General features: G+C 46.4%; 2 protein-coding genes across 7 annotated transcripts; one reads left to right on the top strand and one right to left on the bottom strand.

Moving 5' to 3' along the window:
• The first annotated feature begins 11,110 nt into the window (after nt 1-11,110).
• On the top strand, nt 11,111-42,924 carry LTF (lactotransferrin). The gene is made up of 17 exons (XM_047772146.1): nt 11,111-11,314; nt 13,895-14,052; nt 18,051-18,153; nt 18,488-18,670; nt 19,000-19,147; nt 19,970-20,025; nt 25,459-25,637; nt 26,093-26,267; nt 27,033-27,187; nt 28,668-28,758; nt 30,680-30,727; nt 31,863-32,018; nt 32,561-32,702; nt 37,025-37,092; nt 39,015-39,199; nt 40,870-41,059; nt 42,705-42,924. The coding sequence occupies exons 1-17, from the start codon at nt 11,272-11,274 to the stop codon at nt 42,737-42,739; spliced, it is 2,115 nt and encodes a 704-aa protein (XP_047628102.1). The 5' UTR covers nt 11,111-11,271; the 3' UTR covers nt 42,740-42,924.
• A 4,709-nt stretch (nt 42,925-47,633) lies between these two features.
• Nucleotides 47,634-54,031, bottom strand: CCRL2 (C-C motif chemokine receptor like 2). 6 transcript variants are annotated; one of them, XM_047772123.1, is made up of 5 exons: nt 53,956-54,019; nt 53,646-53,764; nt 52,011-53,092; nt 48,278-48,467; nt 47,639-48,024 (listed from the first exon to the last, which is right to left on the bottom strand). In XM_047772123.1, exon 3 carries the CDS (start codon nt 53,078-53,080, stop codon nt 52,028-52,030), a length of 1,053 nt encoding a protein of 350 aa, XP_047628079.1. In that variant the 5' UTR covers nt 53,081-53,092; nt 53,646-53,764; nt 53,956-54,019; the 3' UTR covers nt 47,639-48,024; nt 48,278-48,467; nt 52,011-52,027. The 6 variants fall into 6 exon arrangements, with proteins under 6 accessions (XP_047628052.1, XP_047628089.1, XP_047628044.1 ...); XM_047772133.1 differs by lacking the exon at nt 53,646-53,764 and having other exon boundaries at nt 47,637-48,024; nt 53,956-54,031; XM_047772088.1 differs by lacking the exons at nt 53,646-53,764; nt 53,956-54,019 and adding an exon at nt 53,511-53,594 and having other exon boundaries at nt 47,637-48,024.
• Between the last annotated feature and the right edge of the window lie 6,917 nt (nt 54,032-60,948).

Below are 60,948 nucleotides of genomic sequence, written 5' to 3'. Positions count from 1 at the left end.
AGAGAATAAGGTGCAGAACCAGGGCCTGAACTGCCCTTTCTCAGTCCCTGGCATTCTCCACAATCCCTGCAAAGCATATCACCGGTCCTTGGTCACCAACATAATGACCTTCAGCTCCTGGGGAAGTGACCAAGTGGCCACATAGGCTCTGAGAAAACTTCCCTTGTAGCCCAGAGAATTTTGGCGGTAGGAGAGAGATGTTGTGAGCAGAGGTAGGACCTGAGAGTTGGGAGGCAGCTGGCTGGGAGGCAGATTAGAAAGTACCAAGATGAGCCACTGAGGCTGCTGGGAGGGGCCTTAGAATTAATAAGTGAATTTAATGAGGTGGCCAGATATAAGATAATAGACAAAAATGAAAAAAAGGATGATCTCACAAACATAATGTTGAGTGAAAGGAATCAGATACAAAGGAATACACATTGTATGATTCAGTTACATAAAGTCCAAACATAGGCAAAGTATAGTGTTAAAATTAGGACAGTAATTAACTTTGGCACTAGAGAGAGAGTGTGTGTTGGTTTGAGTGAAGGTATAAGGGGGCTTCTGGATATTGTTGATGTTTTCTTTTTAGGCCTGAGTGGTGGTTACAACAGTGTTCTTTTCAGAATAATTTATTGAATGGTACATTTATGTTTTTAAACTGTCTGTATGAGAATCTTTTTTTTTGTTGTTGTTGTTGTTGTTGTTGTTGTTGTTGCTATTTCTTGGGCCACTCCCGCGGCATATGGAGGTTCCCAGGCTAGGGGTCGAATCGGAGCTGTAGCCACCAGCCTACGCCAGAGCCACAGCAACGAGGGATCCGAGCCGCGTCTGCAACCTACACCACAGCTCATGGCAACGCCAGATTGTTAACCCACTGAGCAAGGGCAGGGACCGAACCCGCAACCTCATGGTTCCTAGTCGGATTCGTTAACCACTGCGCCACAACGGGAACTCCATTTTTTTTTGTCTTTTTGTTGTTGTTGTTGTTGAGAGTCATTTAAAAAAAAAAAGAAAAAAAAGATTATTTAGCCAGCTAGAGTAAGTGATTTATAATAGGTAGGTTGGCTGTAGCCAACTCAAAAGAGCCATGTGACTCAAGGTTAGCCCTTTGCAGGACAGGAGGGGAGGGGAAAAGAGAGACATGGGGGAGGAGAGAGCCAGAAGAAAGTTATCTCATTTCACAGGGGCTTCTCCAAAGAATAATGGGTTCTCATTCTCTCCCTCCATGTGTGTGTGTGTGTGTCTCCCATATCTGAACACTCATACCTGCGATTCTCAAATATGTTGGCTCAGCCTCTTGTTTTAAAACTACCTGTGTCTTATTCAAAGTTATGGCTTCATTGTCTTTTGGGAGAAACTCAAGCTTCCCATTTCTGACTCTGACCCCCTGATTATTTAGATGTGTGAAGGTTAGTTTCTAAGTGTTAAAGATGTTCCTATCTCTTTACTATTGGTTTATAGTTTGATTTATTTGTGACCAAACACATTTTGAATGATTTAAATTCTTTTACATCTGTTGAGGTTTGTTTTATGTCCTAGCACATGGTCTATCTTGGTAATTGTTCTGTGGATACTTGAGGAAAATGTGTGTTCTGCTGTTATATGGCATTGCATGGCATATATGGCATTGTATACAGCAGTGTTCTGTAACAGTTGATTAGCTCTTCCTCACTTTGCTGATTTGCTGTCTCCTTGTTCTATCAGTTGTTGAGACAGAAGTTTGATGGCTCCAACTGTGGTTGTGGATTTGTCTATTTCTCCTTTCAGTTCCGTCAGCTCTGCTTTTTTGGCACCTACACATTTAGGATTGTTATGACCTCTTGGAGTGTTAACTCTTATCATTATGTAATGTTCCTTGCTACCCCTAATATTTTTTGCTCTGAATTTAACTTTATCTGATAATAATACAGCCATGCCTACTTTGTTTTTATTAATGTTTACATGATGTATATATTTTCTATCCTTTTACTTTCAACCTAGCTATGTTGTTATATATTTTAGTGAATTTCTTATAGACAGCCAATGACTGAGTTAGGTTTTTTTTGTTTGTTTTTTGGCCATGCTCATGGTATGTGGAAGTTCCTGGGCCAGGGATTGAAACCATACCACAGCAGTGACCCAAGACTCTGCAATGGCATTGCTGAATCCTTAACCCACTGTGCCATGAGTGAAATTCCTGGGTTGTTTTTTAAAATCACTCTGCCAAATCCATTTGTATTTGATATAATTATTGATATATCAGGGTTAAGTCTGTTATTTTATTTTTTGTTTATTTATTTATTTATTGTCTTTTTTTTTTTTTAGGGTTGCACCAATGGCATATGGAGGTTCCCAGGCTAGGGGTCAAATTGGAGCTAAAGGTGCTGGCCTATGCCACAGCCACAGCAATGCCAGATCCAAACCATGTCTGTAACCTATACCACAGCTCATGGCAACACTGGATCCTTAACCCACTGAGTGAGGCCAGGGATAGAACCTGTGTCCTCATGGATGCTAGACAGATACATTTCTGCTGAGCCATGACAGGAACTCCCTGTCATTTTATTTTTATGTTTTGTTTATTTCCTCTGTTTTTACATTCCCACTGTTTTATTTTGACTTCTGTCTTGTGGGCTATTTAAATATATTTTAGAATTCCATTTTGATTTATGTATTGTGTTTTTGAATGTAACTCTTTGTATAGTTTACTTAGTGGTTTCTCTAGGTATTACACCATATACACAATTTATCACACTATACTAGCCTGTTAGGCTGAATATGGACCCCAAAGATGACATGTCCTGGAACCTGTAAATATGTTACCTTACGTGGCAAAAGGGACTTTGCAGATGTGATTAAATTACAAATATTGAGATGGGGAGATTATCCTGGATTATCAGAGTGTTCCCAATATAAGCACAAAGGTTGTCAAAAGAGGTGGGAGAGTCAAAGTGAGAAACAGATACCACAATGGAAACAGAAATGGGAGCGATATGGGCCCAGGATACAAGGGTTGTGGTCAGTCTCTAGAATCTAAAAAAGGCAAGGAAGTGAGCTCCCCTGAAGTCTCCAGAAGGAACACAGCCAGGTGTTCTTTAGCCCACTAAGGATGACTTGAACCTCTACCTTTAGAACTTTAGGATGATACATTTGTGTTGTTTAAGCTGCTATATCTATCATTTCCAGGGTTTAAGCTGTACTTAGCAGGAGGAAGAGGGAGGGAAAAATCCAGCGCTGGAAGTTAGGTGTGCTCTTTTGGGGTGCTGGTGGGACTTCAGGTTAAGCTGTCCAGTTCTTGGCTGAGGACACATCCAAGTAGACCTGAGATCTGAGTGGACAGTATGGTTCTGGGAGTCTTCAGCACAGAGAGCGTTGTTTCATCCAAAGAAGGAAGGAGGATGAGATTCCTTAGGGACAGAATGCAGGGAGAAGAGAGGAAGGGCAAGGTAACAGGCCCTGGAACCATGGATAGCCCTATGGGACCCTCAGGGATGGGCAGCAGTAGGGGAGCCAAGAGGCAGGGGAAGTGGTCAGGAGCCCAAGGCCTCCTTGTAACCATGGAATGAAAAGGAACGTGTGGGAACAATGGCAGGATGAAGGAAGACTGGGTGCATTTGGGCCCCAGGTGGCACAGAGTGAGCAGAGGAGAAGGAGAATCAGAAAGATACGCAAGTATTGACCCCAGAGACTGATCTTGGGCCTGGGCCTGCCAGCCTGGAGTAGAGGGAAGACCACAAGCAAGGGCAGGGGTTCCAGAGAGCAGGGAGGACATGGAGAAGAGGCAGGAAGGACAAGCAGAGAAGCTCTTTGATTGCTGAGTTTCCTTTACAAATGGGGCAACATTGGGCAACATCTCTATTGGCTCAGAGCCCTTGCTCTCTTGTCCTTCAGCCCTCTCCCCCTCTGATTCCTCCTAATCCCCCAACAAATACCAGGGCTCCAGGGGGTCAGCTCTCTTCAAGAGGACCAACCATATGGCTGAACTCTAAGAGTCTTCCCAGTTGGATTTTTTTGGAAATTAATGCTCACTGAAGGAAGATTTTTCTCTGGATCAAGATCTGCTCAGTGGCTTAAGAAAAGGAGGCATCTCGCTTCTCCCACCCAACCATGTCCCTCCGCTCAGTCTCAATGTAAACATGCAGCAGGTTAAGGATGAGTGCACAGGATGCCCTGGAGAGAACCCCATGCTAGTGACTGCTCAGTGACCTTGGGAGAGTATCACTTCTGTGATAAGACACACTTGTAGGACAGGTGCTGTAGCTCACACACAAGCACCTCCTAGTTTTACTTCTGATTGCACCTGAACGTGAGTAGATGGGGGACCAAGGAGGATAGAATCTAATGCTGAGAGGGAGAGGGAAGGGAAAGAACAAGAGTGGAGGGGGTGTCCCTGCAGAAAGCCCATCTGACAGGTGCTAGAGAGAAACCCTAGCTTGCCAAGGACCCTTCTGGAGATTCCAGCAAGCCTTTGCATGCTAACCCACTAAGCTGACAGCACCTCTGGTCTTGAAAAGGGGAGCACATGAGGGTTTTTGGGGAAAGTCTGGCCCCTTGCCTCCACGGTTCTCCCAGCTATCACTGGCATTTCCCTTGTGCTCTCCTGTGGGCCTCCCTTTTTGCCTTTGGAAGCTGTTGTGGGCTGTAGGGAAGAAAGGAGGCCTTTTGGTAGAAGTAGGTCCTGTAGTAGAGTGCTGGGTGCTGGGGGAAATGGAGGGATCTTTGCTCCAGCCTTTCCTATCAGCTCCCTGCTACTGATCCCCCTCAGGATACCAGGCAGGCAGATGCTGCACAGGGCAGGGCTCACCTCTCCTGTTCATCTGGGCTGGGCTCTTTCTTCTCTGTTCCATTAGATGAGGTCTTGGGTGCTGCCCAGCTCTGGTATTCCTGCTTCTCTCCAAGGTCAGCGGCAGGACCAGAATGTCCCACCTGCTGGAAGGACTCTGCAGGGCACAGAATGGGGAGAGGGAAAGATGGGTACAGCCACCCCCATCCCTACCACCCACTGTGCTGGTTTTTTTTCCTACCTCCTGGAGGGTGAGAAGGGTACCATCAATTAGAATTGTAACCAAAGGATTTGATAGAGGGGTCCTTGGCTTTTTGCCCCATCTTTCTCCACACTTGCCTAGTCAACACATTTTCAGTGAGCCTCTCCCTTGGGCCAGAGATGGGTCAGCCACAGACCCTTCCCCCCTGGAGCTCAGCATCAGAGGTAGGTGCAAGACAGGTCAGTAATTACAGTGCCTATGGTAGGAGGAAGCTCAGCCAGGGTCAGAGCAGGCTCCTAGTGGAGGAACAACCAGGACAAGTGTAGACCCATGTTTAAGAAGTAGGGAGGGAGAGACAGAGCTAGAGATGGAGAAAGAAGCCGAGGAGAAACAGAGAGTGAGAAGGAGTGGGGAGGAGGCAGGGATTAGAAGCAGAGACATGAAGAAGGGGCCAGAGAGCAGGACAGGGTAAGACTGAACACTGCGGAAAACGTGGACCCCTGGGGACAGCCTCGTGCTCTGTTACAAGGAAGGTCATGTGGGAAACACTGCTATTGTCTCAACCCCAGGTGGGCTGTACCCTTCATTGGCAAAGCTCCCTGTGACAGCTCTGTTGGTAAACCTGCACACTGGATGGCGGCTCTCAGCCCCTCTCACTGGAGCAGGTGCCCCCAGATGGCCCCAGAGGCCCCTTGTACCCCTGTGCCCAGCTGAGCCCCACATGCAGGGGCTCATGAGTGTCTGCAAATATGGACAATAGTTTGTCTGTACTGAGCCTGTGTAAACATCTCAAACATCAGGTTTGAACTCTACCCGCTTCATCAGGTGGGTATCACTTGTGTCCCTTTTTTACATGTGGTGTGAAACTGAGGCTTAGACAGGTTGAGAGACTGGCTCAGGTCCAGATGGCTGTTTAGGTTGGGGCAGGTTCAAACGCAGGTATCCAAGCCCACTTCCTGAGCTTGTAATCACATCTCCCTCATCCTGGCAGGCTGTCCAGCCAAGAAAGGTGGGATGAGGAAGGAAAGCCCACTTGGAGCAGTGGTTAGGGGCTGGGCACTCTGCGCCTGGTGGAGCTGGCCAGACAGTGTACCAGCCTTGTCCAGGGAAATGGGGAAGATCGGGGCTCTTTGCCCCTCTGAGTACCCATCTCAAGCTCCTTCCCAGTGAAGGCCCACCTGACCTTTCCCCAGGCAGCGCAGGCAGCTGCAGGCTGAGATGCTGAGGCCGCGAAGCAGGTCCCCTCCCTGCCAGAACACAGCCCCTGGAGAGGGGCAGCAAAAGGGGTCCCAGGCTCATTTGCTTCCTGCCTAGGGGTTTCCCTGGCCAAGGGGCCTCATTCTTTCTGGGAAGAAATTTGCATGACTGGCCCTGGGCCAGCCCCCGCCACCCTCCAGGCTGCCCTTGGCTAGCACCTTCCTGAAAGCCTTTTCCTGGGCCTGGCTGCTGCACATTCTCAATGGAGGTGATGATTAAGTGCTCATGGAATCAGATTTCTGCCAGGGATATGGGTTCTACCCTGGCCAGAATTTAAGCTGGGGAAACCTGGGGTGTTTCCACCACCCCTTCGACTGCTGGGGAGAGTATCACTCAGCAGGCTGGCCCCGTGAGGAGAGGGTCCACATGGGCTGAGGGTCCTGATTATGAGGAAGGGTAGGTGAGAAGGAGGAAGGAGAAAAAGGCTGTTCAAGGAGAAAGAAGCTCTTTGTCTCTGTGGGTTCTTTGTAAATTGGGCAACATTTGGCAACAAGGCCTATTAGTTAATAAAGGCACTGTTTTCCTGCCCTCTGCCCTTTGGCTGAGCTTCCTCTGACAGCATCCCGCTGCCACAGGCATGTCCAGGGACTCTAGGGGACCTCTGGCTCTGTGCAAGGGCCCGACTCCCGGCCTTGCTCCAGAAAATCACGGTTATCGCACAGGCAGGAAAGCAGGGAGCTCTCCATCCATCTCTTCCTTATTCTTGCCTGCTTTTTGCTCTCTCTTCAAGGTGGTCAGCCCGGGAATGACCACACCAATAAGGGAGCACGGGAAAAGGGTCAGGGGTCAGCGGCAGTTTTCTAGCTGCAGGATGGTAGATGAGCTGCTTTGTCTGAGTGCCTTCATTTGCGAGGAGGTCTAATGAGGTACTTCACGGCTGATGTATGAAGGGGCTGGACAGTGCCTGATCCACAGGAGATCATCCCTGGGCCCCTGTGTGTGCATCCGGAGCTCTGAAATGTTTCTGGCCCAGGGGAAGAGAGGGCACTTCGGCTGTGCGCTTAACTTGGGGTTAGCAATTTGGTCTCTGTATCTCACACACTGAGTGACCACAGTCAACCCTCAGTTTCCCCCTTTTTAGAATGGGAACAGTGGCTTTCTAAACGTACACATTATTATTGGAGTCCCGGGACTCAAGGTGAAGGACAGCTCTGGCGCTGAAAGTGCTGTATACTATTTTTTTTTCTTTTTATTTATTTTGTGTGTGTGTGTTTTTGCCTTTTTCTAGGGCTGCTTCCTGTGGCATATGGAGGTTCCCAGGCTAGGGGCCTAATCGGAGCTGTGGCCACCAGCCTACGCCACAGCCACAGCAACTCAGGATCCGAGCCATGTCTGCAACCTACACCACAGCTCATGGCAACACCAGATTCTTAACCCACTGAGTGAGGCTAGGGATCGAACCTGCAACCTCCTAGTTCCTAGGTGGATTTGTTTCTGCTGTGCCACGACGACACGAACTCCGAAAGTGCTATCTAAATGCTAAGGATTATTATCTATTCCATCCTAGGATGTGCCCCTCCCCCCAGCCCTGGGCAATTGCATGCCTCCAAATAATGAGGTAGAGGTGTGCTGTAAACTGGCAGTTTTGGAGAGAAAAATGCCGATTTATGGTACTCACTAAATTCCATGGCATCAGTATTTCCACCATGACTGACTCCAAGCTTCTACCACAACATCCCTAAATATCTCACAAGTGATTCCCGACCAAGCCAGTAACCCCACACCTCTAGCAGGGGCAGGAAACTAGGCCTGGCTCTCCTGTCGGCCAGGCTGGGGCCCAGATGTGAGTGGATGCCTCGGGAACACCTTTTCTCCTTTATTCCATCTGGAGCTGATTCTGCCCAGATCCCACATTTCCTTCTAATAGTCCTCTTAGGGTTTGAAGCTGAGGACTCCTTAGAGGGTAGGGGATGGGGTTTACTGTCCATCTGTGTGGAGGGCTTAGCCTGGGCCAGCAGATGGGCACTGTGTGAATTTCAGGGATGGAGAAGGAGTAGGGTTTTTGGAGATGAGGATTAGGCTCCCTCACCTGCCTGTTAAATACCAGCTCCTGCCATCACACAGGGGTTTGTACCACATCTACACCTTCTTTGTACTCCTTATATTCATGCCATGCCACCATCTCAAGATTTGCATCCTGCTTCCCTGTAGACTCTTTAAGATCTGGCCTGGCTTCTGGCACATCAGAGGCACTCCATAGGTGGATGTTGAATTAATGGGTGAATTGATGACTCCAGGCACACAGGCCGTGGGACAGCCAGTACAGCCAGCCCTGGCTCTCACTGTCTTTCAGATTTGACACATTGCAAGCAGCATCTTTTGCCCCCCCTCCTGCCCCTCCTCCTCACTCATTCACTCATCCATTCAACCAGTATTAACCATTAAGTGCCCAGCACTGGGCTAGTTGGCCAGAGGACTTGCGGATGACTCTGAGGCTCTTTGTCTGGTGGGTTGGTGGAAAGTGGTAGGAAACGTGTGTGAAGGTGCAGGGCCAGAGGAGAGGATGAGTTCCATTGTAGATCCAATGACAGTAGGTGCCAGTGCCTGCAGAGAGGGCTGCCCAGGGGCAGACAGACACCTGCGTGGAGCTCAGGATGGAGGAAGTGACTTTGTTAATGCTTCCAACAAGAGTTTCAGGCCAGGAGTTCCCTGGTGGCTCAGCGAGTTAAGGATCCCACATTGTCACTGCTGTGGTGCAGGTTCAATCCCAGACCTGAGAACTTCTATATAACATGGGTGCGGCAACAAAAAGGGGTTCCAGGCCAGAAAGCCCAGAGTGACCTTTTATTGTCCCCCATGCTTACCACTGTTGCTCCCAAGCCTTTACCATGCTGTTTCTTCTCCCTGAACCCTCTCTCTATAGACACTCTAACTTTCCTTCAGGTACCCAGGTCAAATCTTCTTCAAAGTCTTCTGGGACCCTCATGATGGGAACCAGTCAGTCAGTCCTCTACTCCCATCTCACTCTGTTTATGCTGCCTTGTCTCTTCCCAGGTAGCCTAGGCCTATTTCCCTCCCCTTTGTGCCATGAGCTCCTGTGGACAAGAATGGACCCCTCTTCTCTGATTTCTCATGGTGCCCCCCTGTTTTGGCATGAATGAATGAATCAGGAATAAATCAGTTAGATTTCATTTGTCTTCTGTTCAGACCTACCCCCTTTATCAGCTTCCCCTGCAGATGGCTTTGGGGGGCTGTTCTTCAAGTGTTCAGCTGAGCACATCCCTGGCCTGAGGCTTGGCCATTCCCTGCAAACACAGCATGAAAATGGTCTGCCCTCTTGTCTACCTCAGTCCTGCCTCCAGGGCAGCCCTTAAGCTCAGCTTCTGGGTTATGGCCGCAGGTTCTCTGTGTTCCTGCCAAGTTGCTGTAACAGACATGAGAGGGTCTAGGGGCCTCTGACCAACCAACCCATCCTTTTTTTAAATTTGCACTTGGAGATACAGACATGGGTTGTGGCCTTTCTTCATTTTATAATCATGGAAAGGCAAAGCCAAGTTGCTAATCAACCTACACAGATGCCTCTGTGCTCCTGACAATTAGTCAATTTTGTATTACTTCATTATTTTTGAAATAGCTTATTGCAATTATTGATGAAAGCAACTTTTAATGTTGCAACACTATGTTTCCAAACAATGAGACCTTGGATCTGTTACTCCAAAACTCGGCTAGTGATTCTGGCACTGAAACTTGGACCCTACCCTTGTGCCCTACTCTTGTGCCCAACAATCAGGGTCTCTGATCAGACCCCACTCTTGTGCTTCAGGGGGCAGAGGCCCCGCAGCCTCCTTGAGGGCCTCCAAGACTTTGGCTGGCTGGGTTTCTTTATGGCCCAGTGCTGCCCACTGTGTGCCCACCTCAGCTTCGGTTTTCCCATCTACTCTAGTAAATGCTTTTTGTATCAAGCATTCTAAGCAAAGATGAATCAAGACCAGCTTTTCAGGACAAGCAGATTTCAGAAAAACATATTGTCTAGAATAACCTGTAGAGGGAGAGTTTAGGTGACCTGTGATTTCCTGTTAATGGCTGACTTCACTTTGTATCTCCTGGAGCTAAGTTCACACCAATATACACAGGCTGGGTTATTCTTTCTGGAGCCCCCAGTATGTCCCACTCCATGTGACACCCTCATCCCCCCCCCAGAGATGGACATTTAGTTTGCTTGCAATCAGTGTATAATACCCAGGGCTGCACTGGAGACCCCTGTATGTGAGCTGTTGTGCATCAAGAGAGTGTATTTAAAAGAGGTAGAAGCAGAATTCTAGCTTTAGAATTTAAAAACAGCTTCCTGAAATAAGGACAAAATATGACACTTAGGGACCTCATCTGCCACAAAACAAAAAACAAAACAAGTGGTAGGATATTCTTTTCACTGGCAAATGAGGAGACAAGAGACAGCCTGGACACTGAGGCCTTTGGCTGTTTTCTGGGGGCTGTCTTGTGGTCTTAATAGAGCTGGGAGGGCCTCATAGGCAGCCTGGATCAGACTCTGGGCAGCTCTACCTCTGCCAGCTATGCCAGACTGCTGTGGACCAGGCCAGTAAACGGGTCCTCTTTCCAAATCCAGGCTGACTGCTGCATGGAGATGGAAGTGCTTTCTTCTGCCCTAACTGGCTCTCAGGCACTATGGGTACCATCTGCATAGGCAAGATGATCCACAAAGATTCACATTAGGACCCCTGCTCTGTGTCCCACCCTCTAGGAGGCAAGGAGACCAGAGGAAGATAAAACTCAGGGGCTGTCACTCTCCAGGGGCTGCAGACTAATGGGAGAGAAAGAACATTCCAACCACTGGGCAGCTCCTGGGCAGATGAGAGAAGTGGGTGTGGCTGGGTATCCTCCCCTTGTGGAAGCCCTGCCCTGCACCATTCACCTCCCTCTGCCCCTCCCCTCTGGGTTCTTCCCCTCAAGGAACTAGGAGACCTGGGGAGAGAAAAGGGGGAGGCCGGGGGTGCTTATTGGGCCACAGGGCGGGGCTAACCCCCGAGGTCAGCACGCCCTGGATAAAGGGCTGCAGAGCCAGCACAGGTGGCAGAGTCTTCGTTCCTTGAGTCGCCTCAGGACCTTAGACATGAAGCTCTTCATCCCCGCCCTGCTGTTCCTCGGGACACTTGGTGAGTGCAGGTACCTGGGGGGCCCAGATTCCCCGCTGCTATGTGCAGGGTGGGGGGAACACTGCCGTGTGGGCTTCCCGGTTCCTGTGCCCTCCAAATGAACGTCCGAGTACCTGCGCCCTTCTGGTCGGGCTCCCGGGTTCCCAAGCCCTGCCAGCTTGGCACTATCGCCAGTGCAGGGGAGGCGCCCAGAGTGGTTGGTTCCAGCCCATTAGCCCAGGAGGAGCCAGAACAGGGCTTCGTGAAAGCTGGTGGTGCCTGTGCCAAGAGCTGGCAGAGCTTCCCAAATGGCCTTCTGGGACCCTGCCCTATTTTTGCTACCCATAATACTGTTATATGGATTTACATGGGGCCAGAGGTGGAGGGGGCATCAGACTCAGAGAGGGTGAGTGACTTGCCCAAAACACACAGGAGGCTGGAATCAGATCCCAGTTCCTGCATGGACTGTGTAACTTGAGAAAGACAGGCTTTCCGAGTCTTAGGTTCATTTAAAACTCTCTTCCCACCCAGCTATACCACATGCCTCAAGGTATGCAAAGGTGTACACAAGCCTCCCACTGCAGAGGGGCAGGATGGCAGCACAGACCCTGTTGATGGGACTCTTCAGTCAGAGAGTGTGAGAGAAGGGACTGGCTTCTGGTGTTAAATGTGCCCAGACTAAAAAGGACTAAATAGAAGGGACTGAACAAAATTGCTAGTTGAGTACCCAGGTATCTGAATAATTTTTGGGGTGCTCAGAGGACACTCATCTATGATGGACATTAATGATGTAAATATGAGGGCAAGGCTTCCTGCAATGGAAGGAAAGGTCCAGGGCAGCCGCAGCAGCAAGGGCTGTGGGGGCATCAGCACCTGGGCAGTATGTGGGGTGGGAGTTCAGAGGAAAAGCCTAGGTGTCACCCCTGTACTTCCTGCCTGCCCCTACTCCTAAACTTTCCCCCAGTCCCCATCCCCATTCTCCAGCAGCCCAGTGCAGTCTCCTCCTCTACCTTTTACCAGCTCCATCTCCACGGCAGCCTAAACAGGCAGGCCAGCCTGGTGGTAAGAGCAGGGGTGGGGGTGGGGTGTCTGATTGCCTAGGTTCAAATCCTAGTTCAAACTTATTAGTTGTGGAACCTCAGGCAGCTGCATAGCTAGTTTAAGCCATAACTTCCTCAGCTGGAAAATGGGGATATTGGCAAAAAGAGGGGCCAGGAGGGTCGAGGGAGGCAGAACATGTGAAGAGCTGAGTAAAGACCTGGCATGGAATGTGCTTGCTTGCAACCTTTGCTGTGCCCATGGCTCATTGTGTCCACCTCTTAGAATGCCTCCTCTCACCCTGTCCCCACACCTAACTCCTGGCTGAGGCCATGGAGACATCACTCCTGGCTTGGTATTTGTTCTCTTCTAGAGCATTCATCATATGTAGCTTCCTCTTTTTGGGCTTTTTCCCTCTCCAGAGGAGAGGTGAGAGCCTGTACTGTCTGCTTACACGTTCCCCTGCATATCACTCAGAGCTGTGTATACAGAGGGCATCCAGGAAATGCTATTGGGTCACAGATGGGTGAATCTAAGAGGGTTAATTCTTACTTCAGGACAGTTACAGGAAAGCTTCTGAGGTTAGATTGCACCCCTAGAGATTTCCTTGGGATGATAGCTGGTGGAGCAGGGGTATGGCAGCCAGGTGCCCCCAAGCCTCTGCTGACTCAGCCTGGGAGCCACAGATCTTCTCCCCACCCTCACAGCATGCCTCAATACCTTGGTTGGTCTGACTCTGCCACCTGTGAATAGGAGGTGGTCGAGGACTGAGAGTTCCACCCCAAAGCACATCTGAAAGGGGAGGCAGCTTTTGCAGCCAAGAGGTTTGTTTGTTTGTTTGTTTGTTTGTTTTGGTAACAGCTTTACTGAGGTATATTTTACATATCATAAAATCCACCTATTTCAAGTGTACAATTCAGTGATTTTTTTTAGTAACTTTACTAAGTGGTGCAATCACTGAAAGTCAGTTTTAGAACGTTTCTGTCTCCCCATAAGCATCCTTTCTCTCATACAATGTGATCCATTTGTATAGCACCTACAGCAGCTACTGATAAGAGTTTGGGTATATTTTCCTTCTCTGTTCCCTTGGCATTTTCTGAGGAGATGCTTGTAGACAGCAATCTATAGGGACCTGGATTCCAGGCTGGACGCTGCCACTGCTAAGCATCACTCCACGTCTTTGAGAGTCAGTTGCCACACCAGAGACTGGAGCAATAAACCCTTCCCTGTCCACCATGCAGGCAACAAGGGGACAAAGCGGGTGGGCGAACTCCCTAAACTGATGCAAGGGCGCATCACCATTTTTTCAGGAGTAGGAAGAATGAGGGTCATAGGAGGAAAAAGAATCCAGAGGCTCTGATTATCTCCTCTAATTTGCTGAGAAACACAGCCCTCTGGCCACCGTGGAGTTCTCATTAGGCCAGCGAGACACCTCCACTTGAGTAGAACGGCCTGACCTAGCTACAGAGGGGGCTGGGAGGGAAGGACACCTCTCTCCGAGGATGAGGCCATCTCTTCCATCGGCCGTGGGGAAGCCCTCATTCCCAGTCCTCTTTCTTCCAGGACTGTGTCTGGCTGCCCCTAAGAAAGGGGTTCGATGGTGTGTCATATCCAAAGCAGAGTATTCAAAATGCCGCCAGTGGCAATCAAAGATAAGAAGAACTAATCCCATCTTCTGCATAAAGAGGGCTTCTCCCACTGACTGTATCCGGGCCATCGCGGTAAGTCTGTGCCATAGGTTGGGTGGGACCAGACTGAAAAGAAGGGAAAGGATCCAGGTACAATAGAAAATGTGCTCTCCCTGCTCACTCTGCTGTTCTTGCTGGACACCTGTCAGCTGGGAGCTGTCCTCTCTCACGGGACACGACGCTGTTTTGAAAGCAGAGTGAGTTCCCGTTGTGGCGCAGTGGAAACAAATCTGACTAGTATCCTTGAGGATGTGGGTTCAATCCCTGACTTCGCTCAGTTGGTCAGGGATCCCGTGTTGCCATGACCTGTGGTGTAGGTTGGTAGCTAATTTGACCCTTAGCCTGGGAACCTCCATTTACCGTGGGTGTGGCCCTAGAAAGCAAAAAATAAATAAATAAATAAATAAAAATAAAGCAAAAAAAAAAAGAAACAGAAATTAAAGTGGAGAACCATGGGTAGGAAAGCTTGGATTGCCACAGAAATTGTGAATAACAACTGCGCAAAAATGACACAGAAGTAGTCATATTAGGTGAGTATGTAACCTGGGCAAAACCCAAGATTACTCTGATAAGGAAAGCCTCCACAGAAGAGCATTACCGCTGAACTCAAAGAGAAATAAGCTCAGCCCATCATAGTCAGCACATCATGCTTTTGGGTGGGCGGGACCTGCCAAGGCACAGGTTATTGGAAAGACATTTGTCTAAGACATTTGAAGAGAGAGAGAGAAAAGGGAATCATGACTCATGGATGATTTCAGGTTCCTGTTTTTGTTTTTTCAGGTATAAGACCTACTGAAATAATTTTTCCTCACTTTACAAATGTTGTGTGTCTGCCATGTGCTTTGGTTGTGTGTACTTGATTCTAGCACAGAGTGGGTAATTTATGTAAAAGTTTCCATTAATATCTTGGGTTACTAGAACAGTACCTGGGGGAAAAATCTATTTTGAACAATATTTTAGGCCATTATTTTACAACTGTGGCCTGTGGACAGACAGTACCAGCATTTCCTGGTTTAAAATGCAGATTCTGGAATTTCCATTGTGGCTCAGCAGTTAAGGAACCTGACTAGGATCCATGAGGATGGGGGTTTGATCCTTGGCCTCGTTCAGTGGGTTAAGGATCCGGCATTGCCGTGAACTGTTTGTAGGTCGCTGACTTGGCTTGGATCTGGCATTGCTGTGGCTGTGGCATAGTCTGGCAGCTATAGCTCCAAATTTGACCCCTAGCCTGGGAACTTCTATATGCCTTGGGTACAGCTCTAAAAAGCAAAAAATAAATGAATACATATGCAGACTCCTAAACCCTATTCTGACATGTTCAATATCCATGAAATTCTCAAAATCTGCCTTTTTAATAAGAGCCCCATTTGAAATCAGTATGCCGCACAAAAAAAATAAAATTGAGATAGATTAAATGGTTAAAAATAGAAAGTGTATTATTGAAACCTAAGGAGACAGGTTCATTAGCAGAACTGTAGAGGGAAGAGAAATCTCTTAGCTCTTAAGCAATGAATTAAAACATGGAGTCAATGGACAGATTTTAAAATATAAAAAATTTAATTCATAGCCATTAAAAATACTTAAACAAAAAGTTTAGCAAGCACTAGAATGAATATGCTCCAGCTCTAAGTGACTGCTATTTATACTCTAAAGAACCAGTTCAAATTGTCAAGAAACGTAGGATCATTTAAGAAAAACAGTATGAGCAGAGAGAGCTCATAATTAATAGAAATATCTGCCAAAATGTTCCCCTTAATAATTAAGAGAAATACAAATCTAAGAAATTTGCTAGCACTTGCATTTTCTAAATAATAACACTTAATAAAATGAAAGCCTGGCTCACTGGTGATCCTGTAGTGAAACCGATCCTCTCTGTGTGTGGCCCTCTAAATTGGTATAGCAATGACAGCCAGGGCTTTGGAGATAAAAATCCAAATTGTCGGAGTTCCCATCATGGCTCAGAGAAAACGCATCTGACTAGCATCCATGAGGACACAGGTTTGATCCCTGGCTTCACTCAGTGGGTTAAGGATCTGGCATTGCTATGAGCTGTGGTGTAGGTCGCTGGGGCAGCTCCGATATGACATTGCTGTGGCTCTGGCATAGGCCGGCAGCTACAGCTCCAATTAGACCCCTAGCCTGGGAACCTCCATATGCTGTGGGTGCAGACCTAAAAAACAAAACAAAACCCCATTGTCTGGATGATGTCACCCTCAGATGTCTATCTGAAGGCAACAGTTCATCAGAAGGAAGAAAACCCTATGAGGACAAAGTTGTCCACAAAAGTATAATTTTTTTTTCTTTTTGTCTTTTTGCCTTTTCTAGGACTGCTCCCTTGGCATATGCAGGTTCCCAGGCTAAGGGTCTAATCGGAGCCAGAGCCACAGCAACGAGGGATCTGAGCCGCATCTGCAACCTACACCACAGCTCACAGAATGCCAGATCCTTAACCCGCTGAGCAAGGCCAGGGATCAAACCTACAACCTCATGATTCCTAGTCAGATTCGTTAACCACTTTGCCACAATGGGAACTACACAAAAGTATAATTTTAAGAGAAAAAATGTTAGAAAAAATCAAAGTGCTGAACGTTGGGGAGAATTTTTAATTTCATAAATTACAAAACAGCCACATTATGATAAAATATCATGAAGTCAGTAAAATCAGCGAAGACTCTATAGAAGTAAGAAAATGTAGATGACTAAAGCAATCCACAAAACATTATCTGTACCGGATTGTAAATATGAGAAAGAGGTAAGCATATGAGAAGTAATAGGCCAAAGAGGATGAACATGGTTTATTATGATAATTTTAAGATATATTACTAGTTAAATTGTCTATTCAGTAAATGAGAACTTGAATAAATATGGAGCAAAAACAGAGGAGAAAACATCTAGAATACCTTTTCATATAAATGACCGTGAAGCGTGTGATCCAAGGAGCGATCTAAGAAACGTGACAAAGAAGTCACTCGCCGGTTTCAGGAACTAAAGCAGATGCACAGGGGCTCATTACCCAGAGAGAAGGGCCCTGGGCTCCTGCCACTGTTGCCAGAATATCAGCTGCCTCCGTACCCCAATGCCAGATAGAAATGTGGAGACAGTGTTGGAGGAAACAGAAAAAGGGAAAGAGAGAACACAGGACACAGCCAGGCAAAGAGGGGACACAGCAGGCTAGTGCCTCACGGACTGTGCCCCCACCTTGAAGGGGATAGTGAGGAGTCTTATAGGGTGTGATCAGCTCGTGGACGTTTTCCTGGCTGGGGCTTGGTGAGGTAATTGGGAGTCAGCATCATCAACCTTCTGGTTCCAACCCTTCTGGGGTCTACATGCTTGTGGGCAGCATACAGTGGACTTCTTCCACCTGGTGGGGGCTTTGGCACCTGCAAAACAGCTTCAAGGACATGGCTCAGAATATATAGTCCTGGAGGAAGAACTGAAGGTCCTTGACTTTGTTGAATGGCCAAATTATTATTTTGTCTTGCTGGACTGTATTTTCTCACTTCTCTGATTTAATTGATTCTTTTTTTTTTTTTGCTACTTCTTGGGCCGCTCCCTCGGCATATGGAGGTTCCCAGGCTAGGGGTCCAATCGGAGCTGTAGCCACCGGCCTACACCAGAGCCACAGCAACGCGGGATCCGAGCCGCGTCTGCAACCTACACCACAGCTCACGGCAACGCCGGATCATTAACCCACTGAGCAAGGGCAGGGACCGAACCTGCAACCTCAGGGTTCCTAGTCAGATTCGTTAACCACTGCGCCACGACGGGAACTCCTGATTTAATTGATTCTTGACTTAAGTTTTTCTATAGATAAAAAGGCAGGTAGAGGACATTGAATGGGGATCCACGCTGGGAAGGCCTCACAGAGTCCTGCTCTGTTAACACTACCTCTCATAGCACCCACATGGCTGTGATTACAAGCTAATCCTTTGGAAGATCCTTCCAGCCATGGAGCCTTCTGATGTCCTGAAATTCACTTGTCTGGCTTAGGGCAGGTTTTCTCCTGACACTGGTCTGGGTTCTGCTTTCAGGCAAAAAGGGCAGATGCTGTGACCCTTGATGGTGGTTTGGTGTTTGAAGCAGGCCAGTACAAACTGCGGCCGGTAGTGGCGGAGGTCTACGGGACAGAAGAGAGTGAGTTCTCCCTGGAGACCCAGAAGCTGGGTACCTGGGCCTGGGCCCTGGGCTCCATGGAGTCGCAGTGGATGAGGCACAGAGGAGGGGTCTCGGACAGCCTCACACTTGCAGAGAACAGAGCCCCTGGGCTCATCAGGCCTGATGCTGACCCACTCGGGGTGGAGGCATTGAGTTCTTTGGGGGAAACAGCAGACTCTGGGACACTGTGCAGCAGGTGAAATGCAGCACACAGTCCCCTTCCCACTTGGGGCTCAGTTGGCGGGGAGATTGGGGCTGTTTCTCTCCCTCCCATCCAGGCAAAGAGCTCTTTATTCTCTCCATCCTTTTGCAGATCCCCAAACCTACTATTATGCTGTGGCTGTAGTGAAGAAAGGTTTCAACTTTCAGCTGAACCAGCTACAAGGTCGAAAGTCCTGCCACACAGGCCTTGGCAGGTCTGCTGGGTGGAATATCCCTATAGGGTTACTTCGCCGGTTCTTGGACTGGGCAGGGCCACCTGAGCCCCTCCAGAAAGGTAAGATGGTTGGGGGTGATCTCAGGCTGGGGTTGCTACTCCAGTGACACATTCCCAAGCCCCTTTGGGATGGCCCAGGGGAACATGTGAGTTGAATCCAAGGCAGGAGTGAGGTTTACAATGTGAAACCGGCAGGGGCAGAGTCTACAGATGCAGTCTACCCAGGGAGGGGGTGGCTGAGTCTGCTCTCATCCAAGGTGCTTCTCTCTGAGCTTTGCACTGGCTGTCAGGCAACAGCAGACTCTCTGCCTGTGGGAGGGCACATGGCAGGGGCCACTGGCTGGGACCTGGCTGGCTCACTCTCTGGTTCACCTCTCTCTGTTCAACAGCTGTGGCCAAATTCTTCTCTCAGAGCTGTGTGCCCTGCGCAGATGGAAAAGCGTATCCCAACCTGTGTCAGCTGTGCATAGGGACAGGGAAAGATAAATGTGCTTGTTCCTCCCAGGAACCGTATTTTGGCTATTCCGGTGCCTTCAAGTAAGTGAGACTGTCTGCTCCTTAGTGGCCCACATGTGGGCCTCAGGCTAGGAGGCCCTTTCTCTACTGCTGTGCAACCAAGAAGGCGCTGACCTTGCCCAGAGCATGTTCCCCTCCAGCCTCCCAGGCCCCACATGTGCCCCCTCCCCTCCACACCAGCCCCATGAGCACTCACCTCTGTCTCCCCAGAGATCTCTGCATCTGGCTCTGTCCCTGTGTTGTCCTGGGTTCTTCCTGCTGACTCTGGCCCCCTCCCTAACCTCGGAGGGACTAAAGGAGTCTTCTCAAGATAAGACCTGTCCCAGGCTCCTGGTCTGGCAGGACAGCCTGTCCTGTCCTGGAGCTGAGAGATCATGAGCTCCGTCTGGCCCCTAAACCCCCTTTGCACCCCGTGCTGAGGTTGAGTCTGTTCCCCTCCTCCCATCTGCTTCCCCCATGCTCCGCTGGCCAGGATGCATTTGCCACTTAGTCCTGGGAGAAAAAACCCACAGGGCCAAGGATACTACTTTTACCCTCTGGTGTAGAGGCTTCAAAACTCTTTCACATAGAAAGACAAAGTTTTACCCTCTCAGGCTTTGACGGGGAAAGTGGGCTACTCTAGCTAGCAGCTGAACCCTTCTTCCTCAGAATCTACCTGCAGGTGACCCCTGCCACCTTCCCAGGGCGGGGGGTGGGGTGGGGCACAAAGGCTCAGAGACTTGCTCTCCAAGATCAGGTGCCCATAGAAGATAAGCCCCAGGGCCCTGTCCCACAGGGAGATCTGAGGAAGAAGTCCAGAAGGACCGCTCTGTGCTGACCATCTGATGCTTTCTCATCCCACAGCTGTCTGCACAAAGGGACTGGAGATGTGGCTTTTGTCAAGGAGAGTACAGTGTTTGGTAAGAGGAGGGGACAGAGCCATGGGTACTACCTCCTTTCATTTCATCACCCTTCCAAATATTGTCCTGATTTGACTCATTTCCTGGCACAGGATTATCTGTAGGGCACAGCTGTTATTTTATGCTATTTCATATTTTATTTTTTTAAATTTAATTTAATTAATGTATTTATTTATTTTGCTTTTTAGGGCCATGCCTGTGGCATATGGAGGTTCCCAGGCTAGGGGTCGAATTGGAGCTGTAGCTGCCTGCCTATGCCACAGCCACAGCAATGCAGGGATCCAAGCTGTGTCTGTGCAATGCCAGATCCTTAACCCACTGAGCAAGGCTAGGGATTGAACCCGCAACCTCATGGTCACTAGTCAAATTTGTTTCCGCTGTGCCACAATGAGAACTCTGCTATTTCGTGTTTTAAACGATCAGTTTTCTTCGAATCTCCCCTACCTACTGTCTTTCTGTTCCTCCTTAGAGACACTCATGCCAGGGTGCTTGACATGTGTCTGCCAAGATATGTGTGGTCTTGCAAAATGTATAGTGCTGGTTTGTGTTTCTGGGTCCTAAGCTCACAGAAGCTTTATCGGTAGTTATTGATCATGACGTAGCCAAGGTTTTCCACTCAGCATTTTGGTTTAGAGATTTATCCACATTGTTGTACATATCTGGTACAGGGGTTCTGACAGATGAGAAATGGTCTGTGGAAAGCACGTGTCACATTTTATTATCTGTCATCCTATGACGTACTGGGTCATCCTGTCATTCCCTCGACCACAACAGCTCCAGGACTCATGTCCTCATGTGTGTCCTCTTATTCTTGCAGAAGATCTCTGAGAGACCACACACTGAAGTACAATTGCTGGGTGTGCATAAGAGGAACTCCAGGGACACACCTGACATATTTCCAGCAAGACCACTAGACCACTAGAGAGAGGGCAACATATTCCATCTGGAACCACCAGGGACAGGCCCTCACACCCACCGGGGACCAGCAGGAACAGGCCTTCATACTCACCCAGGACCACCAAGGACAGACCCTCACACCCACCCGGGACCACCAGGGACAGACCCCCACACCCACCTGGGACAACCAGGTCACTCTTAGGAATTACACCCCTACCAGCACTTGACAAGGGTTTTCATTTCCCCACAATTTTGATTCTGGGCATTTTTGACTTTCATATTTTTTGTCTGAATTATGTTTGTAAAGCAATAGATATGTCATTATTGGTTTATTTTGCATTTCTCTGAAATCTAGTGAGTTTTGTCGTCTCAGTATATTTGCTAATAATTTGAACTTCCTTTTCTTCTATAATCTTTGACTGTTTTTCTATTGATTTTCATACCTATTTCTTCATGATTTTGATTCAAGGCTAGGCCTTCCTTCTTTCTAGATATCCAGCCATTGTTTATTCTAGACTTTAGGAAAATCTTTACTCAGTCAAAAAAAAAATCTGTTAGCAGTACCTTTGTTGAACAAAAGTCCTTGATATTGGGAGTTCCTGTCATGGCACAGCGGAAACGAATCCTACTAGGAACCATGAGGTTGTGGGTTCCATCCCTGACCTCGTTCAGTGGGTTAAGGATCCAGAGTTGCCATCAGCTGTGGAATAGGCCGGCAGCTGTGGCTCTGATTCGACCCCTACCCTGGGAACTTCCACATGCCATGAGAGCAGCCCTAAAAAAAGCAAAAAAAAAAAAAAATTCCTTGATATTGATAAGGTCAAATTGGTCAGTTTTGCCCTATTGGTTTGTGTTTTGGGGTCTTTTAAAGACACTCTCTTCACTTCCATATCATAAAGATTTTCTGTAAGATTTATAGGCTTTCCTCCATCCATTTGTTTGTATGCATTCTTCCTAGGAAATTAGGTATAGATTCAGCTTCAGCATTTCACCCTTTTATAGTGAGACTGTTTTCCTTTCAGCAAGGACTATAGGAGTTCCTGTCTTGGTGCAGTGGAAACAAATCCAACTAGGAACCATGAGGTTGCAGGTTTGATCCCTGGCCTTGCTCAGTGGGTTAAGGATCCGGTGTTGCCATGAGCTGTAGTGTAGGTCACATACACAGCTTGGATCTGGTGTACTGTGGCTGTGCTGTAGGCTGGCAGCTGTAGCTCCAATTAGACCCTGCTAGCCTGGGAACCTTCATATGACTCAGGTGCAGCCCTAAAAAAAAAGAGGCAAAATTCCACCCTTTCTCTACTGATGTGTGGAGACACTTACACCTTGAGCTTGTTTATGGTCATGGATCAGCCTCTGAGCTATTTTGTATCATTGGTCTATTTGTATTTTTCTGCTTTTAACATTTTGGCTGGTAGTGGTTCTTAATAGCTTGTGGAGAGAGAGAGTGAGCCTTCCCTGAACACTTCACTATTTTCAAAAATTTTAAACTAAAATTTTAGAATTATTTTTGTTGAATTTCTAAAAGCATCATCCTTCAATTTTAAGTAGCATTGTATAGAATTTAAATTGGTCCATGAAAAATTGATATATTTATGTCAAATTGTCCAGTTCCTGATCATGATAAATCTCTCCCTTTTAATCACTTTTTTTTTTTTGTCCTTTTAGGGCCACACCCACGGAATATGGAGGTTCCCAGGCTAGGGGTCTAATCAGAGCTGCAGCTGCCGGCCTACGCCAAATCCACAGCAATGCCAGATCCAAGCTGCATCTGCGACTTATACCGCAGCTCACGGCAACGCGGGATCCTTAACCCACTGAGTGAGGCTGGGGATCAAACCCGCAACCTCATGGTTCCCAGTCGGATTCCTTTCACTGAGCCACAATGGGAACTCCAATCACACATTTTTTAAAAAATTTTTAATTGTAGTTGATTTACAATGTTCTGTAGATTTCTGCTATACAGTAAAGTGACACAGTTATACATATATATATATATATATACATGTATATATATATACTTTTTCTCACATTATTCTCCATCATGTTCCATCACAGTTCCCTATGCTATACAGCAGAATCTCATGCTTATCCTCTCCAAATGCTATAGTTTGGATCTACTAACCCCAAACTCCGAGTCCTTCCCACTCCCTCCCCCTCCCTCCTGGCATCCACAAGGCTATTCTCCATGTCTATGAGTCTGTATCTTTCTGTAGGTAGGTTCATTTGTGCCATATATTAGATTTCAGATTTAAGTGATATCATATGGTATTTGTCTGTCTCTTTCTGACTTACTTCACTTTGTATGAGAGTCTCTAGTTCCATCCATGTTGCTGCAAATGGCATTATTTTGTTTTCTTTTTTATGGCTGAGTAATACTCCATTGTGTATATGTACCATATCTTCTAAATCCATTTATATGTCAATGGATATTTAGGGTGTTTCTATGTTTTGGCTATTGTGAATAGCGGCCACACTTCTTCTCATGCCTTTTAATAGAACTTAACATTTTTTTCTCTGGGTCTAATGCATTGTTTAGTGAGGCTAATTACCAGGTATTTACGGTTTTAGTTGCTATTATAGTATCTTCTATTCTGTATTAGTTTCTGTTTGGTTATTGCTAGTGAGGATAACACTTGATTTTTGTAGTATTGCCTGCTAGACTCGCTTGTCAGTTTTACTGGTACTTTCTTGGTTTTGTTGGCTTTCTGTGTAGCTGATTACATCGTTAAATAACTAGATTACATCATTAAATAGAAACACTGGAAGGAAAAAGACAAACTTTTTCCTTTCGGTGTTTCTATCTCTTATTTCTTTTGTAATTGTGAAATCCAGATAACCTGGTATTATGTTGGCAATGTGAAAGCTGACACACTTGATTTATTCTTGATTTTGAAGTGAATGTTTAAGTTTTCTTCTTTTAGTATGATTTTGCTGTAGATATTTAGAGAAGTGGCATTTATCAAGTTTGTATACCTTTGCCAAGTTCTCTATATTACTAGTTTTCTGAAACTTAAAAAAAACACAAGTAGATGTGAACATATAACTGCTTTTTCAGCACCTGTTAAGATGAACATCATCTCATGGTTTTCCTCCTTCAATCCATTCATGTGGTGAATTACTTTAGCTTCTTTAATGTTCATCCATTCTTTTGTGAATGGAATAAACTGATAAACCTTCATCTTGCTCTGTGAGTTTTTAAATACTCTGCTATATTGAGTTAACTAACTATTTCTGATTTGGGCATTTATTTATTTATTTCCCCTGGGTGACTTTTTTTTTTTAATAGTTATTTCCCCAGTACAATTTTTTTTTCTACTGTACAGCATGGTGACCCAGTTACGCATACATGTATACATTCTATTTTTGCACATTATCATGCTCCATCACAAGTCACCAGACATAGTTCCCAGTGCTACACAGCAGAATCTCATTGCTAGTCCATTGTAAAGGCAATACTTTGTATCTATTAACCCCAAGCTCCCCAACCACTCCCCTCCCTCCCCCTCCCCCTTGGCAACCACAAGTCTATTCTCCAAGTCCATGATTTTCTTTTCTGTGGAAAGGTTCATTTGTGCCTTATATTAGATTCCAGGTATAAGTGATATCATATGGTATTTATCTTTCTCTTTCTGACTTACTTTGATTTTTGCATTTATGTTATAAGTAAAACAAGCCTGTAATTATTCCCTCCTGTACTTCTTTCTCTGATTTTGAGGTCAAGGTTGTGCTAATCTCATAAAACAACTTGGGTTGGTTTCTGTAACTTTATGTATTTTGAAGCAATTTATATGTGACATAGACAAAGAGTTCCAAATTGGGATGCACTTACTCATAAAAAGTATTTTCCCTTCTTTTGATATACCCAAGTGTTGAGAAGTGGCTCAACTGTATGTCTGCATTTAACATTTTTATCATTTATATTCCTTCTGGAAATGTGAGTAAAGCAGCAGCCCTGGCTGGCACCCTGGGCTTATCCCTACCATGTGGCCTTTTTCTAGGGGGGCTGCCATGGAAACAGATGGGTCTGGTTCAACCCAGGGGCCATATGACCCAATCCGAGAAACACTGGGCTGGCCCCTAAGGCTTTCTGGGCACTGTCTTTACCTTTCTGAATGTCCTGGAGCAATCCACAGCCTTTCTTTCTTTCTGTCTGTCTGTCTAGGGGCTACAGCGGCATACGGAGGTTCCCAGGCTAGGGGTTGAATCCGAGCTACAGCTGCCAGCCTAAGCCACAGCCATAGCAATGCCAGATCCGAGCTGTGTCTGCAACCCTCACCACAGCTCATAGCCATGCCGACGGATCCCTAACCCACTAAGTGAGGCCAGGGATCAAACCTGCGTCCTCATGGATACCAGTCAGATTCATTTCCGCTGAGCCATGATGGGAACTCCCACAGCCTTTCTGACCCTCAATATTGTCAACTCTGTAAGATGTCTCCTCCAGTTCAAATTCTATGGGGTGAGGGAAACTAAAGCTTATGCTTACTGCCTGGGGTCGACTCACCAGGGCTCCCCTCCACCTCTCTCTTTCTCTAGAGAACCTGCCACAGAAGGCTGACAGGGACAAATATGAGCTACTCTGCCCAGACAATACTCGAAAGCCAGTGGAAGCATTCAGGGAGTGCCACCTTGCCCGGGTCCCTTCTCATGCTGTTGTGGCCCGAAGTGTGAATGGCAAGGAGAACTCCATCTGGGAGCTTCTCTACCAGTCACAGGTATTTCCCCCCACACACGGTACCCCCACCTGCTTGCATTTGTTGGTGGGGAGGTTTCCTTCCTTCCTTCCCTAACTTCCTGCCACTCGAAAAGTCTCCTGGAGCCTCAGGAGTTTACAGGGTCAGTGGCCTGCCAGCCTAGGCTGTACTCTGACCAGCAGGAACCATGAAGCCCCCTCTAGTATTACTGACAGGCAGTGTCTCAGAGGCTGGAGCGGAAGTGGGGGAAGGACGATGCCATATTCTCAGGACTCTAGGTGCTTGGACCCCAGGAACTTTGTGAAGACTAAGCCATAACCAGGCTATTTCACAGGGATGGCCCAAGTCCCACTATGGGAAGTTGACCACGGCTCCTGTTCTCAGAACCATTGCTATGTTCCAGATACTCTTTTGCAACATCGTGTTTTTGTTTCCTATTTACCACTGACATCATAATTCTGTTTTTCCTTAATTAGAAAAAGTTTGGAAAAAGCAATCCACAGGAGTTCCAGCTCTTTGGCTCTCCTGGTCAGCAGAAGGACCTCCTGTTTAGAGACGCTACCATCGGGTTTTTGAAGATCCCCTCAAAGATAGATTCTAAGCTGTACCTGGGCCTCCCGTACCTTACTGCCATCCAGGGCCTGAGGGAAAGTGAGTGAGGACCAGGGCAAGCTGGTGTGGGTGGTAAGCCATGGGTGAGGCTTTAGGGAGCACCTTAGCACCACCCCCAGATCATACTGCCACATGAATCTGGGTACCTCGGTCTCCCCAGTCCTGAGAGAAAAGCCAATTTGCCTTCTATGAAGTGAGAAGTATGAACAAGATCCAAGAGAGCCAGGGCCCCTCCTGGGATGAATCCAGAGGCCTGGTGGGACAAGCCCAGTGCCTAGACCCCTAACTTGGCTGGGGACACAACAGTGGACCAGCTCGGCCACAGCCTATCCTCCCCTGGAGGCTTTGGGTGGAATTGGGGTGAACTGGGAGGCTGTTAGTGGTGGTGACTGCTGGCCTTGGGGGCCCTCATGGCAGGGTGCAAGCTACCCTAATGCCACTTCTTGGGGCTGCCACTGTCTGTGTCCTAGAGATTTTATCCCATAGGAATGAGATATTAGACGAGTCATTATTTAAGGCTTGAAGGGTGGATTAGAAGCGGGGTGGGGGAGGGGATGAGGGTGGGGGAGAAGCCACCAAAGGTATAGAAATGAGACACAGCTGGAACTATGCCTGAAGAGGGAGTTGGGAAGCTGTGAGGTGGGGACAGATAAGGGGAGGAAGGGGCAAGTGCCCGATTCTACTCTCCCTTGGAGGAAATAGGTCCCCTTCAGGGAGGGGAGGGGCGGGGCGGGAAGAGCTCCAGGGAGGTCTGCAGGCCTGGCTGGGCTTAGGGGCTCTGTTGACAGTCCTGTCTCTGGGCAGCGGCAGCGGAGGTGGAGGCGCGGCAGGCGAAGGTATTGTGGTGCGCCGTGGGTCCAGAGGAGCTGCGCAAGTGCCGGCAGTGGAGCAGCCAGAGCAGCCAGAACCTGAACTGCAGCCTGGCCTCCACAACCGAGGACTGCATCGTCCAGGTGCTGGTAGGTGGCCGGCGGACCTTCGGGAGGCGGTGGAGGTGGGGCAGCGCTCCTAGGAGACTGAGGAGCTCTTCCAAATGAGACCTAAGCTTGGGGGCGCTCAGGCCCCAGGGGCGCGGTTGGCTCGCACTTGCGCAGTGTGGGAATGGACGCCCCCCTGTCAACAAACTACTGTGGGCTTTTCACCCTTCGGATTTTAAACAACTCACGAGGAACACTGGTAGTTTGGAAAATATAGAAAGGTGTGATGTAAAAACAAAACCAAAACAAAACGTCACACAGAGATGCCACAGTTAGAGTTTTACTGATTTCCCACTCCAGGATTTCTCAGTTCGTCTATGCTGACGGGTATGAACAGTACTGGATGATGCCAGCTATGACGTTTGAGCCCTTTTCACTTAACAGTGTATCATGGCCATTTCCTCATGTGATGTATTCTTTGGAAACACTTTAAAAATGATTTGGGGATATCTTTTACATGGATGGGCTCGGTTTAGTTTTGACCCTATTCCTCTCTGTCTCCCTGTTTCACTAATATCAGTAACCCTGTGTGTGCAGCCCTAAAGAGAAATCTTCATCCACATCTCCAACTTTATTTTTGGCCTCTCCCTCAGCATGCAGAAGTCCCCCCCCCCCCGCCCCCCCCCATAGGGATGGAACCTAATCCACAGAAGTGACAATGCTGAATCCTTAACTGCTAGGCCACCAGGGAACTCCTCCAACTCTTTTTTTTTTTTCTTTTCAGGGCTGCACCTGCAGCATGTGGAAATTCCTGGGCTAGGGGTCAAATCGGAGCTGCAGCTGCCAGCCTACACCACAGCCACAGCAATGCCAAATCTGAGCCACATCTTCGACCTGCGCAGCATCTTGTGGCCATGTGGGATCTTTAACCCACTGAATGAGGCCAGGCATCAAACCCACATCCTCATGGATATTTGTCAGGTTCTTAACCTGCTGAGCCACTATGAGAATTCCACTCCTCCAATTATTTTTAATACAGTTGTTAAAAAAAAATCTTTCTGAGCCTAACAGGGAATTTTATAATCTCGATGAATCCATATTCCAGTGCTGGCATGTGGGCTCACTCAATCTGATGGAGAGCCATCTTAATTATTTCTGCTCACGTGTTGAATAACTTCTGTTTAGCATTTTGAGTGTGGTGCTATTCCGTGGAGACTAGTCATTAGACAAGGCCAGCTACTCCCATCCGGCTTCTCAGTGAGGGAGGCTGGTCCAGGAGGGTGTGCCAAGAGTGCTCCAAGTTCAAACGGGGAATTCAGGGGACCAGGCAACCTGTGCCCAGTCTTTCCAATGGAAGTAACAGCATGAAAGAGACTTAATAGAGAGACTTAATAGCACACATGGTATTTCCTTGAGGTGCTCAGTTTAAGCAACCCTTGCTGCTTCGCTGGGGCACCTAACAGAAAGCTATTCTCTCAGAGCCATAAAGAAAGGCAGCCAGTGCTATACTTTGTCTTTGCAGAAAGGAGAAGCTGATGCTATGAGCTTGGATGGAGGATTTATCTACACTGCGGGCAAGTGTGGTTTGGTGCCTGTCCTGGCAGAGAACCAAAGTAAGTGGAGAAGCGTCCTCTCTGGGTCATTCTGTCTGGGCTTTGGGGGTGGGGAGGAGTAACCCTACTCGATGGATCCAGGGGAGACATTGAAATGGACAGAGTCAAGCAGGAGAATCAGAGGAAAGAACAGATGAAAGGGATTGTGTTACCCAGACAGCCTACTGTGGCGAGAACTGACAAAACCCGGATTGGTTTCCTCTTAATTTTGAAAAAGATTTTAGGGGAGTTCCCATCGTGGCTCAGTGGTTAACGAATCCAACTAGGAACCATGAGGTTGTGGGTTCAATCCCTGGCCTCGCTCAGCGGGTTAAGGATCCCGAGTTGCCATGAGCTGTGGTGTAGGCTGCAGACGCAGCTCGGATCCCACGTTGCTGTGGCTCTGGTATAGGCCACAGGCTACAGCTCCGATTCGACTCCTAGCCTGGGAATCTCCATATGCCTCAAGTGTGGCCCTAGAAAAGACAAAAAAAGGTTTTAGTAAAGTATACTGTACAGACAGAAAAGTGCACGTAAATGTACCTCTCAAGGACATTTCCAAAACTGTTTCATCCGCATGCACTAGTGCCCAGATCAAGATGGCAGGTTCCACAAATCTAGTGCCTCCCTCCCGCAAGGCTCATGACTCCTGAGCTCAAATGGCACAGATCAGTTCTGCCTGTTTTTGAACTTATGTAAAAGGAGTTGCATAGCATGTGCTCCTTAAAATGTCCTTTGCTCAGCATTACATCTCATTGTTGTGTAGTATTCTGTTGTGTGACTCTGCCGCGGTTATTTATTTTTTCTACCGTGGATGAGCATTTGGGTAATTTCCAGTTGGAGGCCGTTGTAAAAAGAGCCGCTGTGAACAGCTGTGTCCAGATCGTTTGGTGAGCATGTATATGCATCTCCGTTCCATGGAACTGCTGGGCATGGTGTCTTTGGACTTGATTCTGCTTTGTCGAGAGTCTTTTATGATTTCTCTGCAGGAGAAAGAGAAATACCTTCTGATTTCACTCATATGCAGAGTATTAAAAACAGAAAGAATAAACAAACCAAATCAAACCAAAACAAACACACAGATTCAGAGACTTAGAGTAGTGGATACCAGATGGGGGGGAAGGGGGGTCAGGGGAGAGCGAAATGGGTAAAGGGGGTCAGCTGTATATGACAAATGGAAACTAAACTTTGGGTGGTGAGCCTACTGTAGGTATATAGAAGTCAAAATATAATATTATACACATGAAACGTACCTCATGTTATAAACCAATGTTGCCTCAATTGAAAAAACACTTTTCCAATAAAACAACACTTACAGATTCACATTATCCATCACATGAAATGGGAGTAATGGGACTTTCTCCAAAGGGGAAGCCACTTGCTGAGTCTGAATGTATGGTTGGTGAGTGCTGAAGCTATATTAAAAAATGCCCCTTTATCCTTGGCCTCTCCAAAGGGAACTAGAGGAGTCCAGGCAGATGGGACAATGTGCCCCTTACCTCCAACGGGCAAGAATTAGATAGGCGTCCTTTGGTTGCAAGGGACATAAATGCATTGCCAAGTGGCTTAAACACAAAAGATAGTTGATGGGTTTATGTGGTGATTGAAATGTCCAGAGGTTAGGTTCAGCCATTCTTCCCCTGGGTACATCCACAGACACACCTGAAGATGTCAGTGACACAACACTGAAAGCAGTGAACTTGGGAGCCCTAACTCAGCTCAGTGAGTTACAGACTGAATGGTGATGTCAACTTAAAAACATAGTATTGGGCTGAAAACAAAAAAATAGTGACATCTATTATTCACTGCCATTTATTTATATTAAAAACACATATGCACAAAACCATGCCAATGTATGTTCTTTGATATGTATGTACTTTAAAAAAGTATGTAAACATTAAAAATATGTTTAATGATCTTTTGTTTATCTTTATTTCTTTAGAATCTCGCCAAAGCAGTAGCTCAGACTGTGTGCATAGACCAACACAAGGTGAGTTGGAATCAGTTACTTTCAGGGTCAAGGGTTAAGTTCTTGTTACTGGAGGTGAAGGTGTGGGAACTTAAAAAACCTCACAGAGATGAAGCCATAGAAGCTGTAAGTTTTTTTGCAGATGCAAATCATTCAGAGATGAGTAACTATAATTAATGTCCATGTGGACCTTCACACATGGCAGAGAAATTTCAGAGTTCCTCATTGTGTCCTGACCATGGGGTAGGAGGAGTATTACACCCCCATCTTGTATGGATGAGGAAACAGTGCCCTGGATCTTACTCTTATCCATAGATAATACTGTGACAGATCCTGGCCTGGAATCAGGGTCCCTTGTGCTAAATCTTGTGCTCTGTGTACCACCCCACTTGCCCAACAGCAGAGTCTGCCAGGTGCTTGCTATCAGGAGGAGGCTTGCATCCCGATGACCTTCTCTCAGTCCAAGGTCTTGGGAACACGCCCCCTTCATCCACACAGCCTTCATGGCTCTGACCTAATGCATTTGTAGTTGTGTATTGCATGTTGCATTTGGTGATTTGTGGAGTCATGCTTGTTGTTCAGTGTTTGACTTTAGTAGCCCATGATGAAAATGTAAATGCATTGCTGGTTTATAACTCAAAGACAGTATATGGCTGGTCAAAGACAGTCCCCCATGATCACTTAAAGGATCAGCTTACTAGGAGTTCCCATTGTGGCTCAGCAGAAACAAATCTGACTAGTATCCATGAGGATGCGGGTTTGATCCCTGGCCTTGTTCCATGGGTTAAGGATCCGGCAGCATTTCTGTGAGCTGTGGTGTAGGTTGAAGATGTGCCTCAGATCCCGTGTTGCTGTGGCTGTGATATAGGCCGGCAGCTACAGCTCCGATTCGACCCCTAGCCTGGGAACTTCCATATGTCACAGGTGTGGCCCTAAAAAGAAGAAAAAGGATCAGCTTTTTTCACAGCTTGGATCAATCTCATTTTAACATAGAGTAGCTTAAGCTTTTTTGGTCTATTTGACAATGGTCAGTTATCTGGGAGAGTCATTGCCTGGCAATGCTTCTTGATCTTTGTCAGCCTGGGTTGCCAACAGCTGTAGTAGAGTCCATTTACCAGGCCCTGGGAGACTAAACCTTGCTCTTCTGTTGTCCAAGGGTATCTTGCCGTGGCGGTTGTCAGGAAAGCAAATGGTGGTATCACCTGGAATTCTGTGAGAGGCACGAAGTCCTGCCACACTGCTGTGGACAGGACAGCAGGCTGGAACATCCCCATGGGCCTGCTTGTCAACCAGACAGGCTCCTGCAAATTTGGTAAGAGTCCCAAGGGAGCATCCTGGGGTGGGGGCGGGTGGTAGGAACCTGGGGAAGGGATGGGCAGGGAATTGCAGGCTGACTATGGCTCACAGGCCTCCTTTGGTGTAAGCAAGCTCACCCTGTGGCTGCTTCCTGCAGTCGTAGATGTGCTGTGAGCTGCTCCACACACTTTCCCCATCCCATCCTCCCCCCTGAAAGACACAGAGCTGGCCTTAAGAACAGATGCAGGCTCTGAGAAGTACACAGGTTATTTTTTGCCTCCTGGAGCTCCAGCTCTAAATTTGTCCCAGGCGCTGGCTTCCTAATCTGGGAAAAGCCACCTGCCTGCCTCATAAAAGGTGACTTTGGTTCCTAGGCAGAACTCACTTCTTACTCTGCACTGCGGAGGACACTAAGACCTCCAGGCTTTTGGCTCAGCCTCCCCTCCTCCTCCTCCTCCTCCACACATCCTGTTCACAACTCAGTGCATGGGCCACACCCTACCTGTGGGCCTGGTGACAAGAAGGTGTGAACTGACTTCCCATGTTTCTTCTCTGTAGACGAATTCTTTAGTCAAAGCTGTGCTCCTGGGTCTCAGCCGGGATCCAATCTCTGTGCACTGTGTGTTGGCAATGACCAGGGCGTGGACAAGTGTGTGCCCAACAGTAATGAGAGATACTATGGTTACACCGGGGCTTTCAGGTGAGTGCTGTGGCCAGGCTTCACCAGGACCAGGCTTTGTCCGTCATCCTCCAGCATCTTGGCACCGCATTTCTAAGGGACCCCATGTGGGGGGTCGCAGCAGAATCATGGGGCGGCCTGGGGATCAGCTGATGTGTGGCCCCAGTGAGGGCTCCTCCCTCCACACCCACTGCCCCAAGAGTGGGGGCTGGCCCTGGGGCTGTCTGACCTCAGCTTTGCCAGACTCCTCCCTCTCGCCTGGAGCCAAGGTCAGCCTTGGCAGACCTTAGTGCCCTCAGCCTCAGAATCAAATTGGGAGAGTTTGTGGTGTTTTAAGTCCTTTGTGCAATTCAGTTTTATGCAGAAGAATTCTTTACCCATAGTCTTCCCCACTCCAGGTCACCATTATGTCTCACATTTCGCCTTTCTCCTTAAGTTTAGCCTTAGAAATGGCAAGGAGAAAGCAGTATTGCAGTGTTATTCTCCACTAGTGAAAAATAAACCAAAATATAAGTTTTCAGAATTGACTGATGATAAACGCTTAGTGATTTGCAATAACTTTCCACAACCCACGTTTTACAGTCCCATGCGTCCAGATGTTGAGCTCTTCCCAGTCTTTTCCTCTATTTGCCAAGAATGTATTGCACCACCAGATGGCGCCATACATCTGAGAATGCCTAGGCCCTCATGGTCTTGGACCTTTTTAATATAAATTCAGCAGGTTGTCTCCAGTGGTGGGATGGTAAAAAAGTAGTTTTACTATTCTCTGAGAGATTCACTGAAAAAATATTTTGTGACTGTAAAAAAAAATGTCTTCAAGGGGTTAAGGTTTTGCAAATGGAAAACTTGTGATGTAATTCTACTCAGAAATACTGAATAGCCAACATGTCTGATAAAAACCCTCAGGAATCATGTGGTTTTCTTTTTCACACCTACAGTAAGATATTATCTCACTCAAAACAGCTACACTTTAGTATTCCTATTTATACTATAAGGAAATTCTTTGTCTTTTGCTCAAATCGAAAGCTGGAACCAGAAGTCCTATTCATCTCTATGTTTCCAACTAACATCCTTATATATTGCTGATTCTTAATTTCTAAATATCACCTATTTTCTGCTGACTTCCTATTATGAAAGAAGGTCCAGCCTCTCATACTGCTCCTGTACCTTTTCTACCCATAACCATAACTTCACCTCCTTTTAGTATCCTAGAAGAGTATGACATATTCAGTGCTTATTATGAATATGGAAATATTTGTCTCATATTAAACATGTGGAATAATAAGATTATATTTCCCTTATTGTACAAAGGTTTGGCTGACTCTGGATTTGATAGATATCTTTTTTAAAACTTGCTTAATTTTCTGTACTTCTTAAAAAAAAAATCACTCATTCATCTCAAAACCTTTTACTAGTAGTATAAATCTCCTAACAATCATGCATAAACATGCCTCAGGTTCATGATTTACCTGGGAATGTTGCACCTGAAGATCTCCACCCTCCTCCCCAGGCTGCATTGGTTTTCATGAGGCCCCCTGCACATCTCTGCTCCTGGGAGTCCCCTTAACCATCATTCTGGGATTTTCCATTGTCTTACTTTACCTTAAATCACTTGTTTCCCGGATCCCACATGTTTAGCTTTCTTGGTTTTGTTGCAACAGGACACATCTTGAGAAACGATGACTAGGAATTGCTGTGTTTTGAGTATTTACATATCTAAAAACATCTTTATTCTACCCTTAAAATGATTTATAATTTGGCTGAATAAATGTAGCCTGGAAAACATTCTCCCTAGGAATTTTGACAGGATTTCCTTGTAGGAAATATAGCAGCATTAGCTGTTTTGACCAACTCTTTCTTTAAACACAATAAAAAATTTTGAGTTAAGTACACCCACACACTCAAGAGCATTGAATAACTGACAAAATAATAAGGGATTATCAGACAAATCTAAATGGAGTAGGAATTCAGAAAGCTAAGTGGAGCCACTTTGTCCTAAGGATAGTTACCTATTCTGACAAATTTGAACTCAAGAGGTTGCATATGTCTTTAAGGTAGGAATGAACCAGAAGTAGCTTCCACTCCACTCCCAGGGGGCTTCATGGTTGCATGGATGCTGAGGAAAACAGAGAGAAAAATACCCACCATCTCTGAAAAATTGAAACCGTGGGCTAGCTTATGTCTGGATTTGTAGTTCAAACTTATGTCCCCTAGGATGGTCCAGAAATTATCAGCTCATCATTTATTAAAAAGTGGTCCCAGACTAGTGGCCCCTCTAGGAAGCTGTCTGGAAGACAGCATCTTGAAGTTAGTCCTCAAAGACTACTTAGAAATATTCTTTCAATAACAATGAGCAAGACACAGTAAAAAGTAATTATAACAATGTTAAATAAACACACAGGAAAAAAAAGTTGCCAGAAGCAAAATCCAGCGGAATAAACAAGCTAGTATTTTTTATTTGTTTTGTTTTGTTGTCTTTTTAGGGCTGCACCCGAGGCATATGGAGGTTCCCAGGCTAGGGGTCTAATCAGAGCTACAGCTTCCGGCCTGCACCACAGCCACAGCAATGCCGGGTTCAAGCCTCATTTGCGACTTACACCATAGCTCATGGCAATGCTGGATCCTTAAACTCACTGAGCTGCTGATGCTGTTGTGTCACAGCAGGAACTCCCTGGTTCCACTTTTTTTGATTCCTGTTTCTTTGTATATAACATTTTTTCTTGAAAACAATTTTTTGTTTTTAACCATTTATTTTTAACTTCCTAACTCAGAGACTAAACTTTAGAAGGCTTATGAAGTGTCTTGGACAAATAGGTCTACACAAAGAATATTCTGTAAAGAGTAACTAGATCAGACACATATGTTTTACATTTCTCTCTAAATTGCCAGAGATTTAACAATGAATAAAAAATACTCTTTAGGAAAATGAGTTTTGGATTTCATCCAATGTAAACTACTTTGAAAACTTTTCTTGAAAAGTTTTTGATTTCAAAAAATAAAAGAAAAAAAGGTAGTGTTAAGATTTTTTTTTGGAGTTCTCTTGTGGCTCAGTGGGTTAAGGACCTGGTGTTGTCACTGCAGTGGCTCAGATTGCTGCTGTGGCATGGGCCCCATCCCTGGCCCAGGAACTTCTGCATGCCATGGGTGAGGACCAAAAAAAAAAAAAATGTATTTTGTGATCTCTAGTGTTCTGAAACTCCACAATGGTATTTTTTTTTCTTTTTTCTTTTTTTTCACAATGGCATTTCTGTATGTGGGTTTTCTTTGGATTGGGCATGTGTATGTACACTGCATGTGTATCGGCTCTATCCAGTCCTTCTGTTCTCAGCCACTTTCAGTGGTGCCTGGTTTTTCCAATAGCTGAGTTTTTCTGGAGTTCTGCTGTGCTCATCACCTTTCTCCTAGGTGCTCCCAATGCTCAACTTATGTCACAGCTTTCTTTCCTCTGCCGGGTCAATTATGGCTCACCCATTCTAACTTTTTCCCTTCCTCTCTCTCATGGATTTATGGCTTTTTTTTTATTTAAATTTTTTTTTTTGTCTTTTCAGGGCTGCACCTGGGTCAAAATCAGAGCTGTAGCTGCCAGCCTACGCCACAGCCACAGCAACGCCAGATCCCTAACCCACAGAGCGAGGTCAGGGATAGAACCTGCCTCCTCATGGATGGTAGTCAGATTCATTTCCGCTGAGCCACGATGGGAACTCCAAAGTTATGACTTAAAAAAAAAAATCTCATTCATGTCATTTTATAGGAATTTTAGAAGTAGGGAATGTACACATATGTGTACAATCTACCATTTTAAAGCCTAAGTTCTACGAAGGTGAAGAATAAATATATCTTAAAATACCTTCCTTGTAAAATGAGAACAATATTTCCTACCTCCAGAATTAGTTTGAGAATTAAAAGAGTCAATATTTGTAAAGCATCCAGCATATTGTACTCTGCCAAAGTACAAGCAGCTGTTTCACTTCTATTATTATCATGAACCATTCTGAGCTGCTGAGCGTGAGCCATGAAGAAACAATTTCTTAGGTGTTCCTGTGAATGAAACCATGGTATAGACTTCAAAGACCTATTATATTATTCAGTCATGTAATGGTACCAAAAGAAATGGCTAATAATAGGTAAGTATGAAAAATGTCTTATTTCACTATAAACAATCACAATAAAACTCAATATTTATCATAAAAGAAACAATTTCTTATAATAAGTTCTAAGTTCTTGGAAATATTTGCCCTTATCTTTTCCATGTTTCAGTTTTTGGAATGTGTATTCCAAATATTTATGAAAACTCTAAGAGATTTTCTTCTCTGGCAATGTTTTAATTCTCGGGAATATTTTAGGTGCCTGGCTGAGAAAGCTGGGGATGTGGCGTTTGTGAAAGATGTCACTGTCTTGGACAACACGAATGGTAGGTGATGATGTTTTCCTCCTCAAAGCAGAATTTTTACTTCTACCTCTCTCTCTCTCTTTCTCTCTCTCTCTCAGACAGACAGACAGACAGACAGACAGGTGCGCGCGCACGTGCACACACACACACACACGCACACCAGTCATACATAGGAGCAAATACCTCCCTGGCTTTGTCTAGTCCATACCAGAAACACACCATCTGCCTGTCTCAGCCCATTGGAAACTGAAGGTGGATGAGACTAAAAAAACAAAATTTAACATATACACGAAAATTTCCCTTTTCGAAAAAGGAAGTAGAAGCCATCATTCAGCACATATGAGCCCTCAGTGTGGAAACTCCTTGGGGAGTTAATAAGGACCAAATCACAGGCCAGTGAGGAAGGTAAAACCTACCAGCCACTAGAGGAATAATCGCTCTCTTCTGATCTCTGGTGAAAATAATAATTACCAAATTCAAGACTGGTAGCGATATGCTACCTTCCAAACTGCACCTCTCTTCTTAGCCGCTCCCCCCAGCTCCCCTCCACCCCCCAGCAGAAGACTTGCCACTTCCTCCCCTGAGAAGGAACTGTCTCGCTCCTTTCTTCAGAGACAGTGACAGTCACAGCCCCTCCTCCCGCTTCCTTCTGCCCCTCCTCTAGTCCCTGGGGAGAGCGCTTGAGGCCAGACATGTAAATTTAGGATGGTCTCAGTGTCAAGCAGACAAAACTAAGGAGGAAGTGTTCTCTTAAGGGGGTGGGAGGAGGGCAGAAGGAGCAAAGCGGGAGGGCTGACCTTGGAGCTCTGTTTGCACACACAGGCATGCAAGTATGCATGCATCCAAGTACATTGCAAATCTGGGAACCTTGAATCTCAGTGATCTCCAGGGATCAGATGGTTGTCAAATTTAATTTTAAGCTTTTCTGTGACTTTACAACTATATTTTATTGGAATTGACTTAAACATATATATACATATATTATTGTCTTTTGTCTTTTTAGGGCTGCACCTGAGGCATATGGAGGTTCCCAGGCTTGGGGGTGAATTGTAGCTGTAGCTGCTGGCCCATGCCACAGCCACAGGAACGCCAGATCCCAGATCCGAGCCTCATCTTTGACCTACACCACAGCTCCTTAACCCACTGAGCAAGGCCAGGGATCGAACCTGCAACCTCATGGTTCCTCGTTGGATTCATTTCCGCTGCGCCACAACGGGAACTCCGGCTTAAACATATTTGATAAACCCATAGAAGTTCCTGTCCTTCCTCTAGTTACACTAAGAGCATTTGAATGTGAAAGGAAACAATTTCTTCTTAAACACAAGCCAGCACTCCTTTGGGAATTCACCCTCATACATGGAGGGTTTTCTTTTAAAGCAATGTAACAGCTTTACGGAGATATAATTTACATACTATAAAATCCACCCATTCAGAGTGTATGATTCACTGGTCTCCAGCACCTTCACAGAGTTGCACGGTTGCCAACACAGTCCCAGAACATTCACAGAACCTCTTCAAGAAGCCATATACCTATTACCTGTCCCTTCCCCACTCCCCCAGAACTGGCAAACAACAGTCCACTTTCTGTCTCCATAGATTTGCCTATTCTGGACATTTCACAGAAATGGAATCTACAATATGTGTCTTTTGTGACTGGCTTCCTTCACTTAGCATCCTGTTTTCAAGATTCATACACAGTGTAGCAAGTGTCAGTGCTTTACTCCTTTTTATTGCTGAGTAATACTCCATTGTGAAGCTATAGCACTGATATGTGATATGTTTGAAGATGGTGTAATCTGTGGAGCTTTAGTTGCTCTCCTTCACATCACTGCACCCCCAGTGTGTGCATTTCAAGAGGTCAGTGGCTGGTTACAGCACTGAGAAAGGACGTGTTGATCCAGCCACACAGCCATGGCTGATGCCACCCCTCTTTCTATCTCCAGGACAGAACACTGAAGAGTGGGCCAGGGAATTGAGGTCAGACGACTTTGAGCTGCTGTGCCTTGATGGCAGCAGGAAGCCTGTGACTGAGGCTCAGAACTGTTACCTGGCTGTGGCCCCCAGTCATGCTGTGGTCTCTCGGAAGGAAAAGGCAGCACAGGTGGAACAGGTGCTGCTCACTGAGCAGGTATGGATCACCAGGGCCTCCTGTGCTTTCTTTCTTTTCTTGTTTTGTTTTTCTTTTTAGGGCCGTACCTATGGTATATGGACGTTGCCAGGCTAGGGGTCAAATTAGAGCTACAGCTACTGGCCTGCACCACAGCCACAGCAGCACCAGATCCGAGCTGCATCTGTGACCTTGCACCACAGCTCATGGCAACGCTGGATCCTTAACCCGCTGAGCGGGGCCAGGGATCAAACCTGAATCCTCATGGAGCCTAGAAGGGCTCTTAATCTGCTGAGCCACACGGGAATTCCTATGCTTTCTTACCTGTGTGGGCTCCTGTTTGGTGGGAGCGTCTCAGAGCTAGGGGACTCAGCCCATCTCCAGCTTTCCCTTCTCGTCTCTCTGCTTGAAGCTGATGATGAGAGCATTAGCTCTGCACTGTGGTGTTGCTCTGCATCTTGTGCCCTGGACTTGTGCTCACTGCCTGGCTGGGAGCTCCTTTCCTTCCTCCACCCTCCTGTTGTTCTTCAGGCAAACCAAGGAGGCAACAGCCTTCCTCACACAACTAGGTGGAGAGTGGTTTACTCTGCTGATGTTCCCAGAGCCTGGGCCACCTGGACCATGTTCTAGACGAGGTTCCTGCATTTGTAATCTCTAAAAACAACAAACTCAGAGCTTCTGTAGATTTAAGGCTATCCATGTGAAGTGCTTGAAGGAAATCTTATTATTTCCTTAAAGCCTGAGATTCTCTAATAGAACATCTAGTTTTGAGTTAAAACAGCATGTTTCTAGGTGTGCTTTAAAGACAATGTCCCAGGAGTTCCTGTCGTGGCTCAGTGGTTAACGAATCTGACTATGAACCATGAGGTCGAGGGTTCAATCCCTGGCCTCGATCAGCGGGTTAAGGATCCGGCATTGCCGTGAGCTGTGGTATAGGTTGAAGATGCGGCTCAGATCCCCAGTTGCTGTGGCTCTGGCATAGGTCGGCAGCTACAGCTCCGATTCAACCCCTAGCCTGGGAACCTCCATATGCCGTGGGAGTGGCCCTAGAAAAGGCAAAAGGACAAAAATAAAATAAAGACAGTGTCTCTAGAATGTAAAAACAGGCCCAATAACTAGCATTTAAGGAGGCCCCAGTATGCACACTCACGGGTGTGGGTAAGAGGGCTACCTCCGTGGAGGTACTTGGTTCTTAGAGCTCACCTCTGTGGGAGCGCTGGGCGTGGAGGAGGAACCATGGCCACAGGAGGCTAAGTGACCTGCCCAAGGCAATGACCTGCTCCTTGGCAGAGAGGATTTCCAGTGCAGACTGCCTCTCTGAGAGCTGGCCTGTTGGAATGAATGCTAGAGGTGGTTAACTTTGGAGGCAGATCTCAAAACCCTCAGCTGTCACCTAGTCACCTACAAGAAATTCTAAGGGAAGAGGCCACAGATGAAGAAGAAAGGGAAGATGGTGGGAGATGAGCTCAGAATTGGTGAGAGGCCTGGGCACTGGGCTGGGGCAGGGAGCAGGGGGACCTGGGGCAGGTAAGACCCAGGCCAGGATGGTAGAACGACTTCAGAACTCCACTCCTTTTTCCCCATGGTTTTCCCGGAGCCAAGCCTGCAAAGAAGAAATGTTCTTGGCCTCCCCAGGTCCATAGACTCTTCTTCTCCTCAGCTCCTCTCTCCCTGTCTCCCCTCTTACACAGGCTCAGTTTGGAAGATACGGAAAAGACTGCCCGGACAAGTTTTGCTTGTTTCGGTCTGAGACCAAAAACCTTCTGTTCAACGACAACACGGAGTGTCTGGCCCAACTCCAAGGCAAAACAACATACGAAAAATATTTGGGATCAGAGTATGTCACAGCCATCGCTAACCTGAAACAGTGCTCAGCCTCCCGTAAGTAGAACTTAGGTGGTAGCATCACTGAGAATCCACTGTAGGTAAAGGTCAAGCTTGGAGGAGCAAACATTTTAGGAATGGGGTGGATCTAAAAACACTAAGGCAGAGTTTCCGTCGTGGCGCAGTGGTTAACGAATCCGACTAGGAACCATGAGGTTGTGGGTTCCGTCCCTGCCCTTGCTCAGTGGGTTGAGGATCCGGCGTTGCTGTGAGTTGTGGTGTAGGCTGCAAACACGGCTCGGATACTGCGTTGCTGTGGCTCTGGCGTAGGCCAGTGGCTACAGCTCCGATTCGATACCTAGCCTGGGAACCTCCATATGCCGTGGGAGCGGCCCAAGAAATAGCAAAAAGACAAAAAAATTAAAAAATAAAAAAAAATAAAAACACTAAGGCAACGCAATGTCTCTATACCTTAGGAAATCACCCTCTCATTGATGAAGTGAAAGAATTAGAGAATAAAATAAAACAGTGGATAATATGTCACATTTTTATAATGCTGATAGTGACTATAAATGTATGTATATATTTTCATACATATGTAGACACGTATGTACATATATATTGAGCAATGACAAATTCTGGTTTCTAGAGAGTTACCATAAGTACTAACCATAGAGAATACAAATTCTCAAAAAACATTTTAGCCAGGAAAACGTATTGGTAATAACCAAATCCTTTTAAAACACTTCGAAGATATAGCAGAGTATCGTAAGGCTCCAGCCTGATGCTTCTTACAGGTCAACAAGTTCTGCCTCTTCTGTGCACTGGGACCATCCAGAGTCCTAATTCCGGTCCTGCACCAAGGGAGTTGGAGGTGTTGGTGGGATTGTGTGGTGGTCTAGGCATGGAGGGGAGGGCTGAGAATCTGTGTTCTCAAGGAGGGTGGCAGATTTTGCACCTGAGGTGTTTGGCAATATCAGGAGGTATTTTTAATTCTCGTGACCTAGGAGTGCTGCCAGTATCTGTGGGTAGAAGCTAGGATGCTACTAAACAAGGCGCAGGAACAGCCTTTACAGCAAAGAATTACCTGCTTCGAATGTCCCAAATGTCAGTAGTGCCAAGGTTGGGACCAGCAACATCTCAGGGAAATGAGATGCAGGTGGATCTAGGGCTATTCTTAAAACATCCCCCTGCAGGACTACTCTTGGGAGCAGCCTGCTCAGGATCACACAGACAATATACCCCTTGAGGGCAGGGCTTATCTGTCAGTGTTGAATCTCCAGCAGGTGCTCAAGAGGAATGTGTGGGTGAGAGTGAATGAGTAGCTGGATAGTAAGGCAAACAGATTTGCATGAAGATGGTCAGTTACTCCTATTCCAGAAGAATTTTGAGAACTGTCAGTGCCTTGTGAGCTTGAGAGTGTGACAGTTGATTCAGTTGGAGACAAGGAGTTGGGGGCTGTGTCACTCAGGCCAGAGCAGGGAATCCCCCAGCTTGGTGAGGACTGGAGCTGCTGTGCCCTCCCTGAGACTCTGAAGCTCTTGGCAGGAGGGGCTGTGGGGAAATGTAGGATGGCAAGCCTTGACTTGGGGTGGTGGGAGAGGGGCAGAGGAAGGTCTGTTTTAGTGTCCTCCTTAATTGATGTACTGATTTTTTAAAAAAGCAATCAGTTTCTGAATCTTGTGTTTTGTTGTGTCCACAGCGCTTCTGGAAGCCTGTGCCTTCATGATGAGGTAAAACCGGAAAAGAAGCTGCCCCGCCTCCCCAGGGGCCTCAGCTTTCCCTCCTCCCGTCTTGATTCCCAGCTGCCCTGGGCTGCCTCTCTCCCTTCCTGAGGGCAGACTTTGTTCAGCTCATCCGTTTTCACAATTCCCTGCTGGCCTCTTAGCAAGAAATAAAATTAGAAATTCTGTTGATGTTCATTCCCTATAAGTGCCATTCATCTTTTCTAGAATTTCATACTGAAATCATGTGTCTGACCATATACTTGACCTGTGGGACCTTTCTTTCCACTTTTTCCAGGTTCCATCCCCCTTCTTTCCTGCAGTTTTGGGTTTGCTGCCTGATAGACTGGAATCTAAGGTCCAGTCAAGCAACTCTTTTCCCCAAGGGCACCTGCTTGGTCATTCACATAGTTGTCTCAGTGTGTGTGAGTGTGTGTGCGTGTGTGTGTGTGTGTGTGTGTGTGTGTGTGTGTGTGTGTCTAAGGCAGGGGGAAGGAAGAGAAAGTAGGAATCAAGACATCATTGGAAGAAACTGTGTGTCAAATAGATTTATGAGTATTTGGTAAAGTAAATAGCATCAGGTGTAGTAAATGTACATCATAGGAAAATGTGGAATACACGGGGCCCTCTGTATCTGTGGCTTACCTATCCTTGAATTCAACAAACTGAGGATCGAAAATATTTGAACATAAGTTCCAGAAACTTGAATTTGCAGTGGGCTGTCAACAACATAGCATTTACATTGTGTTATGTATTATAAGTAATCTAGAGATGATTTTCTGACAGTTTTCAATTGTGACCCAATGTCCTGATGCCAGGGAAGGGAATTAAGAGGGAACCGACCTGGGGAGTTCCCCTCGTGGCTCAGCGGTAATGAACCCAACTCTTTATTCTGAGATCCAGGCTGAACCAGCAGTTCCCAGGCTAGGGGTGGAATCTGGGTGGAATCCGAGCTGTAGCTGCTGGCCTATGTCAGCAATGCCAGATCTAAGCCATGTCTGAGACCTACACTGCAGCTCACAGCAATGCTGGATACTTAACACATGGAGTGAGGCCAGGTATCAAAACTGCACCCCATGGATACCAGTCAGGTTTTGTTATTGCCAAGCCGCAATAGAAATTCCCTCAACACATATTTTTAATGACCATCTGTTGTAATACACTTTAGCAGGTTCCACTTCAGATTGTACTGAATTAGTGTTTCCTCAGTTTTTTGGAAAATACTCTTGCCTGTGGTTATTCCATGTACACTATTCATGGAGGCTAATTCTTCACTCCAGTCTCACCACTGATTCCTCAAATAGACAACAATTGAGGGCATCTGTAACATCTATTTACTCATTGAAAACCAAGAAAAACCACTTAAAATCATTTGCCTTCTTTTTAAATTGACTATTGATATTGTTCCCAATGTTATCAACTCTTTTTTTTTTTTTGGCCACACCCATGGCATGCAGAAGTTCCCTGGGCCAGGGATCGAAGCCATGCCACAGCAGTGACAATACTGGATCCACCAGGGAACTCCCTCAGTGTCTTCAACTCTTTAAGCAAGAGTTGTCAGTGAAAGGCTACCAGTCTCAAATGAGTTAATTTTCTCTGGACACCTTTATTTACACTGCAATCAAACCTAATTTCCATGATTTCATTAATCAACGTATTCAAATGGCTTTTCTTGCTTGGCTAACGAGTGAGCTATTTAGAAACTTTCCTTGCTGCCTTATTTCAGTTTTTGTTTTGAAGCCTTTCAGTGGTGACAAGATATTTCACTTTAAAATTTCTAATTTCTCTGACCATTTTTCCCCATGAGTTTGGAATAGTGTGATGAATGTTTAGTCTGGAAATGTCAATACGTATTGTATTCTTTTAGCACAACTATAGTTTTCTTTTTTAATTGCCACACCTGCCACATATGGACATTCCTGGACCAAGGGCTGAATTGGAGCCACAGCTGCAATCTATTCCGCAGTGGCAGCAGTGCCAGATCTTTTAACCCACTGGGCCAGGCCCGGGGGCAGGGGGGAGGTCAAACCCCCACCACTACAGAAACCTGGGCTTTTGCAGTTAGATTCTTAACCCACTGCACCACAGTGGGAACTCCCACAACTAAGTTTCATGCACGTTAAATACAGTGCGTTGTCATCTAATTTAATAACAAAATAATCCACAATCCATAGTGATATCAAAGTTCACTTTGCTTGTTTTTACATGATGGATATGTACTGGTAATAAAAATAAAATGTGGTATGGCTCTATGAGTATAAGGAGAAACAGTTTTCTTTACTCACAACACTTAGGATTTCAAATATGTGGGTTTCCTACACCAAACAATTCTCTAATTCTCTATGGACGCCACCTGGGTTTCCTACAAGTCAATTCGATTCTGAGAGTAATCACATGGCATTAACACAGACCCCCAAGATTAAGAGCTCAGACCCACAGGACTGTCCTCTTCCCTCAGATGCCAATCACAAGCAGTGGTTTCCAGGTTACCTACACTTTTGTTCAAACTGGTTACAAACAGGGATCTCCCAGGATCCCCTCCTCAGGTGTGATCATTTGCTGACAGACCCAAAGAACCCAGGGAAGCATGGTACTTATGGTTGTCTATTTATATTAAAGGATCTTACAAAGGATACAAAAGAACAGCCAGGTAAAGAGGTACATAGGCTAAGGTCTGGAAAGGTCCAGAGCATAGGAGCTTCTGTCCCTGTGTTGTTAGGGTGTGGCACTCTCTCAACACACGAATGCATTCACTAACCCTCTGAATCCTGTAGTTTAGGGTTTGTATAGAAGTTTCATAACATAGGAGTTCCCATCGTGGCTCAGTGATTAACAAATCCGACTAGGAACCATGAGGTTGTGGGTTCGATCCCTGGCCTTGCTCAGTGGGTTAAGGATCTGGTGTAGGTCACCAACGTGGCTCGGATCCCGAGTTGCTATGGATGGCTCTGGTGTGGGCCGGCGGCTGTGGCTTGGATTCGACCCCTAGCCTGGGAACCTCCATATGCCGCAGGAGCGGCTCAAGAGAAGGCAAAAAAAAAAAAAGTTTCATAATATAGACATAATTAAGTCATTAAACACTGGTGATTTCCCAGCTACTTTCCTGTCAGGGGTCAGGAAGTAGAGCTGAAAGTTCCAATCCTCTAATCACAAGGTTGGTGCTGGGAACCAGTTCACTCCCTGAAGTATGGAGGGAAGCAGCAAGAGTTGCCTCATCCCCACAAACTCAGGTCTGATTGAAACTCAAGTATGGGGTTTATTATGAATAACAAAAGACACCCCTATCTCCCCAACACTCAGGACTGAAGACCTTGTGATATTTCTCATCGAACCACAGCATCACAGTGCGGTACTTGATATGCTATTGAATTGTGATGGCTTTGCTGTGATTTGCAATGCACTAAACAGCAGTGGCAAGCCTGAGAGTGCCATGGACCATCTCTGTCACAGCCACTGGACTCAGCCATTGCAGTGCAAAAGCAACCACTGGCAGTATGTAAATAAGTGAATATTGTGTTTCAATTAAACTTTATTTATGGACCCTGAAATTTGATTTTCATATGCCATGAAATTGTCCTTTGATTTTTTTTCCAACTATTAAAAATGTAAAAGACACACTTTGCGCATGTGCCACACCAGCCCCTCACCCCCCACCCCAAAACAATCAGGTGGTAGGCTGGGCTTGGTCCAAGGGTTGTAATTTGCCAACCAACCCCTTTTCCAGGATGCTGCTCTTTGTCCGGAGGTGGGAGCACCCTTGGCTCCTTTGGTCCACTCCAGCAAAGTGGGCTCTGCCTCTGCCAGATGTGCAGGTCCAGTTCCTGGGGGTGCTCTAGAAGCACAAGGACGACCCTTGCTACTTTTGCATGGGTGTTGCGAAGGCCTGGAGCTGGTACCCTTAGCAACACCTGGGGCCAGTGGTGCGTGGAGCGTCTGTGCTGCGGGGGCAGGGGTGGGAAGGGGTGGAGGAGTGTGTGTGTATGTGTTGGGGGGGGGGAGGGTGGCGTCCAGGCTGCTACTGTGCCAGCGCCTGCTCAGAGCGCTCCGCTGTACTAGGGCTGGGAGGCCCGCCCGCAGGCTGCTTCTCTAGCACTGCAGGTATACCTCTGAGGGAAAAGCCGCTGCTCTGAGGTGCTGGGAGCTTCCTGTCCCAGTACGTTGGGAGGAGCTTCGTCCGTTCTTCTGTCGTTGGGAATCCGACTGAGCCTGCGTACCTTATTCTCTGGAAGTTAGCTGTTACCCAGAGAGTATTCAGAACCCTTTCCCCCGCCATTGTCTTCAGAAATAATTACAAGTCGGCCTGAGTGGGAAAGAAGGGGCCTGTGCAGTAGGACAGCTAGAGCCCAGTCCCAGCTCTGCTGCTGTGTGGCTGTGTGACCTTGGGTAAGTCTTGACGTTCTCTGGCCTCAGCTTTGTGTGGGGGTGAAATGAGGGATGGGGCCTTGTTCTCTCTGGAGCTCTCCTGCAGATTGAGTTTGATCCCAATCATGAAAAGCTAGAAAGGAGGAGACTTTTAAAATTTGTACTTGTGGTCAGTCTTTTTTTCTTTTCTTTTTTCCCCCAGACAGTATCAAAGTCAGCTTTCCCCTTCAACTTGGTCTTATGAAAGTTTCCCTTTGTGCATTTGTGGGTCAAAGAGGGTTCAAAGGACATCCTCACACCTTCCATCTAGAGTTGACAGCTGTTAACATTTTGACCTATTTTTCCTCCTTATTCCTTTATACCTGGTACCTGGTGTGTGTGATTAAATGATTTGCACGTGAGTTGTGGCCACCATAACATTTCACTTCTAAATTCTGGGGTTTCAGTGGCCATACCCATGGCATGTGGAAGTTCCCAGGCCAAGGATCAAATCCATACCACAGCAGTGACCCAAGCTGCTGCAGTGACAGTGCTGCATTCTTAACCCCCTGAGCCACAAGAGAACTCTGTGTACTTCTAAATTCTTGAGCATGCCATCCTCTAAGCATAGGAACATTATCTCACATAATCAACATTTTATTGTCACACTTGAAAATGATAATTCTATACCATCTGACATTTTGTTCATGCTCATATTTTCTCAGTCTCCCCTGGAATGTGTTTAAGCCTCTTTTTAAGGAAGTGCTCCCATTATCCTTTGGCAGTCAACCCCTCCCTCTTGCCTCTTCCCTCACAGGCATGAGTGTCACCTCTTTCCTGGGGAATAACAGCACCTGTGTTGGCTGGAGTCTCTCTTAGCCACCTTCTCATCCATCACCACATCTCATCTTCTCTAATTTGTTTGGAGATGAGCTAGACAGACTCTGCCCTGGAGTCCTTCAGAGACAAGAGTGGAGACAGTGAGTATATGTGGATTGTCACCAAAGGAAACTGGCATAGGCTTGGGGACATGGATTATGTGCTTTGCAGAGGATGGAGGGCCTGTTTGCATGGGGCAGCTGGGGAAGGTCCTGAGCTGAGCAATCTAGGTGCACCCCCAGGAAGTGTGCGGGAGGTGCACTGCAAAGACGGACACTTGAAAGAGCATGCAGGCAGGGGCTCTGGTGGGGAGGGCTGTCCGCAAACTCACAGAGCAGAACTCTTGTGCTGACCACGTGGTTGAGGGCAGAGGAAAACGTATTTTGTCGTTGGTGACGTAAGTGAAATGGTCTGATCGTCTTCACCACTCCTTCCGACAGAGAAGCAGGGGCTGAGCCTCATGTTCTCAGGTCGTTTTGTCCCACATACTCTTCTACCTGGAGCAGCTGCAGGAGGCCGACCTGGGGAAGAGGAGACCTGTGAGCTCTGAAACTCAAGCACCATCAGGGTGTAGGCGAATCTGTGGAGGGAGTGAGGAAAAGTGCTTGGTATGTGGACAGCTTCCCATGGGCCAGTCACTGCGCTGCTCACTTAGCCCTTGGCCAGCAGCTCTGCAAGGGAAGGTGTCTTATTCCCAGTTGTCTCAGGCGCCAGGAGGCCAGATGGCTTGTGTCGGGGTCCACAGGAAGAGGCAGACACCCCTTCCCACCCTCTCCCTGAGCAGGCATGGCAGGGGCCTCCAGGGAGGTGACTCGTGACCCTGCTCCTAGCTAAAGGCCACGCCACAGGGAAAAATCAAAGGATTCTGAGCCTGAAATTTAGATCAAAGACTTGCTTCTATTTATTGGATGTGCCAGAGATGGTGCTTTGAAGAACTTTGCTTTTCTCAGGGTCTACAAATGGGTGACTGAGGGGAGCAGCAAGCCTAGGACTTGCCTTCCCCCAATCCTTTGGACCGTTGTTAAAAAATCCTGTGCAGTAATACACAGGAACTCACTCTATAAACTAAGATCTATAGACAAGCAAGGAAGTACTGGGTGGAGGAGAGGAAAGAGCACTGGGTTTGATATCAGAAAATGTCCAGCCCAGATTCTGACCCCTGAGAACTGTGTTTTAAGCCTCAGTTTCTATACTTGAGGCTGATGATACTCAGTTTTCTCTGAAGGACTGCTCTGTGGTGCAGGTATGACTGTGAAGGCACTTTGTAAAGGATGAAATCCTATTAAAATTCAGGGTTCACATGGGAGCCTGAGGGTAGGAAAGGGTGAGGAGCTCTTAGATGGGAGGATGACTGGTCTGATGTGGCCACAGCACATTTGAAAAAAGAAATATACAAGATTTTTTGCTGCTTAATTGCAATTCAAAATGAACTGGGCCTCCTGTATTTTTTTTTTCAACTTCAAATGTTATTCCTTTTTCACTTGCTATATCAATCATGTTTACCTTTTTAGAAGTCACTCTGTTTGTACCCACATATACATAAAACAGATGAATTGGAGTTTTCTGATGAGAACTTAATCTTTCTTTCAAATGTCCCAAATCAGAATTATCTCGGCCTGATAGGGAAAAGGTTTTGCACTAGAAAATAATTTACAGGCAGAACAGAAACACTGTCAGTTTTTCTTGAAAAGCTAGCCACCTTCTCTTTGGCTTTTTTGCTGGTTGTTAGTTTTCTAATGCAATAGTTTTTGGAAAAGCATGTATTATTTTTTTGAAAGAAGTAAAGTTGATTCACAGTATTAGTTTCAGGTGTATAGCATAATGATTCAGTATTTTTGCAGATTATACTCCATTATACATTATTGTAAGATAGTGTCTGTGATCCCCCTGTGCTGTACAATACATCCCTGTTGCTTATTTATTCTATATATACTAGTTTGTATTTGTTAATCCCATACCCCTAATTTATCCTTCTCCCCTTCAGTAACCACAGGTTTATTTTCTATATCTGTGAGTGTGTTTCTCTTTTGCATATACATCCATTTGTGTTATTTTTCTGGATCCCACCCACATATAAATGATATCATGCAGTATTTGTCTTTCTCTGTCTGACTTATTTCACATAGCGTAATATTCTGTAGGTCCATCCATGTTGCAGCAAATGGCAGAATTTCATTCATTTTTATGGCTGAGTAATATTCCATTGTCCTCTGCACCACATCCTCTGTCTCCATTCATCTGATCTGTATGTGATGGGCACTTGGGCTTTTTCCATGTCTTGGCTGTTGTAAATAGTGCAGCATGTGTCATTTTTGTCTATAGGACAGCTGTCTTCTTGTTCTGGACAAGGGAAGAAGACCTTGCTGGATTATCAGTGTTCCAAAAATACTACTTACATGTGTAGGCTATTGTAGCTGGATCATCTCTCACAAACTTGATTTTCAATAACCATTTCACTCTCCACCACTATAATTGTTTATATATTGTATACATTCCATGTTTTAATTTTGAAAATTCTGAAAAGCTTTTTTCTTTGAGTTCATGACTCTGTCATCATCATATCCAGAAATGATGTCATTTTCTCTGGGATTTCTGTCCCATATGTGGAAGAAAAGGATGGAGAATCCAGACTTACTCATACAGGTTTGTGATGAGAATGTCTCTGGCCCTTCTCCTTTGCCACTTGAACCTCTTTTTACCTCTGCTGGAGTACTTTCTTCTGAGGTCTCGCTCTTAACTTATCATGGTTTTTTATTTGCTATTTGACGTTATTCAGGGTGAGCCCTATCTTAATCAGCTCAGGCTGCTGTAACAACAGGTCATGGATGAGTGGCTTAAACAACAGAAATATTTGTTGTGGTACTGGAGGCTGGGAAGTCCAAGGTCAGGGTGCCAGCATGGCAAGGTTCTGGTGCAGGCGCTCCTCCTGGCTTGCAGAGGGCCTCCTTCTCACTGTGGCTTCATGTGGTACAGAGAGAGAGCAAGCCCTGTGGTGTCCCTTAAAAGGACACTAACCCCATCCTGTCGGCCCCATCCTCAGGACCTCGTTTAAACCTAATTACCTCCCAAAGAATGTCACCCACTGCGGACCCAGAGGAGCCAGTGATGGCCATAGACTGTGTTGCCTACTCGGTCTCCCTTAGGTGCCACCCTGCCTCCTCCCTCTTCGGTGATGGAGGTGAAAGGTTGTGGTCCAGGGGCATCCTGTAATTTATCTGTCATCTCTGCTTGGGATGTGTAACAAAAACATGGGCACTGGATCGCCCCGGGCAAAATTAGTGTGACATTTTGTAGTTGGAGGCTGGTGAGGCCCAAGGTATGTATTACACTGAAAAGGACAAAACATGCATTGTGTTAAACATTTCTACACATAACCTTGCATTTACTATTTAAATGTGAGGAAGGAGTACTAAAAACCTTGGGAGACTCACAGGCTGGGGGTAATGGGGGCCTTGGGGGTGTAGCAAGTAGCCAAGAAAACCCAGAAAATGCCACAAGCAAGTCCCTTTTCCTCTTTTTATCCAGAGCCTCCAGCTTGCCAGCTCTTTCAGTTACCTAAAAGAACATGTGCCTGATAAATTACTTCTGTGTGAATGGGTTGCTTCTAATTTGGAATATGGTCCTTTTTTTTTTTTAATTAAAAAAAATTTTTTTGAATATGCTCCTTTTGATTTTAAAGTGCATATCTGTTTCATGTGTTTTTGTGCCCAAATTTTGGAAGTTTGGCATGCTGGACAAAGCATAGGCTTTGCAATGAATGCCACCCAGGTTTGTGGCCCAGCCTTGTAGCCCTCTAGTTGTGTGATCTTAGGCAAATTTCTGAACCTCAGTTTCCTCTCCAGAGCAGCAAGACTAATTCCACCCACACCATGAACATGCAGGGAGACATGGAGGAGCTCACATTTGTTGGGAGCCTAGCACAGCACCTGAGACAAATTTAGTACTTGATAAATGTTTGCTCACCTCCCCCTTTTCTTCCTGGCCCCTATTTTATGTACAGATGTGTCAAAGATATTGCACAAAGCAGTATAATGAGATTAAAAATTGATATTTATTTATCTCACCTTTGGCAGGAGCTAGTTTACATTTTAGTGGAGAGGCAGGGCTCTTCCCTTGATGTGCCTTGGGCAGGTTCCTCAGTGGGTTGAAGTGCAGTGTCATTACACAGATGGCAAAAATGGTAGAGGTGTTTCCTAAATGCCTCGTCGAAAAACACGTAGAGGAGAGGGTTGACGCAGCAGTGGGTGGTGGCAATGATTTTCGTGATCAGAGTGCTTCTGTCCAGGTTGTAGCTGCTCTCACAACCATGCAGGGAGAAGTGTTCGTTGAAAGCAGACAGGAAAAGTGCAATATTGTAGGGTCCCCACATCAGAAGGAAAACAACCATTATGGTGAAAACCAACTTGAAAAGGTCATACCCCCTCTCCCCGAACTTTAATGTTCTCCTCATTCGCACATAACAAAATACGAAAACAAACAGTGGCAAAAGAAATCCCAAAACGTTCATCTTTAGGGTCAGAAAGTGCTTCCAGAATGTCTCATCAGCTGGTAGGAAGAGCGGTCTGCCAAAGAAACACTTGTATTTCTGGTTTTCCATCTGGGGTTTGTAAAAAGCAAGTTCAGGCAACATGACCAGAACGGCTATGACCCACACCAGAGCACTTGGGAAGATGCTGCCAGCCACCATCCTGGTGGCCGAGAAAAACCCTCTCATTTGGAAAAACTTTTGGTACCTTTGCACAGTCAGAAGGACGTTGAAAAATGCCTCACTGAACAGGCCCACAGAGTAGAGCACCAAGAGAATTTTACACAGGGGCTCGCCAGGATCCCCCCCATGCCAGGCTATGTGAACCCAGAATGGCAGGGTGCATAAGAAACACAAGTTACACACTGCCAGGTTGAGGAGATAGATGTTTTCCACTTGCTTGAGTCCTTTATATTTTACCATGATAAGCACAACCAAGATATTGTCCAGGAGGCCAACCAAGAACACCGTGATGAAGAGGTAGGGCACCAGCTGGGCCAAGAGAGCCTTGGGGTCGTATGGGCTGCACAGTTCTCTTTCATCGTTGCTGAGGTCATCTTCTATGAAAACATCATAGTCATCCTCTGGTGCTGACGTGTAATTAGCCATCGCCAGGCTGCCCTGTGGAGAAATGAAAGATTATTTTCCCTTCATGTAGCTGTGTGGTCCTGGAGGAAACAGCACACAGGATTGATCAGAGCCCATGCAGCCACCTTTGCCCTTTTCTAGTGTTTAATTTTAGCCAGAGCAGGCCTGCAACTCAGAAGATTGAAAATAAACATTTTGTTAACATGCTCTTGCTTCCGGAGAGCCGTGCTAGAATTCATCCATTCTTTAAGCACTTCACTGTCTAACAGTATGCGAGCTACCACAAGGAGACAAAAGTAAGCATTTCCCTGCTTCCTACAACTTCATTCTCTTGGTAAAAATGAGACTTGCCTCCTTGAATAGACACAATTAGAGAGAACTAAGTCCCGGGGTTTAGTTTCACCGAATTGGTGTCCGTCACAACTTTTCTGCATTTAAAAAGTTTGCTCACCCCCTGTAACAGCTTTCTGTGACAGGCAGAGAGGTCTGAGTTCTTCTCTCGCAGGACATAAGTAAGTGTTTGCAAAAGTGAAACCACCCTCGGCATCAACATGGCCATAACTGGTTAAAAGCATCGATGACTTACCACTGACCGAGTTCCTGGGAGGGAAGGGCACGGCCTTCCGACCTACTCTCCAAGCTGCTGTGGGAACTGCCGGGCTCAGTTGAAAGGCCGGCTTCCTTCTAAACAGCCGGTCCCTGACCCTTAGGGGCAAGAGAAACCACTGTTTGTCCCCCTGGTGGCTCTGCCCCACCCATCATAGGTCTCGGGGACTAACCAAAATAAAGCACCCTGCGAGTTCCCCCAGACCCCCGGAAGTTTCTTCCTCGGTAAAGAGAAACTGGGAAGTTGTTTTCTCCTCCTGCTCCCTGCCACCCCCGCCCCCACCGCATACCCCGCCTTTGATTTCCCTGTGGCCATCCTGCTGGCTGTCCCAGATAAGGGAAGTAAGTAGCTGCTGCTCCTCGGAGATACTGAAGGAGGGCTAGGAGAGTGCTCCACCCTGTAACTCTGAGTAGGAGTGGCTAGCGGCCAGGACAGAGCTGTCCCGGGGGGCCTGCGCTCACCTGTGGCATTTCACCCCTGTTAGCATACGGGGCTTTGAGAAGTTGCAGTGAGACGTGCAGCTTGGGCTTTTATTGTCACTTCTGAGAGATGCCATGTGCTTTGGCTGAAGGATGGGGTCCCAAGAGAGGATTTGGGGACAATAGAATCCACAGAGGGATGTCAGTTGGGAAGGGGAGGTTCGAAGATGGGGCCTTGGTACCAGTGAGCCTGGGGGACATGGATGAGATCCTAGGAGTTAGGACATCAGGAGCGAACCCTGCTCCAAGAAGGAAGGCCCAGCGCAGGAAAATTCCGTGGTGAGGACACAGAGGCGTCATCAAGTTGCCGTGCAGAGAATGTGAGGGGAACACATTTCACCCAAGACTGAGGCTGGGGTGAGGTGAGGTTTGCGGCCAGAGAGAAAGGAAGCTGGAAGTTTAGATTCAGAATGGTGGAAGGAGGGCTAGGGGAGGAGGATGGGTGGGGGGGGGGAGGGCAGCGTGGAAGAAAGACTGATAAAAAGAACTTGAAATAACCGGGAAATCTGTATGAACATCTCATGGATCAACTCTTTGTACCTGTGATGGACCTAACTGAGGACTAGTTTTATGTGTTAGTTTAGCACGTCATTTAGATGTTAAATGACGTATATTAATGCCAAAGATGTGTTTGAGATAGTTGTTGGTGTGGAATGTGGACTCGTTAAAAACAGAACTGAGCAAACTATGAAGGGAAAGGAAGAACAAACAAACAAAACGCCTGGCCAAATATGTGATTGAGCATTAAATTTAACTCAAAGGGAAACTCATGATATTGCTCCATGTGGAGGCATGGGGAGGCGTTGGTGCCAGTGGGAACCTGGGCTGTGACTGTTTCCCAGCAAGTCCCCCCGCAACCCCCAGTGTGGCTTCTGTAAGTGAGTGAGGGTCACTGAACCCTGGGAAGCTCTGCCCACCAGTGGTGGCCACAGCCCTGCCACCAGCAGTGGTCCTCCTGGGGCTCTTCCTGCTGTGGTTGGGCTATTTGGAGCCACACCAGCAACCCCAGAACTCTGAGTAAGTGATGGGGGTTTGTGGTGCCTTAATGCCTGATGCTCAGTGGTTGGTCTCAGGCAAGGAAATGAGGGTCAGGTCAGATTTTGAAACTTGAAAAACTCATAATCACACACTCTTCATATTATATGGTTAGGTGAAGGAAAATAGCACCAGGCAGGTGCCACATTTGTGTCAGAGAATCATGTGAAATTTGAAATTTCCCAAAGAAAAACTGGTAAATTCAGGATCACCCTAACTTCCTGATGTTTAGGGAGATATTTATATGGCCTTCACTTTCAGAATTATTTTATTTTGGCTTGATTCCCAGCATTCTGCTTATCCACACCCAGACTATGGGATTTTTTTTTTTAATTGGGATATAATTGATAAAAACCTTGGTGTCAGTTTAAGGCATACCTGTATTGATGGGATACATTTATGTTGCAGTATGCTTGCTATTGTAGTGTTAGCTAACGTAATTTTTTTAGGAGAGTTTCTGCTGTGGCTCAGTGGGATCGGTGCTGTCTCTGCAGCACCAGGACGCTGGTTCAATCCCTGGCCCAGCACAGTGGGTTAAAGGATGTGGTGTTGCTGCAGCTGTGGCTCAGATCTGATCCCTGGCCCAGGAATTCCATATGCTGCAGGGCAGCCAAAAAAAGATTTTTTTTTTCCCCCTAGGAGTGGGAACAATTAAGATCTATTCTCCTAGCAAGGTTAATACAGATTCGTTATCTATAATCACTGAACTGTGTGTTAGATTTCCAAGGCGGTGGGATTCTTGAGACTTCTAAATTGGTAGGAAGGAAAGGTTTAAAAGTCTGAAGCTAGGGCAGAGGAAGGTTTTATTTACCATTCTAACATCTGGAACCGTAATAGGGTCATCATCATTGGTGAAACTTCACCACATTCTGTGGCTTTGGCATGTAGCTCACATACCTTACCTTTGAGGGTCTGAATTTCTCTTTGTCAGTAAAATTCAATCCTGTTTTTTTTTTTAATTGAAATGTAGTTTACTTATAATATTGCATTAGTTCCAGGTGTATAGCATAGTATTTTTATAGTTTATACTCCATTTAAAGTTGTTACACATAATGGCTATGGTTCCCTGTCTGTACAGTATATCCTGATGCTTATTAATTTTATACATAACAGTTTGTATCTTTCAATCCTCTACCCTTATCTTGCCCCTTCCCTGCTTCCCTTTCCTCACTGGTATCTATTAGTTTGTTTTCTGCATCTTTGAATCTCTGTTTTGTAATATTCATCAGTTTGTCTTTATTTTTTAGGTTCTACATATAAGTGATAACATACAGTATTTGTCTTTAACTTATTCTGCTAGCATAATACTCTCTAGGACCGTCTATTTTTGTGGCATATGGCAAAATTTCATTCATTTTTATGGCTACTATTCCTTTTTTTTGGTGTGTGTGTATATATATATATATATACACATATATATGTACATACATATTTTATGGCTAATATTCCATTTTTTGGTGTGTGTGTATATATATACACATATATAGTATATATGTGTATACATATATATGTGTGTGTATGTGTATGTATGTATATATGTATGTATATGCATGTATGTATATATGTGTGTGTATACATGTGTGTATGTATATATATATATATATATATATAGGCACACACATCACGTCTTCTTTATCCTTTCTTCTGTTGATGGACACTTAGATTGCTTCCATGTCTTGGTTATTTTAAAAAATGCTGAACATTGGGATACATATATAGTTTCAAAATATGGTGTCATATTTTTGGGTATATACCCAGGAGTGGAATTGTTGGTCATATGGTAGTTCTATATTTGGTTTTCTGAGGAACCCCCATCCTCTTTTCCATAGTGGCTACACCAGTTTACATTCCCACCAACAGTGTAGGAGGGTTCCTTTTTCTTCACACCCTCTCCAGCATCTATTGTTTGTAGACTTATTAATGATGGCCATTCTGACCAGCGTGAGGTGATATCTCATTGTGGCTTTGACGTGCATTTCTCTGATGATTAATGATGTTGCTTCTTTCACGTGCCTCTTGGCCGTCTGACTTCTTAGAAAAATGTCTATTTAAGTTCAGTTCCAGTTTTAGTCTAGAAAACTTTCATGTTACAATTCTCATTCCCCCATACATGTATGTCACTCATTTATTCAGTTCACCTAATCCAACTACAAATACAGTACAGAAGAAGGAAGAAAAAGCATTAAGGTCTAAGAATTATCTAAATACTCTTCACTTGGGAGACAAGTGAAAGGTGAGAATGTACCCCTCAGAAAAGAACACCCTGGTGAATAAAAGCTCTCATATTCTAGAAGGGCTTTTAGGATTTTTCATATTCTGAGACAATGTGCTGAATTAGGACAGTAAGACAAATTACACAAGAGTGGGGTATATCCTTGTATACATTGAGTGGGTTCAGGTAATAGCGTTTTGTTCCTTTTTTTAGGATTTTGAGTCCTTACAAAAACGCTTTTCATCAAATCATGATTTAATCAACTCTTTCGGGTTCTAATCCTATAGTTTGTTAGGTCTTCCAGCTGTTGCTCAGGGTGATCCATTTCCTTGTGCGTTTTGTAGTCTCTTTTGTGCTGTGAGTTCATATTTATTAGGGATTATTTTCTCTGCAGCAGTTTTCACATGGCCTGAAGTGGGGACACCCTTTTCCAGAGGACTTGTGTGTTTTTTTCCGCCAGGAGCCTAGGACATCCTTGGTCAGATGAGATCTTCTCGCTTGTTTTGGGGTCTCCCATTTCGAGAGTGTTGTAAAGTTGAACCTCAGATTTTCATGGGATGGAGGTTTTGGATTCTCAGGGGAGAGTTTTCCCCTATCACTTAGAGCCAAGGCAAAAACAGACAAGCTTTGTTACTGTCCTGTGCCTCTGGGTGCATTTCTTCTGGTGCACCTTTTCCCAAGTGCTAGCTTTCTGTCAGGATCTCTTAGTTCCAGATCCTAATCTCACACAGCCTAAGGCCTGGCTCTCTGCCCCAGGTCGGAGTTACACTTAGCAGCCTTTTTATGTGTGTGGCCTTTGCTTTGTCTTCATGAGACAGTGATCAGAATGATAAATATCCATTGAGTAGCATTTCAGTGAATATTTGTTGGAAAATGTCATTCATTTATTCATTTCCCAAGTATTGCGTGTCTACCGCCGTATAAATCTTCCTTCTGCTCTAATATATCTACTCTCTACTCTCTTCATCCCGATTTATGTCCAGGGATCCTTATCTTGTAATGGTAGGCTCCTCTGTCCTCTGAGCTTCAGTTGGGTTTGGCCAATGGGGAATTTTAGGCAAGAGATTAGATAGTGGGGTCTAGGGATTTAGCTCCCTGGCTCCTTCCTGGTGGGGCATCAGGAGTATCCTTCCTAGTGGGGTTGATGTGTCCCTTGACCTCCAAGCAGCTATTGTCAGATGGCAGCTTCTACTCCCTCCATTGCCCTTTGCTCCTAGCAGCAGGAGTGGTGACCTACTCTCACTAGCACCAGGTACCCCACTATGTACTGTGTTTTCCCTCTACCCTGCCTAAATCTTTGTAAAGAGCCCTCTTTCAAACGTTCCTCAGTTGACCTACTTGTGTGCCATTCGTTTCCTACCAGGACCCGGCAGGACATCTCCCAAGTGCCAGAAACTTTGCCAGGGCCCCGGAGAAAATGGGGAGCAAAGTAGACCCCTTCTCTGCACTTGTGGCATTGACTTTCAGGAGGGAGATGGTCAGGTGCATACCTGGTTCTAATTCAGGGGGTCCTGTGCGGTGCTGGGGGACCACACAGGAGTTGAGGGAGCCGTCATCGGGGCACCTGGCCTGGGCAGAAGCACTGGGCAAGGTTTCCAGGGTGGAGTCTTAAGCCCGAAGCCTGAATAGGAGTTGGACAGACCAGGCGTGCAGAGGCCTCTGCCACTCTCCTCCGTTTTTCTCCTGAGTCTTCCCTTTCGTGTCTTTGAGGGACCATCTACTTGAATTTCAGAAGGGAAGGTAACAGAACTCACAGTGGAGATATTTAATTACTTATTAGCATCTGTGACTGAGTTTCTGTGGAAGAGCTGAAACCCAGAACCAGGTCATCTTAGATGGCATTCCTGGGAATCGAGCACTCTCAGAAGCAAAGGGTCTTGTTAGGCAGCTTCTGGGAGACACTCGTGAAAGGGAGTGGGTGAGGCAGGGCCGGGCAGAGGGAGAAGCCACCACAGTGTGGGTACAGCTGAGGCCTCAGCTGGTCCTTCGAGGAGCTCTGGGGTGGTGGTTGAGCGCCATCCCACAGTGAGAGAAAGGGCCCGGCCTCTGCACTCTCGCACTAGCCAGTGGTCAGCCTTAGACACCCCAGGGCAGGCAGGTCCCAGTGGCTGAGGGTGGTTCCTATTGAGGAGTGCAGAAGCCCCATCCCCAGGACTGAAGTGGGCATGGGGGGAGAGCGCCGTCGCACCTACTGCACGGGCTGAGAGTTCTGGTTTCCTGCAAATTTTGTCTTCCCGGAATGACAAGAAACGGAAACTGAAATTTCCCAAGCAGCCATGTGGTAAGACCGTGAGCCCGCCCTGTCCTGTGTGCGGAGGAGGGGTCATGTGTGCGGTGAGGCCGCACTTGCTCCACTTGACCGTTTCCTTAGTTACCACCACTGTCATCAGGGTGTGAAGAGAAGAGTGGAAGAGAAGTGGCCCATCCCTCCCTCCCCACCTTCCAGCTTTCCATTCTCCTCTCCTTCCCCTGAATCCAGCTTTTATAGGGTCAGTCCTGTTGGACAGTCACTGATCTGAGACCAACCATGTCTTAAGTAGATAAGAATATTTTTCTTATGAACATAAGATAATAAGCTAAGTAGCATCTTACTTTAAGGATATTTCCTGTAACAAAATTAAATCATAGCACATTTTAGTTGTGCAGGACGGGGTTTGCCCTGGTCCTTAGCATGAGTGGTTGCTTGGGATTCCTGCGAAGGCCAAGGCCCATGTGAGCCCCATGTTTTGGAGACTGAAGGCAGTGCTCCCTTCCTGCCTAGTGCTCCCCCAGGAACAGTCCTTGAGGCTCCGCAGAGGTTCCACCACGGTTCCCTTCCAGGTTCTGGGACCTCAGCTGGCTCCTATCTCTGCATCCACAAGCCCATCCCTTCCTGATTCCAAAGATTCAGCCACACCGTCTGGAAAGGGGCATTAGAAAGGGTGCCTCCCTCTGCCTATAAATGAGGACCTTCAAACCAGACGCTGATCCTTGCCCCTTGGAGAGCCCAGAACTTGGGGACAAAAGTTGTGCTTTTCTTAGGGAAGCAGGGAATATGATTCTATGCTCCTTTGCCTTTGTGTCCCCCGCCCAAGAAGAGATCAGGCAGGAGCTACTAGGTCGTGCCTTTCGGATTGCCTCACAGGGTCCGGAGATGTTTTTTTCTGCTCTTATCTTACTTGGCATTGTTGCAGCAGCAAGACATTACTGACACTTCCTCTTCCTTTCAGAGCTCTGTCCTCTGCAGTTGGTTCTGCCCTGCACACCTTCTTCTTCTCTGGGGCTCCTTTGTTGCCAGGGTTCCTCTGGGCTCTGTCTTGAGCCATTTGTCCACCCCACATGTGGGTCTTCACCCATTTGTTCTGCTGGGTTCAAAGCTAGCACAACCAGCTTCTCCTGACACTGCTGCCTGGATGTCCTCTGTGATTTCTAACTTAGCCCATCCTAAAAACTGAACCCATCATCCTGCATCCTAGAGCCAGTGCTCCCCATGCCTCTGGACTGGGCCCAGGCCTTGACCTTCCCTGCTCCCTCCCTCCCTAAATCCAAGTCCTGATGAACAGTTCTCCCTCATAGC

The sequence above is a fragment of the Phacochoerus africanus genome, chromosome 1, assembly GCF_016906955.1.
Source record: "Phacochoerus africanus isolate WHEZ1 chromosome 1, ROS_Pafr_v1, whole genome shotgun sequence".
NCBI classification, from domain to species: Eukaryota; Metazoa; Chordata; class Mammalia; order Artiodactyla; family Suidae; genus Phacochoerus; species Phacochoerus africanus.
This window is presented reverse-complemented; position numbering and strand designations above follow the sequence as displayed.

Bases quoted from the DNA above. Each gene is read 5' to 3' on its own strand.
- LTF (XM_047772146.1), top strand. From the start codon at position 11,272: ATGAAGCTCTTCATCCCCGCCCTGCTGTTCCTCGGGACACTTG. The intron at 25,638-26,092 runs GTATTTCCCCCC...TTCCTTAATTAG, and splicing joins AGCTTCTCTACCAGTCACAG to AAAAAGTTTGGAAAAAGCAA. The intron at 30,728-31,862 runs GTGAGTTGGAAT...CTGTTGTCCAAG, and splicing joins TGTGCATAGACCAACACAAG to GGTATCTTGCCGTGGCGGTT.
- CCRL2 (XM_047772133.1), bottom strand. From the start codon at position 53,080: ATGGCTAATTACACGTCAGCACCAGAGGATGACTATGATGTTTTCATA.